The sequence below is a fragment of the Lissotriton vulgaris genome, chromosome 2_1, assembly GCF_964263255.1.
Source record: "Lissotriton vulgaris chromosome 2_1, aLisVul1.2, whole genome shotgun sequence".
NCBI lineage: Eukaryota > Metazoa > Chordata > Amphibia > Caudata > Salamandridae > Lissotriton > Lissotriton vulgaris.
The window spans coordinates 491,760,923-491,833,011 of record NC_141687.1 but is presented as its reverse complement, the minus strand read 5'-3'; positions in this window follow the sequence as shown (position 1 = coordinate 491,833,011).

Sequence of the window (72,089 nt, the reverse complement as noted above, 5' to 3'; positions counted from 1 at the left end):
CCTTAAAAGCGGCCATCTTGGCGCGCCAAACACTCGGGTGCAAAAACTCTTTTTGACCCTTCACATGTTCGATCTCATAATGATCAGTTAGCAAAGAAAACATGTTCACATATTTCTCCCCCATATCCTCTCCTTGATTTCAATCGGAATATGCTGAGCCACTTTCTCCCTTCTCGAGGGTACAGACCCCTCCCCCGCAATCGGCAGTCGCTGCTTACCTGAACTAGAGGCTGTAACCGTAGTCGCTGCCGAACTCGTGCCCGCCGCGGTTTCACCCACTGGAGCCTGCGGGGGAACAAAAGGACATGGTGCCTTTGCGGCCTCTCTTGACTGCCGCAACTGCCTCATTACTGCCCTGGCGTCATCCGCCGTGGTGCCTTCGCTATCTTTTCCCAACCACGCTGCCAGCTGTGCAGCCAACTCGGGAGGCATATCCTCCCCATTCACAGGGGTGACTACAACAGGGATTGGTTGCCCCTCCTTCGGGACCGGGATCGGGGCTTCAGTCGGTGTATCGGGGAGCGCCGGCGGCGCCTCGGGAACCGGGGTCTCTCCCCCAGTTGCCCCCCTCTTGGACCTTCTACCTCTCCCGCTAGGGACTACTCCCGGCAATGCTGGTCCGACGACTCGCTTTGGGCCTCCTACACCGTTCATTGCCGCCATCTGTTTCTTCATCTCAGCCATGTCTTTCACGAGCATGCGGAGCATCTGATCGGTACCGACCCGCTTTCCGACCTTCTTGCCCGGCATTCTCGAACGATGATCTCTGAAAGAACAAAGACAAAATTACAACGCTCAAAATTGGCTCTTCGTTCCGTCTCGAGCTCACGGGCAGCGGGGAGGTGCAGCTTCAGAGCACAGGAACAAGAGGATGCTACTTTGGCTTGTCGCTCCTTTTATCCCTCTTCGGGCGGGCGTAAACCCGCCTCCGCCCGCCTCCGGGGGCGTGGCTGGCGGCTTCGGTGTCTAGGACAACCCACTCTAGGGCAGGAAAAAGCGCGCCCCCGCTACGCCGCTTCGGGCATACCAGCCGGGACTCGCCTCCCGCCCAAGATGGCTTCCCGGGGGGATCGGGGTACTCCGCCATACGTTCGGGGGGACCGATTGGTCGCCCTCTTTCCAAATGTTATTCAAAAAACGATTTTGGGTGCAAATCAATGGTATTTTCATTTGGCCCTTATTTATGATTGCCTTGTACCGCCGGTGCATCACTTTTAACATGGGAAATAAATGACGCTCTTGTGGCGCAAGGCCTTCATAAATAAGGCCTTGAGTTTCTTTGCTCTTGGTTTGTGTTCTGCTTTTTGATAATGCTTGATATCAACATTTGCAAGGTAGAGGATTTGTATTTCGGGAAACAGTGACGTTTCAAAAGTGATATTGAGTGCTGATACATAGGTTCTGTGCAGTGTTTTTTAAATGTTATTCAAAAAACAATTTTGGGTGCAAATGAATGGTATTTTCATTTGGCCCTTATTTATGATTGCCTTGTGCAGCTGGTGCATCACTTTAAACATGGGAAATAAGTGACGCTCTTGTGGCGCAAGGCCTTCATAAATAAGGACCTGAGTTTGTTGGCTGTTGATTTGTTTTTTGCTTTTTGATAATACTTATTATGAACATTTGCAAGATAGTGGATTTGTATTTTGGGACACAGTGATGTTTCAAAAGTGATATTGAGTGGTTGTTCATAGGTTCTGCGCAGTGTTTTTTAAATGTTATTCAAAAAACGATTTCGGGTGCAATTCAATGGAATTTTCATTTGGCCCTTATTTATGATTGCCTTGTGCAGCCAGTGCATCACTTTAAACATGGGAAATAAGTGATGCTCTTGTGGCGCAAGGCCTTCATAAATAAGGCCCTGAGTTTATTTGCTGTCGGTTTGTTTTTTGCTTTTTGATAATGCTTGATATCAACATTTGCAAGATAGAGGATTTGTATTTTGGGAAACACTGACGTTTTAAAAAATGATATTGAGTGGTTGTACATAGGTTCTGCTCAGTGTTTCTAAAATGTTATTCAAAAAACGATTTTGTGGGCAAATCAATGGTATTTCATTTGGCCCTTATTTATGATTACCTTGTGCAGCCGGTGCATCACTTTATACATGGGAAATAAGTGACGCTCTTCTGGCGCAAGGCCTTCATAAATAAGGCCTTGAGTTTCTTTGCTCTTGGTTTGTGTTCTGCTTTTTGATAATGCTTGATAACAACATTTGCAAGGTAGAGGATTTGTATTTTGGGAAACAGTGACGTTTCAAAAGTGATATTGAGTGCTTATACATATGTTCTGTGCAGTTTTTTTTAAATGTTATTCAAAAAACGATTTTGGGGGCAAATGAATGGTATTTTCATTTGGCCCTTATTTATGATTGCCTTGTGCAGCCGGTGCATCACTTTAAACATGGGAAATAAGTGACGCTCTTGTGGCGCAAGGCCTTCATAAATAAGGCCCTGAGTTTGTTGGCTGTTGATTTGTTTTTTGCTTTTTGATAATACTTATTATGAACATTTGCAAGATAGTGGATTTGTATTTTGGGACACAGTGATGTTTCAAAAGTGATATTGAGTGGTTGTACATAGGTTCTGTGCAGTGTTTCTTAAATGTTATTCAAAAAACTATTTTAGGTGCAACTCAATGGTATTTTCATTTGGCCCTTATTTATGATTGCCTTGTGCAGCCGGTGCATCACTTTAAACATGGGAAATAAGTGATGCTCTTGTGGCGCAAGGCCTTCATAAATAAGGCCCTGAGTTTATTTGCTGTTGGTTTGTTTTTTGCTTTTTGATAATGCTTGATATCAACATTTGCAAGATAGAGGATTTGTATTTTGGGAAACAGTGACGTTTCAAAAGTGATATTGAGTGGTTGTACATAGGTTCTGCGCAGTGTTTCTAAAATGTTATTCAAAAAACGATTTTGGGGGCAAATCAATGGTATTTTCATTTGGCCCTTATTTATGATTGCCTTGTGCAGCCGGTGCATCACTTTATACATGGGAAATAAGTGACGCTCTTCTGGTGCAAGGCCTTCATAAATAAGGCCTTGAGTTTCTTTGCTCTTGGTTTGTGTTCTGCTTTTTGATAATGCTTGATATCAACATTTGCAAGATAGAGGATTTGTATTTTGGGCAACAGTGACATTTCAAAAGTGATATTGAGTGCTTATACATAGGTTCTTTGCAGTGTTTTTTAAATGTTATTCAAAAAACGATTTTGGGGGCAAATCAATGGTATTTTCATTCGGCCCTTATTTATGATTGCCTTGTGCAGCCGGTGCACCACTTCATACATGGGAAATAAGTGACGCTCTTCTGGCGCAAGGCCTTCATAAATAAGGCCTTGAGTTTCTTTGCTCTTGGTTTGTGTTCTGCTTTTTGATAATGCTTGATATCAACATTTGCAAGGTAGAGGATTTGTATTTTGGGGAACAGTGATGTTTCAAAAGTGAAATTCTGTGCTTGTACATAGGTTCTGCCTTGTGTTTTTTAAATGTTAATCAAAAAACGATTTTGGGGGCAAATCAATGGAATTTATATTTGGCTGTTATTTATGATTGTCTTGTGGCGCCAGTATGTCTCTTTTAACATGGGAAGAAAGTGACTCACTGGTGGCGCAAGGCTTTCATAAATAAGGCCCTGAGTTTCTTTGCTCTTGGTATGTGCTCTGCTTTTTGATAATGCTTGATATCAACATTTGCAAGGTAGAGGATTTGTATTTTGGGAAACGGTGATGTTTCAAAAGTGAAATTCTGTGCTTGTACATAGGTTCTGCCCTGTGTTTTTTAAATGTTAATCAAAAAACGATTTTTGGTGCAAATCAATGGAATTTATATTTGGCTGTTATTTATGATTGTCTTGTGGCGTAGGTATGTCACTTTTAACATGGGAAGAAAGTGACGCACTGGTGGCGCAAGGTCTTCATAAATAAGGCCCTGAGTTTCTTTGCTCCTGGTTTGTGCTATGCTTTTTGATAATGCTTGATATCAACATTTGCAAGGTAGAGGATTTGTATTTTGGGAAACAGTGATGTTTCAAAAGTGAAATTCAGTGCTTGTACATAGGTTCTGCCCTGTGTTTTTTAAATGTTATTCAAAAAACTATTTTTGGTGCAAATTAATGGTATTTATATTTGGGTATTATTTAAGACTTTGAACTCACTAATTTAAGTGAAATTCAATATATTCTGAGAACAGCAAAAATAAACAATGTAACATATTGTAGAAGTTATTCTATAGTTTGCATTGTGTAATTTATATTGTACTCACATTGTTTCACACTCATTTTCCTTTTTCACCCTTATTTACCTCTCTTTACTCATTTACACTGCCTTTTTTTAACTTTGTTTCATCGCTGTTCCTTTACTGCACTTCATTCACAACTTCTCAATCCAATTTGAACTGTCTGCATTTCTTCTCTTCCTTCCACCACTTTTTATCTTTTTCACATTCTCTCAGTACCACTGCTTTAGTTTTCCTCCCCTCTCTTTCTTTCTTTTTCTCCTTTTTTTCGCACTCATTGTACTGTAGTTCACTCAGTCCTTCCCTTTGTTTTTCTGTGTACTTACTCTCTCACTCCTTTTTCATCCATCGTTCTATATTAACCTCATTCCCTTCATCCGTTCACTCTGTGACTCCCCTTCACTCACTCTCAGTCATCTTCTATTCCTCTTTTTTATTAATAGTTCCTCATTTATACTCCTCTTCTTTTCACCCGTTTTCCTTTTACTTTCTTATCTTTCCTGATTTCATTTTGGTATCTCACATTCTTTTAGTATCTTACTTACCTTCAGTAATTTGTTCTCTTTCTATTTCTTTTTCCTTCTTTTTTCTCTTTCTACATTACTTTATTTCTGTTTTTGTATCCTTCACTATTGCTTTATTTCTTAGTAAACTTTTTTAAATTTTTTACCTCTTGAACTGTTTCTTCTATTTTAATATATATTTTTTACTAATTATAACGTGTTTTTTCTTTTGTCTTTCACAGATACAAGTAAGATTTCATTAATTATATGGTAAGTGTGTTTACAAAATGTAGTTTGTTATCACCCTATGCTTTAACCTCACTACTTTTCTCTCACCCTACCTCACCCCTGTTTCCTTACTTTGCTTCCCTCACTTATTCTTATCCTCCATGTTTACTTCCTACCACTGTCAACTTCTTTCAGTACCTCTGCTTATCCACACTCCTTCACTTACCTTTTTTACTGGTTCACTTAGTCCCTTTCTGACACTCCTTCCTTTACTCTCTCTCTTCGTTCTCTCTGTCACTCCCCATGTCTTACCCTTATTCACTTATATCCACCCTCTTTCACTCCTCTTTACTTACACTCACTGCTATTTTCTTTCCCTCCGCCACTACTGTTTTTTTTCTCTCCTTCCATTTACTTTCATCACCCATTCACATTTTCCCAGAACCTCTGATTTAGTCTTCTTCCTCTTTCTTCTCTTCTTTTGCTCCCTTATTCATTTTCTTTTTCTCAGTTACTTCCTCTTACACCTTTTCTCTGTCTTACTATCTATTACACAGTCCCTCTGTGTTCCTCCCTCTAGCTCTCTTTCTCTTAACACCACTCTCTCTGTCCCCATTCCTCATGCTCACTCCTTCATAATTTTTTTTTTTTTTTTTTTTTTTTGGTGCGCTGACGGGACGCGCACCGGGGCGTTCACCGGTATGCGCACCGGGAGCGCACCAGAGTGAAATATAAAAAAAAAAGACAAATACTATTTTAAAACAAAAATATTATCTTAATATACAATATAGGGTTCATTTTTAGAAAAACATACCTTTCTCAGCTAAAGACATTTGCGAAAAAATAACCTTAGAAATTCTCTAAAAAGTACATTGGTATGAAGCCCTATAAAAAGTTAAAAATTAGCAGTTAAAAAACCTATGAAATTCACAGAAAAAAAAACAAAGGTTTCACACCAGTTATAGTTAGGAATTAGCATTAAAAAAACCTATGAAATTCACTAAAAAAAACAGAGGTTAAACACCAGTTATAGTTAGGAATTAGCATTTAAAAAACCTAAGAAATTCACTGAAAAAACCATAGGTTTCACACCAGTTATAGTTAGCTGGAAATTTTACTGACATAAAACCAATGAAATTCCACGTTATAGTTAGTTGGACTCACTATAACTTGCGCGTGTAATGCACTGCTGATGACATCACATATTACATCACTCATGACATGGTCAGTGAAACCTCTGGTTTTTTCAGTGAATATATATATATGTTAATAAAATATAAAGTTTGAAAATAGTTTATCATTTATATATATATATATATAAAAAAAGCTTGACAAACATTTTTAAGTTTTTGGTTGTTTTCTAACTGCTGTGTGACTCTTTCTTGTTCTTATTACTGTTATTTGGTGGTATCCACCATGGTGTTACATTTTTGGGCACTTTTAGCGGAAATACTGGTGATGTCTGCAGTTTGCACCAACTTCTGAATACTGTGTTAGATTTATCTCAACTTTAGTTGCATTAAAGTGCTGATAGTGAAGACACGAGGTGCACCTTTGCAATTTATTCTAAATACTAAAATCCTGTATTAAATTGCACTGAGGTAGTGGCTGCACTTACAGTGTAGACACAAAATCAATGATGAAATCTCATTGTACTCATATTGATTGGGAATAGTGTGTCAGGTGCTGGATCTTGATGGGATACACTGCCCAGTTTGTATATTGTTCTGTACAACAAAAAAATCACATCACAACTTTCACAACAACTGCAATGCGAAACAAATTCCGGTGATAAGTCACGTTAGCACCAGGGATTTTACACCCACTTTCTGCTGCTGTGAAGCAGGATGACTACCTGCAGCATGAAAGGGAACACAGCCAAGAGCCACACCAGAACATCCACAGGTGCCATAGCGTCAATGAGCATGATACAGGGATTCCCATGAGGTCCACAAGACTCATCGCAACAACCCCAGTACCGCCAACGCCCCTCAAACCCGCATCTGAGCATGTGTGTCCCTGTTGTCACTGTGTTAGCATGATAGGCATGCGCCCTGCAACATCACAGGGTGCTGTCACCTCAGCTTTGGCAGTGACCCTGGAGATGTAGCTACGCACGCATCCTCCTGCATGCATAACCATAATCCTGTATGATTGCAGCATGGTTTTCACTTCAATGCTCGTTCAGTGGTGTGATGTTGGCGGGTTGTGTGAGTTGTCTCCTTGTTGGTGTGTTCCATTTTGGCCATTGTTTGTCTATACTCGTGCTTTACTTAATTGTGCATGTGTGCCATTGTGCCCATTTCCCCCCTTACCCCTACTCCCTGCTTCTTCCTCGTGCTGTTGTTTCTATAATTTTGTTCCTCCACACATAAATACATGTAAAGAACAAATTAGAATAATTCCTTTTAGGGTTCAAAACCTCTATCTATTAGTTTCTTTTTACCTTTCATATAAACAGTTTTCTTCATATTCAACGACACATAGAAGTCAGCAGTGCAACGTATTCTATCAACACACTTTCTAGAACATTGTACAATATTTGCAGATTAAAAGTTCATCCATTTTTTTAAACCTAATGATTTTTTTGCAACATTTTCTCAAACATTTAATGGCATGTGCAGGTTAAAAGTTCAACATTTTTTAAGTGTGAACAATGCCTTCCAAATGCAAGTAGCAGTTGTGGTTAGTTGATTACATTTTATCCTATGATATGTACTCCAAGTTGAAACAGCTTTTTCTTAAACAATCACAAAGATGCTTTTCCACAAAACAAATGTGCACCCTACTTTTAAATAACAATGCTTTTCATCTCCCAATCATATATCGTTTTGTATGGAAAAAAAAAGTAGTTCGCCATCTTTAAACATATCTCTTATTCTACGAAGGAAGTGCATGAGCTACAGACGTCTTTCCATACCTTCCAGCCATACCTTCAAAATGCTAGTGTGGATTGTAGTACATAGCTATATTTTCTGGTGCAAGAGGTATGCTGAACAGAGACGTATTGACTTAGACCTAGGTTTACAAAATGTGCACATTAAATGGTTTGCACAGAGAGGATTGAAGTGGCACCAATTGTTGCCTTTGGTTAGAAACTCTTTGCATCTTCCACACCCTGACCTCATGATTGTGCATTGTGGTGGAAATGATCAAGGCACATTGACTGGAGTAGGTTTGGAAATGCTTATGAAGGACACCTTTGGACAATTGATGTTACTTTTGCCTCAAACTGTCTTTGTATAGTCCAATATATGCAAAAGACAGAAGTGGAAATGGTCAAAATAATTTTGTCCTCAGATTGAAAAATCTAGGAAGAATGTCAACAAAGCTGCGTCTGCATACATCAGAGACAATAGAATGGGATACATCTACAACAACAACATACTTTTTGATATGGCTGATATCTACAGAGGTGATGGAGTACGATTCACAAATCAGGGACATTTATTTTTTCCCTTGAAGCGGTGCATCCTCAGTTATATGTAGCTCCAACTAATGAACACAAGGGCTCTTTTTAGAGCCACCCTATAACTGACAACTTAGGCCCGCTTTTTAGGGTCGGGTAACGGCAACTGAGAGACCCTTGCCAAAATGTATTCTCCACACAGCTGTGGCGCAGCGGCTAGACCATCTGACTTTGCAGCACAGAGCTCTTGCTTTGCTCTAAAGACAGCTCAGGATTCCAGAACATTTATCATGGTTTACCATAACAGATTATTTATATTTGTCAAGATTCTTCCCTTTTGAATTGAACCGTGACTGAATAAGCTGAAGATGATGAATCGATGATCAGTGTAGGTGCCACTCTATTATCTGTAAAAAAGAGTTCCACCTACCTGTCTGTTCCCTCTACCCTTTCCAATGCAGTAGAGAAAATCAAGTTTCCTTTCCTTGGTAACTACCCAGAAAATGAATTTGATGGAAAACGTGGTGGTGTGCGAGGCCACAGAGTAAAGTGGAAGTAAGTGCATGATTTGATATTTGGTTTGGTATATGGGATACACAATGACAATGTGCTAAATAAAATCTATATAATCTGTTCCTTTACCTGAAGTTCCGTTCATTAGATTCCTTTTCCTCAATGTCTACTTATGGCAGACAGGATAATATATTAATATCTGCATTTCATATGTGTCTTTGACGTAGTATCTTATTTATTATTCATCAGCCTCTTTGGAGACATTGTAGAAAAATAAATGCATTTGGGGAAGAGCAGGGGCATTGGAATTCAGTTCAGTTCAGTTCAAATATCTTTATTCGGCACTTCAAAAGATACCATAAAGTACATAAAAACATTTAAAAGCCACGTTAAAAAGATAAAAACCCATTACATTCATACATATCAAAGGTTTTCTGTTATCCAGTCTCTATTTACAGGGCATTACAATCACTTATCTCTCTCATGTTCCTTAATCTCATTGCCACCTTTATAAAACTCATTGTGCCAGACAGTGTGTAAGCATCTGTAGCCTTCTGCAAAAACAATAAGGCTGCCTTGGCGTGTTTGAATTTTGCTCGTTTCAAGATTCCCACTAGGAACTTTCGCCTGGGAGATGAATAAAATTAGCATAACAATACGAAGTGAAGGGTATCGTGCGGAGACCTATTGTCGCAGCTGCAGGAACCCTTCTGCTCCACCGTTAAAGTAAAACCAGAGGGAACAGACAATTGGTGGTGCAACATTTTGAACCTAAAACGGGTCATGTAAAATCTGTCTTTTGCAATATGAGTCACTGATAAATAGGGTTCCATTCCACTTACCGTTTTCAGTAATCTATAAGACACAACCGTGGATTTATGCTCTTCTATAACCACCCTGCTCATGGTTGTCCATTCGCCAAACAGTTTGTTGACCGTTGTCTTATTCTGGGCGATAATGGCTTCAGGTATGGTATAGAAGTTCTGACAACCAATAGCCTCTAAAGTGTCTTTAACATATTTTATCCAGGGGATGGAGCTCCCTTTGTCATGATTCAGGCAATCTTTGATAATTTGCCTGATCAAATCAGCCTCAGAGTTAGACCGGATTTTGACCCATGCCAGGAGTGGCCTGATCTTGATTTGATCTTCAATATAAGGTTCTCCCAATTCCTCGTGTATGCTAAAATACAGGCCTGCCGCACTCCGCTCGTGCATGGGAATGGTAAGGTCTTACTTCTATCTTGATTATAGCGGACAGACGCAGATGTATTCCAGTATAGGGCCTTAAGGATGTCAACTAGATCTTGTTTCACCCCTAGGCCTATCATCAGGGCCCATAGTTTCTCCCTATTCACGTGATCAAAAGCCGCGGAGATGTCCATGAACCCTAGATATACCGCCTCCTTAATGGCTATGGTGTACTTGGCGATCAGGAGATTGAGGTTCAGGCACTGATCCGTGGTTGACCTCCCCTCCCTAAACCCATATTGGATGTCTGTTATTTGTAGGTTACTATCAGCCCATTCTGACAGGCGTTTTAGAATGACACAACCCAACACCTTCGCCGTGACATCGATGAGGGATATTGGGCGATAGCATTGGGGGTCATCCCGGTTCCCTTTTTTAATTATTGGTATGATCGTTGCCGAGGACCAAGAGCGTGGCAGGCCTGCCTCTACTGCCGCATTCAAGACCCTCGTGAGGATGGGAGCCCACAGTTCCACTTTGCTAAGGTAGAGGTCCGGGGGTATACCGTCTGGGCCAGGCGCTTTGTTTTTGGTAAGCCCCAGAACTGCCCCTTCAACTACTGCCAGGGTAATCTATAGCCTTGCGGTCAATTTTAGCCTCTGCCCTTCATCATGGTTTGTCTCGCCTGTATGATTATACAAGTTCTGAAAGTGGGCCTGCCATTGCTCTGGCAAGATGGTATTCAGGATTTGTGGGGCGTTTGAGTCCTGAAAACATGGTTTATTTATAATTTTCCAAAACTCGGACAGGTCTCTTCTTTCTGCCGCCTCCCTTAAATCCTCCCATGCTTGTCTTTGGAGGCTAACTTTGCGAGTTTTAAGCATCTTTTTGTATATCAATCTGCTTTGGGCTACTCGGGTATTATCCCTGGGAATCTGTTTTAGGCTATATTTAAGATCTTTGTGTGTCTTTAAGCATTCTTTATCAAACCATCGGGGTGTAGTGGCTAGTGCCCTGGTTTTGGTGGTCTTTAGGAGTCCATCGATGAGATGTGCCATCTCTTTGAATGCAGTCACTACCGCCACTCCCTCATTGTTTAGGTCGAGGCATACATTTATTGCATCTGACCCTGTGGTTATTAGGCTTTTATAAAATGTATCCCCGTCTATTTTGGACCATCTAAGCATATCTGCTCTAGCTGGTGCATTCCTAAATTTTAAACATTTTAGCGCCAGCACTAATGGGTTATGGTAGCTAAATATGCTGTTTTCAGTTGCCGCCCTAGTAACCCATTTTTGAAGTGTAGGGGAAACCATAATGAAGTCTATATACCAGTGACTTCCTCTAGCCTTAAAGGTTGGGCTGGGTTCTCCAGCGCTACCCATCTCAACCATGTCCATCGTATGGACCAGATTGTGCCTTTTCATCACCTTATCTATTTCCCACTCCTCTGGAGAGTGTACCTTTCTCTACTGTGCACCGTGACCAGTCCTTGTTTAGTGGTCTTAAATTCCCGCAGAGGTGACAGTTAAAGTCCCCTACAAGGACGACACAAGGGGCAACTGCTGCCTTTGCCACCGCTAGCTGGGCATTTAGGCGGGAGTCTAGTTCTTTTATTACATTTCCCCTGCTATTTGTGCCTACAGCGTAATACCAGTTTACCAGGATGATGTTTATCCCTTTAGAGCAAAGGCCTATTGCCTGCATATTCTGCAATTTCCAGTTATAGTTGGACCATACCCCTTCTATCTGGAGATCTACATATATTAAAACCCCTCCCACCGCTCTCCCTCAGGAAGACCTTTAGGAAGGGACTGGGAAACACTTAAACCCCTCCATGTTAAAGTGATTAGAGTCAATCATCCAGGTCTCCTGGAGACATATAACATGAAACCTGGTGATATATTCTCTCCATTCCTGTACCTCATATTTGGCAGCAAATCCTGCTATATTCCAGGATATGATTTTGAGTCCATCCAGCCCATCTAGCATGTTTACCCCAGCCCCGAGTGGGTAAATTAATTGTCCTGTCTCCCTCAGCTATCGTTATACAATTTGGGACAGGTACAATATCTATGGTTGTCCCTTCTGTTTTCTCTGAGCTGGGTGCATCCCACGTGTCTTTCCTTGGTACCTCATGATCTATAAGCTTGTTCCCCCATTTTTGCTCTGTTTCACCCTTCTCGCTAAATCCCTCTCTCATGCTTTCCCCGAGGGTGGTGGGTTGTGTGATTCCCTTCAGTGTTGGCTCTTTTACAAATTTTCCCTTTACAGATTGAAGTGGGGAGTTTCTATCCAGTGGGAGTCAATCTACCTCCTCCAATGCACTGAACCTATTCCAGTGGGCTTGTAGTGGGTTTGTAAAATCATGTGGGGAAGTGCCCTCCCCCGGTGCTCGCCACTGTTGCATTCTGTTTGGTGGGCCATAATGCCCCCTCCTGCGAAAAGCCCTGTTAGGGTTGACTAATCTCTGGGGTTGGGTAGGATAGAAATATCACAGGTGTAATGGATATATTTGGGTATTTGGTCCATCCAGATATGATCCACAGCAATGGTGTCCCTAAAATGTATTACTATGATATCTCCTGCCACAGTTTTTGGTCCCTCCCCAATCCACTTCACTCTTCTGACAGCAAGTATTTCCCCTGAGATGTTTGAGGGTAATGGTCTATTTGCATTTAGCCATTGCATGCACTTATTTTTTAATTCAGAGAGGTTTTCTCTTCTCCTTTCATCTAGGGGCGGGACTCCTGTAAGTGCTACAACGAAGGGCAGAGCTTCCGGGGGGAGGTTAATGGTCGGCAATCGGGCTGAACCAGCTTTAACTGGTGTGTTTCTGGTTTTAGGCAAACTATTTTTTATCTCATTTTTGCCCTCCTTGGGGTTGGGACCGGTTTTATCGTTATTCGAATTAGAGTTTCCAACTCCCTGATGGGTCCGGCCATGAGTGGTGGTTGTAGGGCGAGGGGGTGGTGGAACTCTGGCAGTCTTGGTGGTAGTTAGTGGTGTTCCTACATTTATATTCGGTGTAGGAGGGTTTGCTGATGATACAACTTTATCCCTATATGTGTTTTTTTGTGTGCCGCCCTGCTCAGACAGGGCTGGGTTGCCTAAGGGATTTACGGGCTTTGCAGTCCCTGCCCCCCTATTATTTAAGATGAAAACTAATCTGTCAATCTTGGACACCAGGGTTTTGATATGAGTGACAATAATCTGTTCCAGGCATGCCTGTAGGTCAGCCACTATGTTAGTGACCCAACAAGGTATGCCTGATGTTAATTGCAGCATGTTGGTTGTTGCTGTCACCAGGTTATGATTGGCTATGTTTTTTTTGCCCATTTTCTTTTTTTGGTACACTTTCTTTTCTCCTTCTGGGGCATGATTTACTTGTTGTGGGGATTTCTGAAATGGGGTGAAAATTCAGATCTGTAGGGGTATCCTCAACCAGTATGGGGGTCTCTGTAGAAGCCCAACATAAGATGATGATAAATAGGAGCTTAAATCAGGGACATCTGTTACTATAGTTGAGCAATCCCCCCCTGGATCTTGAGTACATACAATGAGTGTGAGTGATAGCCTTCTCTCTGTGTTTTCGATTGCCATTGCTACAACCCCTATAGTTTTTTGTAGCATCTTATCTATAGCTGTTAAGCTAGGTAAAGGCTGTGGCATGGCCGCTTGCAACCTGGTATGGGGCGTGATGTGGAAATTTTTGACCTTTTACCCGCATTACTCATTCTTTGCAGATGATTACTGATTCAGTGGTGGGTATGGCAAGAATCCCCCACCAGATCAGTATTTACTTCTTCAAACTTGGAACTGAACCGATGTTTCAAACGTATGGGGCCAGAAGCTTTATATATTAGTTAACAGTACCTTTGGTTGATAGCCTAGACTTTGTTGACGTCCACGGTAGATGAAAGAGGGGTTGACCAGCCCGGCCTCATCCGGCCTCCGAGGGCCACAGAGGGCCCACCCTTTGCCCGGGCTTCGCCCGGTGCCACCTGCGCGCGTCTGCGACGCGGAGGAAGCTGCTGCAGTATAAGCGCCTCCGGGCGTGCAATAAAAGGAAGTGGGTGGGGCTGGTCGCTGTCGCTGTGCTGGCTGTGAGTTGTAGTCCCCCCCCACAGCGGCCGTGCAGTGTGGGAAGCACCGGCAGCGGGGGAAACACGCAGCGTCAGGGCCCCAGGAGCGAGTGTTTGGCGAGTGCAGGTAGGTCTGCTTTGACCCTGCCTCAACCCTGGCAGAGTCAGCTTAGGTCCCCGCTCCTCAGTGTAAGCTGCTGCAGTATAAGCGCCTCCGGGCGCGCAATGACAGGAAGTGGGCGGTGCTGGTCGCTGTCGCTGTGCTGGCTGGGAGCTGTAGTTCCCCCCCACAGCGGCCCTGCAGTGTTGGGAGCACTAGCCGCGGGGGAAACACGCAGCGTCAGGGCCCCAGGAGCGAGTGTTTGGCAAGTGCAGGTAGGTCTGCCTCGACCCTGCCTCGACCCTGGCAGAGTCAGCTTAGGTTCCAGCTCCTCAGTGTAAGCTGCCGCAGTATAAGCGCCTCCGGGCGCGCAATGAAAGGAAGTGGGCGGTGCTGGTCGCTGTCGCTGTGCTGGCTGGGAGCTGTAGTTCCCCCCACAGCGGCCGTGCAGTGTTGGAAGCACCGGCGGCGGGCGAAACACGCAGCGTCAGGGCCCCAGGAGCGAGTGTTATTGCGAGTGCAGGTAGGTCTGCCTCGACCCTGCCTCGACCCTGACAGAGTCAGTTTAGGTCTCCGCTCTTCAGTGTAAGCTGCCGCAGTAAAAGCACCTCCGGGCACGCAATGAAAGGAAGTGGGCGGTGCTGGTCGCTGTCGCTGTGCTGGCTGGGAGCTGTAGTTCCCCCCACACCGGCCGTGCAGTGGGGGAAGCACCGGCGGAGGGAGAAACACGCAGCGTCAGGGCCCCCTGAGTGAGTGTTTGGCGAGTGAAGGTAGGTCTGCCTCAACCCTGCCTCGACCCTGGCAGAGTCAGCTTAGGTCCCATTGGAATTAAAAATATATGATTGTCATCTACAGCTACAGACAGTAGCAAACTAGCAGAGGCGCTGGATAGCAATGAACATGGCTTCATTATTTTAGCACCGCACACAACTTGTACTCCATATTAGTGCATAATGCCTTACTCATCATTGAGAAGTAATTTATTGTTCAACCGAAAGTGTCTGACTCTGTTTAAAGATACTTGAAAAACCTTTAGAAGAAGAAATGAATCCAATCACTGTTTTTTTAATCCTGTGATGTTGTTCTCAGCCTGTTACTTTTCTGCCACACAGGCACTGCTTTTTTAAGTTTGCAACATGTGTGTGTTGAAGAAAACATAAAATTGGCCTTGGTACTCTCCTAATCACAATAACATCAAATAAATACCAATGGCCCTCATGGACCAGCAATGTAATGCTACTGTGCCTTACAGTTAATTAAAACAATTGTTTGAACAGAGCATTATTTATAATTTGTCTTTTTTTATTTTCTCAATACAGCTGCTCATGCTGGTCCAGCCATACCACCCTACAGGCAGAAGAGAGTGGCTCATTTGTGAAGGCAGTGGCTGGAAGGTATCCAGCAGGAATAATGGCGGCAAGTGACCCTGGAAGATGAGGAAGAAAGCAGCGCATAGGTGCCAGGCCACAGTGCAGCCGGTATCCCTCCAGCCTGCTGGCCATCCTATTTGGGCTGAACATAATTCAGTGCCGGCTAACCTCAATAGGGAAGAGCATGGACCAGTTCCGGACCAACATCCATAATGCCCTCTTTTAACCAATTTTAAAAAATTTTGATTTTGCTCTGAAGGATTTGTTGTTTGTTTGGGCTGGGTGGAGAGGGTGGGAAAGAAGATAGGAGTGGGACTCAAGAGTTTTCTTGTATATTTTGAGTTTTGGGGCTTGGGTCAGTTTTGTTTGTGAGAATTGTAGGCATGTTGTTTGGGTGCAGAAATGGGTTGCTTTGTAAATAAATAAAAGTGGAAAGTATTTTTGATAATCTAAATGTATGCCTGAAGTAGGTTATTTTACTTTTACTTTTCACTACTGCTTCAAGCAGTTTTATGCAGCCTGTTTATCTGCTTGTAGTTGTAACTTGAGACTAGAGATAGCGTAGCACTTAGTTATAGAGTCTAGGCTCATACATCTCTAACTATCTTGACCATTATGGGGCATGCTGCCATGATGAGATAACCTATGCTATATTGTGTTGAGGGTCTGAACTATCTAGATAAAAAAGAGTAGCAGTTAATTTATTTATTACTAAGTTAATTTACATCATTACTAGTTGTCCTACCTGAATATACGTGCAGCAATAACAGGGAAGGCATCACAACTTCACAAGCAAGGTCCCACTGTCAGTTCCATCAATGTGAGCTCCAACTGTAGGAATGATCTGAATGATTTATTGATTACCCATTGTAGGTAACTTAATGGAAGTAGAAAGACTCAGTAATTGGATTATATATTTAACAAAGATTTTCAATAATTATTGTTTTAAGAACCTCACCTATTGTAAAGTGCTCTGTTACCTGCACAGGTCTTGTTCACGCTCTATAAAACTCTTAAAATAAAATATATAAACACGTTTGGTAATGGGCTGGTGTGGGTTTTTGCTTAGAATATTCTACAATATGTTGGTGTTGCTATCACCGCATCCGCCCAACCAAGTGTGTGATCCATTGTTGGTGTAATTTAAGCCACCCCTCAATAAATCACACAGCTTGGGGGAAGATGGTTAGGGGTTTGATGAATGAATGGGTAGTGGGTTTTGGGGAAAGGTGTGACAAAGATAAACACTACAACACAAGGCCAACATTCATCTGGGCAATAAGCAGCAGCACATCATTCGCCATCAATCTGTTGTTAGATGGAAACAAAGGAATGAGTATAAAAGAGGTCAGATACACACATTGCAAACAGTCCTCATGCTGACACCTAATTTACCATATATCTAAATGTTCTGTCTTCTAGTTTATGAACTCAAGTCCATAGTATACTCCATAACGTTTTGATTATTGCAATTTATGTGGTAGTCCTGCAGCTCCCAGTCACACCCTGAGTGCTTCCATGATTCTTCTCTAGTCCTGAGTAACCACGTACCAGACCAGTCATCATCATTATCATGAATCACCAGGACCTGAGCAAGATAGATGTGGAGTGCAGTGCACTGCTGTTAAAGAACAAGTAGAGAGTGAAACAGAATTGCAGTATTTTGCATAGGATTTTGTTTGATAAATAAGGTAACTGCTCTGGTGTATGAAGAACCAGAAAAAAGAGAACACCCCTGTAATTAATTGAATCTTGTGTGAAAGGGCTGATCCTCACCTACAGGCAAAAATAATAAGCGCTCATCATTCAAGCACCAAACAATGCAAAGCAATATTCATCTCAAGAGATTTCCCATATTATACTTCAGCACACACACTCCCTCAGTGTATGCCATCACATGAATCATCAATCAACTTAAATCATCACTCACGCAATCAGTCACTCATTGATTAAATAGTTGAAGTTACCTCATCCAATCCCAGCACTGGTAATTCAGGTATTAGGTTTTTGATAATCTTTGATGCAGGCAACACCTTCGCATTTAGTATTGGCAGGCAGTCCTGTAGATAATAACATATTTTATGGGGCAACCCATCCAGTACTAAGTGATGCAAAAAGGGATAGGCATTAGGCAATAGGCATGCGAGGGGGCAGGTATTGTCCCCAATGTCATGAAGGAATTGTTGAGGCTTCTCCAATGCACTCTGAACCAACTGCAATCCGGCAATATATATGTGACTAATACAAAAAAGTGGGGAAGCATAAATCTGACACAAAAATAATAATCTTCCTCTAGTTAATTTTATTTATTTATTTTTTTGCAAAGAAATAACTAAATTCAACAAGAAAATGTTAACATTTCTACCGGGGCACTGGCATACTTAGTCTGGGAAGTAGAGTTTGTCCTCCAACTCAGGTGGTTCACTCAAAAGTTGGTCAGCTAACACATTTGATTCAATTTCGGACCAATCATCTTTTTCCTCCTCCTGTGCTGCTGTTCCAGGAACCGTGTAATTGAGTGTTATAATTTGTTGGTTCATTTTTATCATAGTCATACTCTCCACATTTTGAGGAGAGAGATTGGTCCTTCTCACTGTGATGACTGCGCCAGCTGCGCTGAAGGTACAATCAGCAGGCACACTGGTGACAGGACAAGCCAGATACTTTATTGCCAGCTTGTTTAGCTCTGACCTTTGATGCATCTTCCCATACCAATACATCAATGGATTTGTATCCACATACACCACTTTTGGATCATCCAGATACTCCTGGAACATCATGTGTATGGTCATTGGTGCTGCCACTTGCTCACCTGTTTTGTATTTGCCTCTGCACTGGACTTGAGCTCTACCAATTGAAACCAATACAATGGAGAGGATAGGTCAGTTTTTTTGTTGTTGCTGTTGTTGCCTATGTTCTGGTTGATGGTGTTGTTGGCTGCTATGAGAGAAGACTGTCCTCTCTGGAAGTTGAAGGCAGCACCCCAGAACTGCCGGGTGGGACTCGAAGTTCTAACTGTTCTTCTTTCAAGTCTCTGACTTGCCCAACATTCCCTGCTTGTATTTTAAAACATTCCCTTCAGTAAAAGGGATAAAAATAGGCAGAAATGTTTAGTACCATGGATCAAGCAGTGTGGCACATATGTACTCTTTGGACTCAATGTTGTCATGTTGCAGCCTTATATTAGAAGCCAAGTGCAGGACTAAGCCCTCAACCAAGGCATAGGCTTCTGAGCTTTAATTCACACCTGCAGCGGGGAACCTTTCAGATGTCTTTTTTAACTGGTCTTGTAGGAGATGCAGCAACAGGATAGCTTGGCCCATTGTGCTGTCCTACTTGCTAACTTCCTGTGAAAAAATCTCATAAGGGAGTCGCATCTGTGTCAGGCATTGACAAGGCCTCATTTATCTGCATCTATGGTAATAGCTTTCCCAAATGCATCTCATCCTCTTTGAGCTACATAGTCATTGATCTGTTTGTAGTGCTCAAACAGACATTGCAGCATGTAAAAGGTAGAGCTCCAATGTGTTGGCACTCCTGTATAAGAGCTTCAACTGGTGATCTATTATTGCGGTGAATATTCCACGGCTGTTTCTGGGCTTTAAAAGAATGACTGAAATGGGTGCCGATTCTTCTGCATATGGTCTCTTTCTGCTGACTATGTCTACCTTTTTGAGGAAATCGTATACCAACAGGTTGATGCAATGGACCCTGAAATAGCCTTCATCTGACATGGCCTTGACTATGTTACTGCCTTTGTACGTGGCAACAAATAACATTCTAAGACCTCTGGGTCACATCCATTCATTCACCTTGCTGTTAAACTCCTCCAACATATTTACAGCTGTATGTGATTTCTCCAAGGCGAACATGGCCACTGTTGCATGCCGCTGAATGCTCTTAAAACTTTCTTCGGGACCAAGACCTGAAGATACATTTTGCTTGACCCCGGCAAACAGATCCAGTGTGCAATGATGCACATGTAATCAGTCACCTGGCAACTGGTCCACATGTCTATCATCAGGTGGATGGTGTGAACAACACTTTGCTGAAAAGCTTGTTGAACCAACTACAACGCATCGGGATGCATCGTGATGCAGCACTGAAACAGCCACACTGGCATAATAGGTTCTATTTGGTACCTTCTATTTTGGGCAGATTGCTGCCACAAATTCTAAAAATCCCACTCCTTCCACAAATGAAAAAGGGAGAAGGTCCAGGGCTAACATTTTTGCCAGCTTCCCATTTTACAAATGTATGGTTGGTTGGTTTCACTTGTAGACCACTCTTCCCTGAAAAATGCCTGTTATAGAAGCCTTGATTTTGTTCTTTTCTTGGGGCACTAACACAGTCGTCCTTTGAGAAGTAGATGCTAGTGGTAGACTCAATGTGCGTGGTGGCGAAGTCACTGTATGCCGCACTGTCTCCATTACTGCACTCTGAGTCTTCTAGTGCCATTGTGAAGTCGCTGAGGTGGGTGATGCTTTTGGTGAAGAAGATGTCACCCTCTTCTTCCTCATCATCACCTTCCAACATGAATGGACTTGTAACTGATGTTCCCCAGCTCTTCCCACCACCACAACCATGTTGAATGTGTGGTGTTTTTTCATATGGGCCATATGGGCTCCAATACCATAATGCGTACCAAGTTTACCTCTATGAATATTTGCGTGGAGGCAAGGGGGACAAAGAGAAGATATGCAGGACTATGGCAAAAGCACACTGTCTGGATACACAAAATAGCTGTCAGCCACATGGTCATAACAGCAACAACCAGCAAGGAAGAATGGTCACTCACAAACAGAGAAGGCATATAGGTCTATTGCAAAAGCACACTGGCTGGCTACATAAAATGGACAACAGCCACATGGTCAGAACAAAAACAACCAGCAAGGAGGTATGCCCACAAATAGAGAAGACATGCAAATCTATGGCAACAGGACACCGGCTGGCTGCACAAAATGGTTGCCAACCGCATGGTTAGACCAACAACAACCAGCAGGGAGACATGACCACAAACTGAGAAGTTATGTAAGTCTACAGGGAAAGCACACTGGCTGGCTACACAAATTGGCTGTTAGCCACATGGTCAGAACAACAACTACAAGCAAGGAGGCATTGCTACAAAAAGAGAAGACTTGCAGGTCTATGGCAAAAGCACACTGGCTGGCTAGAAAAAATGGCCACCAGCCACATGATAATACAACAACAACAACCAGCAACGAGGCATGCTCACAAAGAGAGAAGGCATTCGGGGCTACGCAAAAGCTCACTCGCTGTTTACACAAAATAACCACCAGCCACATGGTCAGTACAACAACAACGAGCAAGGACGTATGGCCACAAACAGAGAAGACATTCAGGCCTAAGGGGACAGCATAATGGCTGTCTATACAAAATGGCCAGTCGCCAGATGTTCAGAGAACAAAACAACCAGCAAGGAGGCATGGCCACAAACAAAGAATAAATGCAGACCTATGGGGAAAGCATGCTGGCTAGGTACACAAAATGGCTGCCAGCCACATAATCAGAAGAACAAGAAGAAGGAGGCCTGGAAAACAAAGAACACATGCAGACATAGGATGGACACTGACTATGCAAAATGGCCCCTGGCCAGGTGGCATAATAAACAAGAAAGGCAAATGGTGGCCTATGCCAAACACACACACACACACATAGTGGCCATACAAAAGACGCATGGTGACACAGAGAACTCAACATTAATTCAGCAATGCCAAACATAAAAATGAACAGGGCTAAACATGTTCACATCAACACACATCCTCCAAATGCAATACCCGACTTAAATGCTTTTTGCAAGGAAAAGAAACATGAAAAACCACAAAAAACAATTTTGGGATTTTAATTCAATGCCATCCATGGCCTAAATGATGTTTCATTTCTACAGACAACACATAAACAGTAGTTTTATGCACCCATTAATAGTACAGGGACTACTGGCTGGTAGGCCCAATGGCAGACAAGATCACATAGTGAATGTAATCAATCTTTGTTGCAAACTTAATAGAAAACATGGAGAAGAATATGTACTGAACTGTGCAATATTTTCCTTTACAAAAGAAGATACATTTCATGCAAAAAATCAAGGCCCCTAAAAAAATCTGCAGCCTTCACACCACAATACATTTTAAAAATTGAATAAAAGTACAAATAAATTCTTGTGCATTCCCCCAATAAAACAAACAACACCTTTATGCACCAGTTTTTTATGTTTTTTATTTTTTTGTTTGACTTTTTTTATTGAGTTTGTTTCTTCAGAGTACAACATAGTGCATATGCAAGTTAGCCGTTATGCCAGGTACATACAGACAAGCAAATGATATAAACTAAGTATGGGCGAAATTTGCGAATTCGCGTTCAGCGAATTCGCGCAAAATCGAATTCGCAATCCGCAAAATCCGCGAATTAGTGCAAATTTGCGGATTTTTGTTTTTTGCATGTTCGCAGGGTTTTTTGCGTGTTCGTGGGATTTTTTGCGTGTTTGCTGGGCTTTTTGCGTGTTCGCGGGCCGCTTGCATGGCGAAGTTACCCATGCGGTCGTGTATGGGCACAGCACCCTCTGGTTCACCACTGCCACCCTCTGGTTCATCACTGCCACCCTCTGGTTCACCCCTGCCACCCTCTGGTTCACCCCTGCCACCCTCTGGTTCAGCAATGCCACTCTCTGGTTCACCCCTGCCACCCTCTGGTTCAGCACTGTCACCCTCTGGTTCACCACTGCCACCCTATGGTTCATCACATCACCTCTGGTTCACCACTGCCACCCTCTGGTTGACCACTGTCACCCTCTGGTTCACCACTGCCATCCTCTGGTTCACCACTGCCACCCTCTGGTTCACCCCAGCCACCGTCTGGTACAGCACTGTCACCCTCTGGTTTACCACTGCCACCCTCCGGTTCATGACTGCCACCCTCTGGTTCATCTCAGCACCTCTGGTTCACCCCTGCCACCCTCTGTTACAGCACTGTCACCCTCTGGCTCACCACTGCCACCCTCTGGTTCATGACTTCCACCCTCCGGTTCATCACAGCACCTCTGGTTCACCACTGCCATCCTCAGTTTAACCATTGTCACCCTCTGGTTCAGCACTGCCACCCTCTGGTTCTCCACTGCCACCTTCTGGTTCACCCCTGCCACCTTCTGGTTCACCACTGCCACCCTCTGGTTCATCACAACACCCTCTGGTTCACCCCTGCCACCCTCTGGAACAGCACTGTCACCCTCAGGTTCACCACTGCCACCCTCTGGTTCACGACTGCCACCCTCTGGTTCTTCACATCACCTCTGGTTCATCACAGCACCCTCTGGTTCACCACTGCCACCCTCTGGTTAACCACGGTCACCCTCTGGTTCAGCACTGCCACCCTCTGGTTCACCACTGCCACTCTCTGGTTCACCACTGCCACCCTCTGGTTCACCCATGCCACCCTCTGGTTCACCCCTGCCACCCTCTGGTTCACCACTGCCATCCTCTGGTTCATCACAGCACCCTCTGGTTCACCCCTGCCACCCTCTGGAACAGCACTGTCACCCTCAGGTTCACCACTGCCACCCTCTGGTTAACCACTGTCACCCTCTGGTTCAGCACTGCCACCCTCTGGTTCACCACTGCCACTCTCTGGTTCACCACTGCCACCCTCTGGTTCACCCATGCCATCCTCTGGTTCACCACTGCCACCCTGTGGTTCACCCCTGCCACCATCTGGTTTATCACTGCCACCCTTTGGTTCAGCACTGCCACCCTCTGGTTCAGCACTGCCACCCTTTGGTTCAGCACTGTCACCCTCTGGTTCACCCCTGCCACCCTCTGGTTCATCACTGTCACCCTCTGGTCCATCACTACCACCCACTGGTTCACCACTGCCACCCTCTACCGAGACCTTTTGTAACACAGCGCCAGCACAAAAGATGCGCCATGGGGCTGGGTATTAACAAAGTGACGCATATGAGAGATGCGTCACGTTGTAAAACCCTGTGCCATCAGGAGGCGTTCCGGGGCAGGGTAGTGCATTCCTGCGAAGGAACACCTCCTAAAAGTGGCTGAGTGAAATCTACAAGAATTCACTCGGTCAATTTTAGGCCAATGCTGCGTCAAAACCCTGCGCCTGCTTGAAGCAGGCGGAAGGCTTGATGCAGCATTGTGGAGGCAGGGCCCTCCAGAGCATTGCTGGAGCTGCGTCACAAGTGCGACGCAGCTCCAGCAATGCACTGCTTTTACAGCACAGATGCGTGACGCATCTATGCTGTTTTTGCCACATGGTGCACCGCATTGTAAAATGCGGTGCACCGTGGGTGGCGGAGCTGCGGCGCACAATAACTGACGCATCCCTGGGAATGCGCCAGTTATTGTAAATCTGCCCCTATACATTTAGCCAACGAGGGAGCACTTACTGACTAGACAATAGAAAGTACTATTATAGGAAAATTATAGCTAGAGAACGATATCGACAAGATCTATTAGTAAGAATACCTCTCTATGTGTAAGATATACACATGTGCTTAAAGAGCACCCTATAAGAACAGAATGTACATATACAGAAAATAAACATGATAGATTTATGAATATTTTTTTATATATATATAGTTCATACTTCAATAATGTTACAAAAAACTTAAAATGTGCATATAATATTCAAAATAATCATTCCAGAGAGTTAATTTACACAGCCATCATAAATATATACAAATCCGTATGAAAGACGAAATGTTGACTAAGGCAGTGCGACAGATGTCTACAACGCGAGTATCGGCATACATGCCTTCATCAGGTAGCCGTCTGTTGCACATAAAGTTGATTCTGAACGTAGACAATGATGTACTGTGGCTTCAACTAGATTTCTACTTCGATGAAGATTCTACACGACTGTGTATATACGCAGAAGTGTATCGGCTCATAGGTAGCGGTATTTCAAAGGATTGAACCGTGAGAATCGTGCTACAGTAGGGCGACCGAACCATGCGTAGTCTGTGTATGTAACGGGGACACCTCACATAAACGATGTAGGTGGGTGATGACGTCACAGCCAAAAAATTATTTGAGAGAGCAACTATATAATGTCGGAAAAGGTTTCCTGATTTCATCAAGTTTAGGCACAGCGGTTCATAGTCCCAGCGGAACACCACGTATAGATAGGGTATGGATAAATAACAGCCTCCGGTTCTAACTGATATCGAGGGATTCTCCTTGAAAGTGGGAGAGATGATGCAAACAACCTCTCGCCCGGACGTCACAGGCTCCGGATGGGCTCTACTGCTAACGGTTCGACAATAGAAAGTACTCCAGTTGAGTAGAGGTATTGCGCACAATGGTGGCATCTTCGTGGACAAACACGCAGGGAGGGATTCATTCTGCCCCCTCTTAGACTCGTTTTTTGTGCCCTTCTGCCCTCTGTTAGACTCGTTTTACCCTTGTTTTTCTGCCCTTCTGCCCTCTGTTAGAATTGTTTTTCCCTTGTTTTTCTGCCCTTCTGCCCTCTGTTAGGCTCGTTTTTGTGCCCTTCTGCCCTCTGTTATTCCCTTGTTTTTGTCCCCTTCTGCCCTCTGTTAGAATCGTTTTTTGTGCCGTCCGGTCCTCTTTTAGACTCGTTTTTGTGCCTTTCTTCCCCATTAGACTCGTTTTTTGTGCCCTTCTGCCCTCTGTTAGACTCGTTTTTCCCTTGTTTTTCTGCCCTTCTGTACTCTGTTAGACTGTTTTTTTGTGCCCTTCTGCCCTCTGTTAGACTAGTTTTTCCCTTGTTTTTCTGCCCTTCTGCCCTTTGTTAGACTGTTTTTGTGCCTTTCTGCCCTCTGCATCACCACATCATCACTCAGCGTGAGGAAATATAAATTATTGGTCAAGTTGTGTTCCCTAGCGCATACCCCACCGTCTCCATGTACCAGCTCAAAGTGCATGTAACTTCCCTCCTGTGCCAGCTATGAAGACGCAAATACATTTGCGTTCAACGTTAACATGTCCTCTTTCAGACCCACCCTGAATGGGTTAATTAGTCCGTTCCTAAATATGCTATGCCAACGTCTTTTTGTAGTGTACCTTACACGTTTTTCTGCTCTGGCAAAGTAGGCCCTGAATTTCTGCCATCGAGCCTTTTTTCTGGCTTCTGACTCTGACAGCCTCAGCCCAGGCTGCCTCTGTACCCGTGAACTCTGACTTACTTCCAGCGCGGCCCACCGCGCTCAGCTCAGCCTGCTGCCTGCCAAGACTGACTATAACCTTCGAGTTATCTGTTCCGCTCCTCTAAAATACATTCCTGCCTACTAGCTTCAGTAAACATCCCCCTCAGCTACATGGCCAAAGGGCCGACCTGTCTCCGTGCAAGTAATTCACAGCCCCTGTTACCATGCTCCCATGGAAGGCCCCATGCCCCCACGTTTTCTCATGCAGACACTTAGGCGCTCATACACGCATCCATAGTCAGTATAGAATAGCTTCTGCCCCAGAGACCTTTCCATCCAGATAATATGGTTCCCAAACATCAGATATCAGATATGATAGAAGTACAAGTTGATCTGACATGCCAGACTTCTGTCTCTTTCCGTCAGTGTAAATGTCAAGTCCCCTGCACCCTCCAGTTTCACGTCAATCACACGTCATGCAGCTGCGCGCGCATCCAAGCTTCCGATTTCTGCTGACATTGCAACATTTCTGTTTAGTGCCACCTCCTTGTGACACCTACCTGTGACGTTTTCTAGCACACACCTCCAGTTCACGCCTAGTCCACGCCTTCTGATTACGTACTAGTAACACGTAGATACTGTTATCTTGTCTTCTCTCAGCTGTTACGCCTACTGTATTGCTTTCTATGACATGAATTAAGTATATAAGCTATGTACTGTCAATAAAATGTAGCGCTCTATCCCTTCTTCCACCCCTGTGGTGGGAAGAACATGATATCTTGGTCTTGACCATTCCTTTTTGAGGAATAAAACCCCTAAGAACTCTAACACCACGGACTCTGGTTCTTTCTTTCCGACTTGAGTTATTATTGATTAAGTACTTACCTGTATAGAAATTAAGACGGTAAATTATATATTTACATCATTTTGGCGCCCGAATAGGGATCCCTCCCCCACCTCACGCGCCGGTTGGTGCATTGCAAGCTCTGTCCCCTGCCATCAGTTAGACGGAAACTACGCGTACCAGCAGGATTTCCTTCATCTCCCTCTGGCCCACGGAGGTGATGAAGACTGCGATCAGTACCCAGACGAGGCGGTGAGGAGTGCGGAGGATCCCGACCAGAGCCTAGCCGAAAGAACCAAGGTCCGAGGTGTCAAGAGGCCCACTAGTTTTCCGAAGTTTTCCGAAGTTTTCCGAAGTGTCGAGTCGAGTCCAGTCGAGTTTTCCGAGGCCTTCTGTTTCCGTGCTTCCCGGTGAGTACCATTGCTGGGACGTATCTAGACGGGTTTGGGTACACAAGTCCGGTCTGCACTGTTTTTAGACAGTGTATCTGTACTGTTTAGCAGTACATCCAGTATAGGGGGTAGTCATATATGTCTGAAATGTTTTTTGTGATAAATGTCGTGGTACGAGTGTGACTGTTTTTGTGCATTATTGTGTTCTTGTATAACCAGCTGTATTCAGTATTAAGTAAGTAAGGATTGAGCATTCAGTATTAAGTTAGCAAGATGCCGTTTTTCGACAAATTAAAGCAGATAGGAACTAGGAAAGGGATACTAGAGGAAGCAATTCCTATCCCCCCTAGGGACACTCCAGGAAACTTCATGTACCACAAGCATGGCATAGATGCCATATTATATCTAGAGTTATGGGCCGACTATACTAAGCATCTAGACGAAAGACACAGATGGCCTGTTACCGGAACATGGGATGCCGAGTGCATCATGAAGGTAGAGGAAGTACTATGGAAAAAGAAAGCCAGACAATCTCAGAAAGACGCCATAGAGTTTTGGCGTAAGGAATCACATAAGCGTGCTGAAAAAGCACTACATAGAGAAGACAGACTTAAAGAATCAGACAAGGCCCAAGAAAACGAGTTAGTTACCGAGGGGATCCGAGTAAAATCAGAGCAAGTAGACCGCGCACGAAATAACCTCGTAAACGGTATGTATCTCGCGGCCGAGGGTTCGCCTGAGGCCATTTCTGAAATACCGAAAAATCTACCGCCACCATTAGTTCCAACTAAAGTAATGCATAAGACTACTAAAGACATATTCCTGAATTCCTATCTAGAGGATGTAGCACCCGCTTACACCAATCTGCCTGTCCGCTCCCTGCCTAACGACAGGGACGGGGGTGGTAACCCGCCCCAAGATCATATTCCGCCAGTATCACAACAGAAGGCTCCTGTTCCACCACCTCCACCACTTCCCGCACCTAAAATTGATCTACCGAAACCACTTCTACCTGATCCTACTAAAAGACAAATTCAAGTTCAGATACAGACTCCGCCGAGAGATAATGCTCAAGCTTCCGCCTCAGGGGGTGCGGCCGGGGGTTTTCAAACCCCGCCGTTAACACGCAGGTTACAGCTCGGGGATTTGCGGGCCCCTTTTACGTTCAAGTCACCCCACCTTGACATATTCAAGGAAAACCTTTCAGTTTGCAGATATGATCCAGTACCCGGTAAGGACAATATAATGATGATGGCATCACTACGGTTAAGATCTGCTACTGATTTCCTGCTGTGCTATGCAGGAATGAAGGAGCGCCTAGATAGAATATATGAGTTTGTTCAGACGGGGAAAGACCCTGACAGTATTCAGGGGGCCATGGAGCGTCAGAAAGTTGACGTTCAAGCACAGATACTACGTTTTTTTATAAATTGCCTAATAAGAGAACGAGACAGGCCTGGGACAGATCAGAGTGAATTAGATGCACTAAACAAGTGGGGTCAAAATATAGCTGAAGGAAAACATGATAAGGGGACTTGCATAGCCAGTATGTACAAGAAAATTAGAAAAACAGTGATAGAAATACACCAAAAAGAGAAAGAAAAGGCTTCCGAGGAGGAGGAAGAAGAACTTGAAGAACCAGAAAAGACTACAGATACTATAGCGTATGTAGGTAAGGGAACTTACCTTAGGAAAGGTATCCGTCCGGAAAGCAAGAGAGTTTTCCTCTCTGCCTTAACAAACCCGAATTCTTCTGAACATCAGTTCCAGGAGACTGATAAAAGACTCCGAGACCGAGTGGGGTACCACATACTCAATTCGATGGATGAACAAGAACTAGCCCGGTCAGCCATATTGTGGGCTGAAAATCCGGATATGTATAATGATGACACAGTAGCACAGACATTTCTGAACCTCTCCCAGACGAACAGAAATTAGCAGGTGTATACATGATTCAGCACCTCCTCACGAAATACAGAAACCAACATTCTGATCCAGGTCCCTTACATGAAACATTAGAAGCACTACTCATGGATAGATGGAGAGGTCTCAGTACCAAGTTAATACAAATAAATCTAGAACAGCGACATAGATATAACACTTTCATAAGCTCTGAATATGTTCCCGCTCCGCCCCCAGAAAGGAAAACGTATCACATGCAACGCCTGAGTGGCATTGAAAGTCAGAACCCCTTACGAGAAGTGCACCCAGTTATGGGTGAGGATCATCTCTTGAAACGTGTATATGTACACACGCCACTGACTAAGTTAGAACTGTTAGAGATGAAGAAACTAGTCCCGAGCCATGATAAAGACCCTGCAGGTTTTCACAGAGAACTTAAAGACATGTTACTGATGGGGGATTACACCTATGAAGATATCATGAAAATGTTAAAGGTACTGCTGCCCACGGGCATCTACGAGAAACTGAAGGAAAAGGAATGGGAGGTGGGAGAGAAAAAGATTGTATGGGCAGAAATAGAAGACGAAGAGAATAAACGTGTCCCAGGGGTAGGCCTTGGGGACAAAACTAAAGCATTACCAGGTTTAATAGTACAGGTTCTACCAAGATTATTGACAACTAGAAAAGAAGACTGGGATGCAATCTCAGCATGTAAACAGAAACCCGACGAAGATACTAGTGACTTTTATTCAAGATTCGAGAAATGTTTTATTATTAATAGTGGTCTTAAACCAAGTAGCGAATCGTACCCGCATCTTTTTGTATCCAAGTTAGTTGAGAATTCCCTGTTAGCAGTCAAAAATCGTGTATACAAGGTTGAGAGTACATGGCAAGCAAATACGCCATCCCAGATGTTACAAATGTTACAATACCATCAGAATAGAATTAGAGAAGAACAGGATCAAGAACAGAAACGTATGAAAGACACGAAAATGAAAATGTTAGTAGCCCAGTCGGTCCATACCGACGGAAACAGAAAGGGTACGAACCAGACAGGTCACGTCGCAGGTCCCGTTAAAGGGACATGCAATTATTGCAAGCAGCCAGGTCACTACGTACATGAATGTCCAGTCCTGAAACATAACATAGCAACAGGTAAAACTAAAGAGAGACAGCATCCACCTAGACAAGATCAGGTTCAGCAACAGACTTCACAGAATGTACAGCCCATACAGAACACACAGCCTATGCATGCTACATCTCATACAGCACAGACAGTAGCGGTACCACAGCCCATTGCCTCGACTCAACAAGTTTCCCAACAAATGTACCAGTATGCCCAATCTGCTTACCCTGAGTATCAACGATACACATGAAACAGCCTAGAGAGGGAGTTTGGCTTGCCTCTTATTGAAATTCCTGTAGATCAAGAAGGTCCTTATGTACACAGTCAAGTATTGGGAAAAGATAGAAAGTTTTTAATTGACACTGGGGCAAGCCGCACAACGATCAGTCATAATGAAGTCCCAGGGGCACCCCTCTCAGGCTCACAGAATGTTTCCCTTGGTGTTTCAGGACAGCCCATTGTAAATGAAGTATCAGAACCAGTAGCTTTGGCTGTGGGTCCATTATCACGAGTTACAGACTTGTTACTTACGAAATCATGCCCAGAAAATCTGTTAGGAATTAAAACATTGAAGGCTCTAGGAGCTATAATCTGCTGTTCCCCGGAGGGAGTTAGACTCTTTCTACGGGATTTCAAGGGTCATTATGTGTTGCGAGAATTCGATGTCAGATTGAAAAATGTACCAGATCACCTGTGGGCAAAAGGCCCAACTGATGTAGGTTGTATGCATATCACACCATACCGTGTTACACTCAAGACAGGAGTTGTTCTACCACGAATCAGACAATACAAGTTACCACCCGATGCTGTAGTGGCTTTACTGGAAATCATTGAAGAGCTCATTGCCCAAGGAGTGGTCGTAGAGACCGACTCCAATATCTGTAATTCACCCATCATTCCAATTCTTAAACGTACTGACCCCAATGCACCGCCAGTATATCGGCTGGTGATTGATCTTCGAGAGCTGAATAAATGTATTGTACCGCAGTACCCTGTGGTCCCCGATATCTCTTCCCTATTGACTGCTATTGATTCAGAAGCAACGTTCTTTACTGTAATTGATCTCAAGAACGCTTTCTTCAGTGTACCTATTGATCCGGAGAGCCAATATCTCTTCGGATTCAGTTTAAATGGACGAAGCTTCAAATTTTCCCGCGCACCTCAAGGATTCACAGAAAGCCCCAGCATTTATAGTCAAGCACTGAAAAGACAACTAGATTGTATTCAAATGCCAGTTAACACCGCTTTACTGCAGTACGTCGATGATCTATTGATCACCGCACGAAGTGAGCCCGAATGTGAACAAGCATCACTGACAGTTTTGCATTTTCTGGCCGACAAGGGACACAAGGTGTCTCCTTCGAAGCTTCAATTCTGTGTTCAGCAAGTTGTGTACTTGGGTCACTTGCTGTCCAAAGTGGGGAGACAGCTCACTCCCGATCGCATTCAGTTAATCGTAAATATGCCACGACCCCAGACACAAAAGGAAGTGCGGGCCTTCATAGGCCTCACCTCGTACTGCAGACAATGGATTCCTCAATATGCATTTCTAGCTAAACCACTCATCCAGTTAACGACGCAGGAGGCAGCGACTTCGACTGTCCTCCCTTGGACTCAGGAACATACACAAGCCTTTGAGGAATTAAAGAAAGCATTATGTCAAGCACCAGTTTTAGCGACACCATGCTACAGCAAACCGTTTACACTTTTTGTTACAGAACGTGATGGTACAGCATTGTCTGTCCTCACTCAAGATCAAGCAGGTTCACATAAGCCTTGCGCTTATTTTTCAAGTACATTGGATTCAGTAGCCCAGGCACTCCCTGCGTGCTTAAAGTCAGTAGCAGCAACAGCGTTAGCAATAAGACAGAGCGATTCAATTGTTTTAGGACATCAGTTAACAGTACAAGTTCCACACTCTGTAGAGGTTCTGTTAAACAGAACCCAGACTCAACACTTGACTATAGCACGACTGACAGGTTACGAATTGACGCTATTCCAGCCACACATAGAAATCAGACGCTGCAGCATTCTGAACTCCGCAACACTGTTACCTACAAATATGACAGATCCAGCCCCGCATGATTGCATAGAGATCATTAATGCAGTAACAAAGCCCCGACGAGACTTAACAGATGTTCCATTGACAAATCCAGACCTGACACTTTATGTGGATGGTTCATGTATGCGAACAAGTACAGGAGAATTAGTGGCCACATATGCAGTGACCACTGAAACCGAAGTAAAAGAAACACACCGTATTGACACACTGTCTGCTCAAGCGGCAGAGCTTATTGCTCTGACCCGAGCCTGTATTCTAGCCAAGAACAGAAATGTCAACATATACACTGATTCCCGTTATGCGTTCGGAGTTGTACACGACTTCGGCATGTTATGGCAAGAACGAGGTTTTCTGACCTCTCATGGTGCCAAGATCCAACATGGTCCCCTCATTCAAGCACTGTTAGAAGCAATACATCTGCCTTCAGGCATATCCGTCATGAAGTGTAAAGCACATACTAAAGTTACAGATTCTGTTTCCCAGGGTAACGACCTGGCAGACCAGACAGCAAAACATACAGCATTGATTCGCACTCAGACAACTGACATGACAAAGACAATAGGACCGACACATTGTATGACAGTCAGGGATCCCACACTAGATGTTATCGATATTCAGACACATTCTACCCCAGAAGAAATAAAGAAATGGATTGAACTAGGAGGGATCCAGACAGATCAAGGTTGGGTGACGAAGGGAAAATCTACATGGTTTCTCCCTGACTCTATGGTTCAAGTCATGATTAATACAGCACATAGTCCAGCACATCTAGGAGAAAAAGCGATGTTAGACAGTTTACAAAATCTTTGGAGCAATAAACACTTACGAGCAGCAGCGAAACAGAAAGTGCGTACTTGCATGATCTGTTGTCAGTTCAATCCAGGTAAAAGCGTCCCTGTAGAGCAAGGTGGATTTCATCCTCCCGATCACCCTTTTGAAGTCCTCCAGATGGATTATATCCAGATGGACCGTTGTCGAGGATTCAAATATGTCCTCGTAATTGTTTGTGCTCTGTCCCGATGGACCGAAGCGTATCCAGTCCCAGATTATACTGCCCCGACCACTGCCAGGCAGTTGGTTCGTGAATTCTTCCCACGGTACGGCATGCCTCGTGTCGTGTATTCAGATAACGGTCAGCCATTCTCATCCGAATTAATGAAGCAGGTTTCTTTGCTGCTAGGATATCAATGGAAATTCCATTGTGTCCGACATCCCGAAGCTGCAGGCCTTGTAGAGAGGCATAATCAGACATTAAAGACCCGTCTTGCAAAAATATGTAAAGAGAAAGGGGTCGACTGGATAGTCGCCCTGCCAGTGGCACTGTTCTATATGAGGATGGTTGCCCACTCAAGATCAGGACTATCCCCGTACGAAGTGGTCTTTGGAAGACCACCGAATATGTGGGGGACGCCCATTCCTAAGAAAATTACTGATGTTGATTGCAATGTGTTGACAGATTACCTTGCCTCCTTGATGTCTGCACTCCAATCATGTCGTTCACAGGTTGCCGCAGCCTTCCCTGACAACACTGATGTAAAGCCGCATGATGTCCGTCCAGGTGATCTGATTCTCATAAGGAACTTTGACCGGAAAAGTCCGTTGGAGCCCCGCTGGAAATCGCCGAAGACCGTTCTACCTACTACGAGGACAGCGGTGAAGGTTGAGGGCCGGAAGGGGTGGGTCCACATGAGCCATGTTAAACTGTGTAATGAACTGAAATCCGACCCAGGCTCATCCACCCCTTCCAAAGACTGTATCGAGCCCAGTGACTTTAAAACTTCCGAACGAGAGAAAACTCCCCAAGAGGAGTACAGACTCAAGCTTCGATCTAGCAAGTCAGACAGTTTAATTGTTTAAGTCCTCCCCTAGGTGAATTGGTTAAATAGTTTCTGACATGTATCCCCTAGATCGAGATAGAGAGAGAGAGAGAGAATTCAAGAAACGTACATACTGCAAATCACTGCGTAGTCACTGTATAGTGACATTGTTAATAATGTTTTTTCTAAGTCTTCTGATAATAGTTGCAAGTATACTTCTCCCTATCTATTACCCTATTTTCAAGCGTGAACAATCTGCTTACAATGTCTCTGCTGAACACACTTTTAGCGAGTTACCTCCACATGAACTCTCCTACAGACTTGCGCTGCGCAACAATACATTCATTAGTATGCTTCATCATTCCCATCAGACTAATAACGCTACAAACTGCTGGATATGTGGCCGACTCCCTCCCTACCAGAATTACAAGGGAGCTCTGCCCCTCTTTCCGTACCCGTTCACTCACAATGGCTCCTGTGGTGCATGGTTTAAAATAATTAATTCCTTAGATCCTGATATTGCTGTTTTCGATGGGGGCTGGGTTTGGGGAAACTTGAACTTGGTCCTGCTCGACGTCTGTTACCCTGATAAGGAGGGACTCCCCACTAGAATAGGAACTGATCTAGAAAATGAAGTATATGGATTAGGTAATTACACAATTAGCCTTATGATTCTTACTGTCGAATCCGAAGCTGCACCAGTTCTACCCGTTATGTCAGTACTACCAGTCACTGGCGAATTATGTATCAGGAAGAAAGGTTCAGTACACTTAGGTCATAGTAAATGTACTACTGTGGTCGAATTCAGTGATCATGGTAAATCGTCCTTTAAAGCTATCCGTCATTCCTATTTTGTTTGTGGTCATACCGCATACATACGCCTACCTCCAGATTGGGATGGTACCTGTTACATTGCCTTCCTTCTGCCACCTGTTTTTCTAGCTCCTCCTGATTACCACAGAAATACAAATCTAGTAAAGAATAGACTCAGAAGAGATACCCCACTTGTCGACTACACAGAAACGGCATGGGAACAGTACACCAATTTTAATAAAGGATTCTTTTTCTTTTTAGGACCTGTTCAAAATAGTAAACTAATACGCAGATTAACTAGAACACTTGAAGCAGTAGTGAATGAAACTGCCTCCGCCCTAGGTAACTTAACAGAAGAGCAGTCCGCCATGCGGGTTGTTGTCCTTCAGAATCGTCTTATTATTGACGTCATCTTGGCAGATAGAGGTGGAGCTTGTAAGGTCATCGGGTCAAGTTGCTGTGTTTTCATTCCACAAAACGCACCATCTGTATATCAAGCTATTACACGTCTCCATAAAATTGCAAATCAGATACATCAGAATCCAGGCACCTGGACTTGGTCCGGTTGGTTCTGGACAACGTTAACCGCTTGGGGATGGAAGATCCTATCCTTCCTAGGCATTGGCCTAGTCCTAGTATTCAGTTGCTGCCTGTGCCTGCAGTGTGGGCCAGCGATTTGTGGACTGTGTGCCACGTCATGCATTGAACATTCCAGTTTTCTCTCAAAACGTAAAAGAAAGAAAGAAGAGCAAATGATGTTACAAGAACAAACTGATCGATTCATGAGGATCGATATATCATGAAGGGTCCGTAGGGAACAAGGAGGGAATGAGGAAATATAAATTATTGGTCAAGTTGTGTTCCCTAGCGCGTACCCCACCGTCTCCATGTACCAGCTCAAAGTGCATGTAACTTCCCTCCTGTGCCAGCTATGAAGACGCAAATACATTTGCGTCCAACGTTAACATGTCCTCTTTCAGACCCACCCTGAATGGGTTAATTAGTCCGTTCCTAAATATGCTATGCCAACGTCTTTTTGTAGTGTACCTTACACGTTTTTCTGCTCTGGCAAAGTAGGCCCTGAATTTCTGCCATCGAGCCTTTTTTCTTGCTTCTGACTCTGACAGCCTCAGCCCAGGCTGCCTCTGTGCCCGTGAACTCTGACTTACTTCCAGCGCGGCCCACCGCGCTCAGCTCAGCCTTCTGCCTGCCAAGACTGACTATAACCTTCGAGTTATCTGTTCCGCTCCTCTAAAATACATTCCTGCCTACTAGCTTCAGTAAACATCCCCCTCAGCTACAGGGCCAAAGGGCCGACCTGTCTCCGTGCAAGTAATTCACAGCCCCTGTTACCATGCTCCCATGGAAGGCCCCATGCCCCCACGTTTTCTCATGCAGACACTTAGGCGCTCATACACGCATCCATAGTCAGTATAGAATAGCTTCTGCCCCAGAGACCTTTCCGTCCAGATAATATGGTTCCCAAACATCAGATATCAGATATGATAGAAGTACAAGTTGATCTGACATGCCAGACTTCTGTCTCTTTCCGTCAGTGTAAATGTCAAGTCCCCTGCACCCTCCAGTTTCACGTCAATCACACGTCATGCAGCTGCGCGCGCATCCAAGCTTCCGATTTCTGCTGACATTGCAACATTTCTGTTTAGTGCCACCCCCTTGTGACACCTACCTGTGACGTTTTCTAGCACACACCTCCAGTTCACGCCTAGTCCACGCCTTCTGATTACGTACTAGTAACACGTGGATACTGTTATCTTGTCTTCTCTCAGCTGTTACGCCTACTGTATTGCTTTCTATGACATGAATTAAGTATATAAGCTATGTACTGTCAATAAAATGTAGCGCTCTATCCCTTCTTCCACCCCTGTGGTGGGAAGAACATGATATCTTGGTCTTGACCATTCCTTTTTGAGGAATAAAACCCCTAAGAACTCTAACACCACGGACTCTGGTTCTTTCTTTCCGACTTGAGTTATTATTGATTAAGTACTTACCTGTATAGAAATTAAGACGGTAAATTATATATTTACATCAAGCGCTACCCCAGCATCACTCAGCACCACCACATTATCACTCAGCACCACCACAGCATCACTCAGCGCTACAACAGCATCACTCAGCACCACCACATCATCACTCAGCACCACCCCAGAATCACTCAGCACCATCCGGGTATCACTCAGCACCACCACAGCACCACTTAGCATAACCACAGCACCACTCAGAACCACCACAGCACCACTCAGTGCCACCCCAGCATCAATCTGTGCAACCATTCAACAACAGCTGGTTCAAATATGTTCTCTCAATGTTTCAAACTTTATTACAAATGTCAGAAAAAGATGTTAATATTTCACTTCTGTTCTTGGATTTTCGTCACAATAAAATACACTGAACATAATCTTCACAAAAGTTATTTACAAAAGTTTAAGCTATTGCCATTATAAATTAGAATCACTTTTATTTAAGTATTAAATATTTTAAAAATTAAAAGCCATTGTAATTTGTAATATCAATACAGCTAAGTCACGTAAATACAGAACATGTTGCATTACAAATGCTATAGGTGTCACATTTGCAAAAGTTATAACTATTGGCATTGTAATGACAACGCTATTAATTTAGCTATTTTCAAAACCAACACATAAATAAAAAAAATTGTCCTTTACAAGACCAATAGCTCAAACTTTCCTAATGCGAGACCTATTGCATTGCAAATGCTTGTTTTTATATCTGTCAGTGCTTCCTGTTAAGGTTTCATTTTCGTGGCAGGGCCTCATTGCCTATTTGTAACTATTCTCTGACCTTGCTTCAAGGGTCAGAGCAGGGTCAGAGAATAGTTGCAAGTAGGCAACGAGGCGCCAGGAAGCACTTACAGGCTTACAGCAGCAGGTGCCCAAGTTGAAGTAAATTTATTTGTAACCCTTTTTTAAAAGGTTACAAAAAATTTGCTTCAACTTTTGCACTGGGTGAATTGAGTTGTGTGGTCTCATGCGTAAACTGGAGCAGGAGTTGGGCCCACTCCATTGAGATGGGGGGTTTACGAATCCCCCTCACCTCCTCCTCTCTCAATACAGCTTCTTCTGCTGCCCCCCATTTTTTAACCCCTCCAATCCAGTCTGCCTCTGGGGGTCCTGCTGGTGCCCTCCAGTACATGACTATCCCTCGCTTTGCCAGGAGTAGGGCTAGGGACGCAAAGCAACACTGCACTTTTTCTGTCTTCCGCCTGAGGAAGATCCCCAGAGCACAGACCACCCATGAGGTGATATGCATCAGATGGACCGTTGCCTCTAGGACCCGGTGTATACAGCCCCAGTATGATTGAAGCACGGGACAGTCCCAGAACATGTGCTTGAAGTTTGCACCTGGGGCACTCAAAATGTGTGTCTGGGTAAAAATGGTGAAGCTTATGCGGTGTTAGGTAGGTTTGGTGTAAAATGTTAAATTGTGTGTTTTTGAATTGCGCATTTCACGACACTTTCTTTGGGTATTCTAGGGCCTTTTCCCATTCCTTATCGTTAAGTACTCAACCTATCCCGTCTTCCCATTTCTGACATAGGGCCTATAATTTCCCTTATTGCTTTATATTGCCAGGTGACTAAGTGTCTGCCTCTGCCCATTCGGAGGATGGTGTGCAGTACTCGGTGTGTCGGTGGTTCCCCCCCAAGTAAGGTCCCAATATTGCCGCGCACTACCTACTATCTGTCTGTGCAGTGGAAATTGTCCCAAGGGAAGATCATAGCTATCGCACATTTGAGCATACGTTTTTAGTTGCCCATCCTCAAACAAAGCCCTTATCTCTGTCACCTCGCATTCCGTCCACACCCGAAGGGCACCGGATGTGTGTAGTTCTCATTCTGTGGGAATCCCACTAATGGGAGCAATGGGGAGTGTAGAGGCATACCATTTGAAAGGTGGTGTATGCGTAGCATGCATTTGCGGGCTATTGTCACTTGTAAGGGATATGTGCACGTTGGTCCTTAGGGTACGACTTGACAGATTCCTCTGCTCAGAGGCATTACTACCTCAAATATGAAACACTGACTACCTTGGCAGAATTTTGTCCGTTCGTGATGCACACACTGTGGTCCTTAGATGGAGGCCACCATATCCCCCCGTGCCCATGTTGAAACTGCCTCAGGAATGCCTCACAGATCAGGCTTTCAGTCACAGACACAGTCAACCTATTCAGGAATATTTCTTACTGAACGCGAACACGGCCTCATCTAGATCGGTGGAATGGGACGCATTCAAAGTCGAGGCAAGGGGACACTGTATTCAACACATAGTAGAGGTTTGGCAGGTATTAGAACAGGCACTACGGACCGCAAAACTACAATTAGCGAATCTTACCAAAAAGCTAGATGCCGGGGAGGCTACCCCTGCACAGGTGGGGACTACAAACCTACATATGCGGAAACCATAAGTGACCTTTGCAAATACAATTTCAGAGACTATGCTGCCAGGACACATAGAGAGGGGAATAGAGCAGGTACACTTCTCACCTGGGTCGCGAGACAATACACAGACACGCCACCTGTCACAGCACTACGGGACAAGACTGATACTCTTAAAAAATCACAAGCAGATATACTTTGCATCTTCCACGACTATTACACAGGCATTTACAGTGCCCCGCCACAGTTACCGCACCAGATGTTAGCTTAGTTCCTCCAATCCACTCCCTTACCGGGCATTCCACCTGCAGATGTAAAGGCACTAGACACAAAGATAACCTCCCCGGATGTTACTAGTGCCATTAGAGTGCTAGCACGCCGGAAATCTCCAGAAATGGACGGCTTTCCCCTTGAATACTACTCTGCCTTCTCAAGACGGTTGTCGCCACAACTAGTGGTCATGTTTGACGACGTATTGAAGAGGGGGGAACTTCCCAGCTCACTCAGATAATCTACCCTGGTGGCACTCCTCAAACTTAACAGAGAACCCACACTCCCAGCATCGTACAAGCCCATCACATTACTGAACGCAGATTGCAAAATTTTAGGGAAAATACTAGTAGGCCACTACATCCAGGTCCTCCCGCAGCTGATCCACCCAAACCAAAATGGCTTTCTTCCCAGGAGTAATGTATCCCAGAATATAATTAGGCTCTTTCATATACAGGACAGGGCACGGGACCACTTCCCTCGAGCCGAATGCCTTGTTTAATACCTCGAAAAAGCCTTTGATATGCTCACGCGGCCCTATTTATTCACGTCCCTCCGTAAGATAGGTGTTGGCCCGACTCTAATGGCATATAAACAATTTCTCTATAAGAACCTCAGCACTAGGGTTCAGGTGGGAAAGTACATTTCGACCCCGCTTGAGGTGAGAGGGGTACAAGACTGGGGTGCCCCTTATCCCCCCTGCTCTTCGCCTTGGCAGTTGAACCCTTGGCCATAAGTTTGCATCAGGAAAGTGAAGCCTGGGGTATCCCAATTGCAGATACGATACATAACGTATTGTTATAAACCGATGACCTGTTGATTTATCTACGAGATATCACAAGTGATCACACATCAATCTGGACAATACTACATACCTTCGCAGAGGTCTCCGGCCTTAAAGTTAATTGGGGGAAATCAACGGTCTTTCCACTCAGCCCCCACCTTGCCCCCTCGGAGATCATGATAGGACCACAGATACTTGAGATACTTGAGTGGTGCTCCGCGGCCCCCAGATACCTCGGGGTGAGACTGTATCACTCGCCTGAAGACCTCTACGAGGGGCGCCACTGTAAGACGTTGGCAGGACTTCGAGGGGCAGTAGCCTTCTGGAAGACCCTTCCGTTGGCTCCTATAGGTCGAGCAGCATTGGCAAAGATGATAATGGTTCCCAGGCTACTTTACGCCTTTACCAATCTCCCGGTGATACCGCCCGGGCCTTTTTACAAGAACTAGACACATTACTCACGACATTGATATGGGGGGTGGCAGACCTAGAGTGGCCTTAAGAACATTCTATCTGCCCACAACACAGGGAGGCCTGGGAGCTCCATCCTTGGAGGCATATTTTCTGGCGGCTCAGATCCAGTGGCTGTCTTATTGGACAGCAGAAAGCTACATAGAGGAAACATTTACTAATGACGGCCGGATACCTCTCCCGGCCATCCAGAGACTGCTGATGCCGGGAACCAGACCAACGCACCAGTTTTTCTTACTTACTTGTGATATCTCGAAAAAAAAGTCCTTAAATCCAACGGTACACATGCAGCAGACAAGAAGAGTGATCCTTTCAGCTCCACATCCTAATGAAAAGTTACCAGAAGAGGGACAAAGCATAGGGAGGAGCCTGCTGGACGTGAACAGGAAGTGGGATTCTCTGGGACACTTCCTTCTGGTTTGAAATAACAAGTTTAAAATAAATGGCTTCTCGCACAAACAAAAACAACTCAAACATCCAGTTTGAGAAGAAAATCCACTCAATTTCCAAGCAGAAAAGCTGCTCGACCGCTCTGTTTCCAATCAGGATCGGCTCTACGGAGAAGCCATGCCAGTGTGCGCGAACTCTCGCCGGAGCTTGCTAACAGTGTAAGAAGTCTTGCTCTTGCTCGCAAGCGTCCTGAGAGTCTTGGCACTCGTGGTTGAGCGTCAAAAGAAAACTTAAGCACACAAACAGAACAAAAAACTCCGCTTTGCGCTCAAGTGGCAGAATTCAGGAATTCTGCGTTCCTCCACAGAGTGACCAGATTCTGCAAACTCATTGAGTGGAGCAGAATTTACTTCCAGGGCTTACAAGAAACACTGTGATACCTAGGCCTCTTTGGGGGTCACACTGGGACCCCAGTGGCAAAAAAGCATTCATTCCTAATTGGCCCAATGCTGTGCTATGTCCTGGGGCATTGTGATGAATGAGGGGGGTTCATGGCCCCCCTCCTTGGGCTCATTGATGTCCCGGGGACCACCACCTCCATGGGGCTTTTTAATAAATACATTCAGGGGTGGCCAGTTTGGCCTACCCCACTGCCCGGGGACCACCACTCCCCCAGAGCTTTAATGAAAATAAGTGCATGATATCATGTTATTAATCAAACCCGATCTTGCATCACAGGCACACATACTCAAAATGTTCGAAGAGTTCGAAACTTTGGGAGGTTATTGCATTAATAAAAAAAAATGAAACATTAGTTTGTGGGGGAGCAGACCCAATCCTTCATAGAGATCTACAAGCAAGGCTGCATCAATTCAAAACCAAAAAGATATTTGGGGATCTTGTTCTTTCCCAATATCCTAGACTTATATACATTAAATTTCATTCCATTAATTAAAAAAGGTCAATCAATGTTTGCCCGCTGGGATCCTTTACCGTTGTCCATTCAAGGCTGTACCGCTTTGATTAAAATGTCGATGCTTCCACTTTTGAATTTTCTTTTCTTTTTTTCTTTTTTTTTGTCCTCCTATTCGCCCTTGGTGACCATATAGTAACGAAAAATTAGAGGAGATGACAGGAACACTGACCCAGATTTACTGGGGAGGATTTTAATGATTCCTACCGGAGTATCCCGCAGTGCAAGGCATCTACCACTTAATCATCACATGGTACCAACAGGGCTAGCATACTGCTGTGTACAACCCATTTCGTATCCGAAGTCGCCCATGTAGGGTGTATATAGCAAAAGGGAATCAAATAATACGACCCTTCCAAGCAACAAAATCATAGGACATGGGGAAAAAAAAATAAAAAAAATTTGATGTTCTGATCCATGATTACCAGTTCAAAAGTAGCCAAAATCTTCTCTTATGTTGGTTACCAGCTCTAATCATATCCAATTTAGACATCTGTAACATAGATGCACGCCAATCGGTAAAGCGAGGAGGTGCCTTATCTTTCCAACGTTTACATATTTCTCTTCTAGCCAACAAACAGCCATAGAAGACCAGTTTTTTACTTATGCCACCAAGCTCTGGTAGGATACCAAAAAAGACTAACAGAGGCTGACTTGCGAGCCTGTCGCTTGCGAGAGGAAAGTGCAGATTTCATTCCAAAATAGTGTTAAGAATGAACACTCAAGAAACATATGAACGTCTGATGCGGCTACCAAACCGCATCTAGGGCAAGCCACCAGAGCATTATTGGTGAACTTTGATAGACGTAGTGGAGAATAGAACACCCTGTGCAATGTGTACAAGTGGTTGTGGCGGAGCCAGGAAGGTTTCACCGTGTCCCCCAGAATCTTAAATGATTTTAGCCACAAGCTCTCCACATCAGTGTTGATAATATATGTTTCCCAGAGCGAGTGGGGGAGCAAGAATTCGCCATCAGTCTCGTCTATCATAAGGTTATACCAATATGTAATCTCTTTTTTGAAAGGTGCTTTGTCGATCAGATGGGTTACTAGATTACTCTCAGCAGCTATTTTAAACCTAGCCCTGCCTTGACTATAAGCCTGAGCCCAACTCTGGAATTGAAGGTATTTAAATCTTGAGAAACGAATTCCTATTATTGAACTCAGGGTCTCCCATGAAAGTAAAACTCCTTCAACAAACAGGTCCCCCCATGATATAAGTCTGGCCTCTCTAACTGGTAGAGCTAGGCTATCCAAGACACAAGACAGTGCGCCCGTAGAGTCCCACAGTGGGGCCCTACTATGATAGTAGTCCAGTTTGAGTGCACGTCTAAAATTACCCCATGTTCTAGCTAGATCCATCAATACCTTTAGCTTAACCTTCTTGAAGTATTTAGGGTCACCAAACTTTAACAAAAAGTTTGTCGGCCTAACTTTTTCCCCCATGAGAAGTGCTGAAAATAGTTTCCCACACCCGGTGTTATTAGGGGTCTTTAAAAGCATCCTGACGTGAGCAAGTTGAAAGGCCCATCCATAATACTGCAAATCTGGTGCTGCAAGGCCCCCTTTTTCTCGGCGACGTCTTATCTTCTTCCAAGATAATCTGGGCGTATGACTATTCCATATTAATCTATTTATTTCACTTTGAAGTTTAGCAGTAATGGATGGATCAAAAAAGAGAGGAATAGTATTAAACAAAAACATAATCTTAGGTAGAATAGTCATTTTTACCAGATTAGACCTGCCTATCAGGGAAATAGGAAGAGCTGTCCATGTTCTCATCAATCTGCGAGCCTCCTTAGCCACAAGAGCAAAATTTAAAGGGACAATCTTATTAATATCCGTATAGATATTTAAACCCAGATACCTGAGAATAGAACTAGGCTGTACCCCTACCAATGGTGCAGGATGATTCCAGACCATAATATCGGTCTTAGATGCATTGACTTCATAGCCGGATATTGCACCAAACTCTTCTGCAATGGATATTATCAATCAATCAATCAATCACAGACATTTATAGAGTGCACTACTTACTCGGAGGGTCTCAAGACGCTAGGGGGGGGATGTGCTGCTACTGCTCGAATAGCCAGGTCTTGAGCTTCTTCCTGAAGGAGAGGTGGTCTTGGGTCAGGCGCAGGTCGGTCGGGAGGGAGTTCCAGGTCTTGGCGGCCAGGTAGGAGAAGGACCTTCCTCCTGTTGTCGTTCTTCGGATGCGGGGGACGGCGGCGAGGGCGTGGCTGGCTGATCGGAGATTACGTTTGGGAGCGTGGAAGATGATGCGGTTGTTGAGGTAGCTCGGGCCTTGGTCGTGTAGGGCTTTGTGTGCGTGGGTGAGGAGACGGAAGGTGATTCTTTTGTTGACGGGGAGCCAATGCAGGTCTCTCAGATGTCCGGAGATGTGGCTGTGTCGTGGGACGTCGAGGATGAGTCAGGCTGAGGCGTTCTGGATCCGCTGCGAGTCTCTTCTGGAGCTTGGCGGTGGTTCCGGCGTAGAGGGCGTTGCCGTAGTCCAGTCGGCTGGTGACGAGGGCCTGGGTGACTGCCTTCCTGGTCTCGGTGGGGATCCACCGGAAGATCTTCCGTAGCATGCGCAGGGTGTTGAAGCACGACGAGGATATGGCGTTGACTTTTCTGGTCATGGTGAGGGAGGAGTCCAGGATGAAGCCCAGGTTGCGTGCGTGGTCTGTCGGTTTGGTTGCTGTGCCCAGGGCGGGGGGCCACCAGGAGTCGTCCCAGGCGGAGGGCGAGGAACCCAGGATGAGGACTTCCGTCTTGTCTGAGTTCAGTTTCAGGCGGCTGGTCGTCATCCAGTCGGCTACGTCTTTCATCCCTTCGTGAAGGTTGGCTCTGGCGGCGGCGGGGTCATTGGTCAGGGAGAGGATCAGCTGGGTGTCGTCAGCGTAGGAGATGTTGTTGAGGTCGTGTTGGCGTGCGATGGCCGCGAGGGGGCTCATGTAGACGTTGAAGAGGGTGGGGCTCAGCGAGGATCCTTGAGGGACGCCGCAGATGACTTCGGTGGCCTCTGACTTGTACGGTGGTAGACGGACTCTCTGTGTTCTTCCGTCGAGGAAGGAGAGGATCCAATCCAGTGCCTTCTCCTGGATTCGGACATTGCTGAGGCGCTGCACTAGGGTGCGGTGGCAGACAGTGTCGAATGCCGCGGAGAGGTCCAGGAGGATGAGGGCCGCTGTTTCTCCGTTGTCCATCAGGGCTCGGATGTCATCGGTGGCAGCGATGAGGGCGGTCTCGGTGCTGTGGTTGGCTCGGAAGCCAGACTGCGAGGGGTCGAGGGATCCAGTCGTCTCGAGGAAGGCGGCCAGCTGTTTGTTGACGGTCTTCTCGATGACTTTGGCTGGGAACGGGAGGAGCGAGATGGGGCGGTAATTCTTGAGTTTGGTGAGGTCCGCTGTAGGTTTCTTTAGTAGGGCGCTGAGTTCGGCGTGCTTCCAGCTCTCGGGGAAGGTGGCAGTGTCGAAGGAGGTGTTGTAGATGTCCCGCAGGTGGGGTGCGATGACAGCGTCGGCCTTGTTGAAGACGTGGTGAGGGCAGGGGTTGGTCAGAGATCCGGAGTGGATGGAGTTCATCATGTGGACGGTGTCTTCGGTGCTGATCGGAGTCCAGGCGCGGAGGGTGGTGGTGGGCGGTGGTTCGGTCTTGGCGTGCGTCGGTTGAGTGCTGAAGCTGTTGTGTATGTCCGCGATCTTGTTGTGGAAGTAGGAGGCGAGGGAATTGCAGAGGTCTTGCGATGGGGTGATGTCGTTGTTTCCGGCGTTGGGGTTGGAGAGCTCTTTCACGATGTTGAAGAGTTCCTTGCAGTTGTGTGCGTTGTTGTCCAGCCGGTCCTTGAATGCAGTTTTCTTGGATGGCGCGGATCAGTTGGTGGTGCTTCCGGGTGGCAAGCTTGAGGGCGGTCATGTTGTCCGGTGTTGGTTCCCTTCTCCAGGCTTTCTCGAGGGCTCGACAATTCTTCTTTGAGCTCTTGAGTTCGTCGGTGAACCAAGGAGCCTTCTTGCTGCCGGCTCTGCTGGGCGGGGTCCTCAGTGGGGCGAGTTCATCCGCGCAGTTGCTGATCCACTTCGTGAGGTTGTCGGCGGCCTGGCTGAGGTTCGCTGAGCTGGCGGGGGGGTGCTGGCTCAGGGAAGCGGCGAGCTGGTCGGCTGTGATCTTGTTCCAGCTTCTCCGGGCAACTTGTTGCTGGTGGTGGTGGATCTTCGTTTTTCTGAAGGTGAAGTGGACGCAGCTGTGATCCGTCCAGTGGAGTCCAGTGGCGTGGCTGAAGGCAATGTCTTTGCTGGATGAGAAGACGGCGTCGAGTGTGTGTCCGGCGAGGTGGGTGGGGGTGGACACCAGCTGCTTGAGTCCGAGTTACAGTAGGAAACGCCGAGCTCAACTCGGATGAAAAGATAAGAACGTCATCCGCATATAGTGCGACTTTCCACTCCCATCCTTCAAAAATAAAATGTTTTATATTAATGTTGTCACGGATTAGTTGGGCAAAAGGTTCTATATATAAATCAAACAAAAGTGGGGAGAGGGGACACCCTTGGCGGGTTCCTCACGTAATGCTAAATGGCTCAGTAAATTCCCCATTAACCAATAGTGAAGCAGAGGGTACACCGGGATCCTTTCCGTCTTAAACCGGGTAGAGATGAACAAAGGAAGATCCTGGTGAATTTCTTAACATATTCTCTGAAAGAGAGGATTTTGATGTCAGCCTTGAAAGCCAAGACTTTGAAAGTCTTAGATTTCTCTTTTGAAGTGAGTCGGATCTGTCCAAAACCACACTGGATAGGCAGTGGGAACAAGGCCAACAAATGGAAAAATTCAGAAGCCTAGGAGCTACTGTTCAAATGAGAGTCCCTGCCTTTCTAAGGGTTATGTACAATAATAAAATGTATAATGTCAAGTCTCCTTTTGAAGCTGACGAGTTACTTGCCACTATCAGCGAACACGTGAACCCTCCGGACCACGTGTGAAAATCTCTATAAAAAAAAATGATGAAAAATAATAGAGTAATCTGTAGGATGAGCTAAGGAAGGAATGGAAAAAAAAGTGATGGGAAAATAAAATAGAACAAGAAAAACAAGAAAAAGAACAAAACTCATAACAGGAAAAAAAAGGGAAAAAGGAAAAAAAAGAGAAAGGAAGGAAAAAAAAATAAGGAGATAATGAGTGAATATAAATAAAAGAGGGCAGAAATAAGGAAGGGAAAAGGGAAAAGAGAAAGGAAGGGGGTGTAAAGGAAAAAAGAAGAAAGAGAAAAAGAAAAAAAAAAAGGTGAAAGCATGGGGGAAATACACAAAAGTATGAACACTTGGGTGATGATACACAACCTTGATATTAAAACATAGGAAAACATAGGAGAACTAAACAAAAGCTTATTAAAACCTTATCAACGTGGGAATCTCACTATAGATTTTACACCCCCAGCATACTTATTTTTAAAAGTCTGAGGTACAAGGTCGCAATAGGACCTACTTTCAATCCCCATACTATTGCTCAAATTTATCCTTGGCCCACCTGAGTATCTTTAATAGCAACAATATGTTATAAAATAACTACTAGATAAAGGACTTTAAATAAGGCCTTATGAACCACCACTGCCTATATCGTAAGCACAGTGACCAACAAGATAGATATTAGGGCATGGAGCAGGAAAACGTCAGAGACGACAAGATGGCAAAACATCAAGCCAGAGTAAGTTGGGGGGGGGTTTCCAGGGGAGGGAGGGGTGGGAAGGGAGAAGCAAAATATAAAAGTCCTCATAAACCGAATTTTAAAATCATGAAGAATATAGATCCATCAGTGTTTCAATGCAGCTGTCTGGTCAAAGTAGAAAGAGATATAGTTAATAACAGGTATTTTTGTAAAAAAAGTATTAGAGGTGGGGGTTGGGATAACTTTGTTAAATATTAATGTCGGATACTAAATTCCTTTCCTGGAATGTAAATGGTCTGCGTGTCAGGGCTAGAAGAAACAAAATTTTACAATACCTTCGAGATTCACCCGTGCAGATCATTGCGATCCAGGAAACACATTTGAATAAACAGGAGATTACAGACATACTTAAAAAGCTCAAATGGTTTGACAAATGTATAACTACAGACCACAATACTAGTATTCGTGGCACTGCCATAATTTTTAAAAAACAGCAAGGGCCCAGATCACGAGCTGGGAAACAGATGCGAGTAGCAGATGGTTGATTGTTAATGCTCAATTACACTCGAAAGATGTTACCATTATCAGCTACTATGGACCTAACCAGGACGACCCTTCCTATTTAAATATCCTGCAGAACCACTTGATTACCTGTTCTGATCCCATAATATGGGTTGGAGATTTCAATCTTGTCCTAGATCCAAAGCTAGATAAATCTCCTTCTTCTAGAGCTGTCGCCCATAGTAATATGAGGGATACACTGCTCAGATGTATGTCGAATCTTGGCCTAATAGATTTATGGAGACAAAGGGCTGGTAATGCCCTGGGAGTCTCCTATCACAACTAATACAGACATAAATCAAGAATTGACTATGTTCTATTCAGTCTCTCCATTAAGGATCAGGTTAAAAGCATAACATACCTCCCTATACACCTGTCAGATCATTCTGCTATTTTTTTCTCTGTAAAATTAGAGCAGAAACCTACTCACCCCTCCTGGTCTTTTGACCGAACAATTCTATTGGAGGAAGAGGAGAAAGATTATCTGACGCAGGAAACAGTCTCCTTTTTAGAGCAAAATTTAGACTCCACCTCCTTGGTTATGGTATGGGAGGCTTGGAAGGCCTTCATCAGGGGATGTATTACAGGGAGGGCCTCATACAGGAGAAAGAAATATGAAGAGGCAATTCGATATATTGAGCAAGAATCAATACATTTAGAATCATTAGATCAGCTCCCCTCAGACAATCAAGAGGAGAAAACAGAATTAAAAGCCAAGTTAGACATACTACTGCAGGAGAGGATAAAAAAAAGATGGCAGGCAAGCAAACTTGCCCACTTTGAGTATGGCGAATCTGCAGGCAAATTGCTGGCCTGGAAAATTAAAGCTGACCAAACTAGAAATTTTATTAAAGAAGTGAGGGTCGCAGGAGAAGCCAATAGCAGGTCAACAAACATGGCCATAGGGGAAGCCTTTAGTGAGTTTTTCTAGAATATATACACAGAGGAACTTAACGTCAATTTAGATGAAAGAAACGAATGGTTGAACAATATAATTCTCCCGGAACTGGAAAGTTCCCAAACTGAAAATATAGATAAAGATATTACGGAATTTGAAGTCTCTAACACCATCAAGAAATTATCACAGGGCAAAGCCGCGGGACCAGATGGTCTCCCAGGAGAATTATATAGGGTACTTAATTCCACGCTTACCCCAGTCCTTACAAACCTTTTTAATGACATAATGATTAGAGGGCAGTCACCACCAAGCTCCTGGGGGGAAGCCAATATAGCCTTATTATTAAAAACAGGTAAGGACCCAGCTGAATGTGGATCATATCGCCCAATCTCGCTTCTCAATAATGACTACAAGATTTTTACCTCAATTTTGGCTGCGAGATTGGGAAGCGAGATTGGGTCGATAATCCACTCTGACCAAAAGGGTTTTATCAGAGGCCGGCAACTGGCTGATCTAACCTATGATTTGGTGGGAGCCACAGATATCGCCTCAACCTTCGGCCTACCCCTGGCCATCATGACCCTCGACGCCATCAAAGCGTTCGATAGGGTAAATTGGGCATACTTAAATTCAATAATGGATAAATTCCATCTGGGACCCAAATTTTGTAGGACCATAGGCTTATTATATAACAACCCTAGAGCATCCCTACTAATAAATTGTACACAAACAACTCCTTTTAAAATTAGCCGAGGAACAAGGCAGGGCTGCCCCTTATCCCCCCTTCTCTTTAATTTGTATGTTGAACCGTTTGCACAGTCTATTAGGGAGGATACTAACATTCCACACTTTACTTTTTCGGGCTGGGAAAAGAAGATTGGCCTCTATGCCGATGATATACTCATTTATACAACTGACCCTACGTTGGCATTCCCCATAATTATTAAAAAAGCGGAGAACTTCGGGAAATTCTCGGGATAAGAAATTAATGCAGGGAAAACTGAAATTATGGTTTGAAATATTCACAATCTTCAACTCCCGGTAAAATCCTCAATGAGGTACCTGGGAATTACAATAACTAAAGATCTAGATTACTTGGCTCAAAACAACTTAGCCCGCATTTCCCGAGAATCCCAAACTTTGATGAAAGCCTGGTCTTTCCTCCCACTCACCATTTATGGGAGAACTAGCTTGATAAAAATGAGTATTCTCCCGAAATTTACTTTTATCTTTAATTCCATTCCGTTAGTTTTTGATACCAAGCAGTTTACAAAATGTCAGCAAAATATTAATTCATTTATTTGGGGATATAAATCCAGTAGACTATCTTGGAAAAAACTGAGAAGGAGAAGAGAAAAAGGGGGGCTTGCATTGCCAGACCTGGAATACTACGCTTGGGCATTTCATCTGTCCCATTCCAGGATGTTACTTAAGATCCCCTTGGAAAATGCAAATGGGCTTATGTACAAGGCAATGCTATCGGGTTCGGACCTTCCAGTGAACGGCTTTCTCTTCAAGTTCGGCCACCAGAAGTTTTTCAAAAAAGTTAGATTAAAAACACTATTGAGTAGTTTAAAAGAGTGGTCTCAAATAAAATTTAAGGCCGGGATAGGATACTTATCTGAACACGCCCCGATTTGGGACTTACCTGGACTAGCATCACAAGAAGCCAACACAGCTAAAAGAGTCCTACTAGACGCAGGGATCACAAAGTGGGGTGATCTGCTGATGGAAAGAGCAATCATTGACTGGGATATTTTCAAGCTTAAGGCAACATCATCACTCTCCTGGATAGTATATCTACAAATAGGAAGTTGGATTCGGACTCAAACTAAGAAGAAAGGAATGATGGGAGAGGAGAGTCCTTTGGAAAATATCCTAGTTTAAAGACCAGCGGGAAAAAAGGAAGTAGCACTCTTCTATTGGCAGATTATAGAGGATGGAGAGCGAAACTTCAACCTCCCGGAAAAACTGTGGGGTGCGGAGGCAGAACCATATATGGAGGACATTTGGGAGGAATCTTTTACCCTCCTCTATAAAATCACCAAGCCAGCATGGCTGAGGCGCAATCATTTTTTCACACTCCACAGAGCGTATTACTCTCCGAAAAGGCTGTCGAAAATTCAATCCGGGAAGTGCTGCGGTAAATGCTCTTTACCAGCAGACCCCTGGTTAATCTCGCAAAAAGACTTAACTTCATGATTTAATGCCTCTATGATGTCAGAAGAGGCGAGTATTGATCTGTCAAAAGACCAGCTTCTTAGAGAGGGCCTTGATACGACCTCGAGCTCAAGAAGGATGGCTGTATGGTCAGAAAGATGACAAGGTAGATGAGAGACTGATTTAACCTGTTTAACCAAAATATGACTAATCAGAATGAAGTCAATCCGAGACTGGTGGTGAAATTTATAGTTCCTAAATGTGACCCCCCTTTGAGACCCATGAAGTGTCCTCCAGATGTCATTATAGTTTAATACTTTCATGTTATCCAACAAAAAAGTCCTAGTCTTAGATAAAGTTATGGCCCTATTGGAAGGTGACTTATCCAATATCGGATCCAAGACTATGTTGTACTCACCTGCCAAGATGACCGGCTCTGGGAATAGATATAGTTGTGAAAAGGGTGTGGCCAAGAATGATGGATCATCTTGATCTGGGCCATAGTATCCTACTATCGTAAATGGTGAACCAAAAATTATAACTGAGGCTATGGCCCATCGGCCATATGGGTCCACCTGTTTAGAAACAAGCCTTGCCCTAATAGATTTTTTTAAAAAGGATGGCCACCCCCCTAATATGTGAAGCTTGTGATGTGACAACACCGAAATCTATCCATCTATTCTTAACCAACAGGTTTAGTATTTCGGTTTCTGCCAAATGTGTCTCCTGGAGCACTATTATTTGTGCAGCAGAATCTCGTAGATATTGCATAATGTTATTTCTTCTTGGACAAGTCCGAAGACCATTAGTGTTCCAGGACAAAATGCAAAGGTTATGCATTATACTGGAAAAAAATTACAGGGACCGAAAACCAATTCTGCCATACTCTGGTACATAGGCTATGTATTAGCTGACACCTGTCTTTCCCCTCTCGAAAGTGTTTTAAAGTACGTTTAAGAGGACAATTTTTACTTTTTTCACCCCCCCTAACCCCCCTCCCACTCCAAACCCCCCACCCTCGGGAAACCCCCACTCTATCTATCTGGAAACCCAGAGAGATAGCACACCGCTATGGACCCCTGCCACTACCAGCCAGCAACTAATTTTGGGGAAAAAAAAAAACTAAGTGTGATTAAACCCTACATTATGACCCTTAAGTGAATATAAAACCTGTCACCAGGTTTATCAAGAATGTGTTAACCGGTGTGAAGGCATTCCACCTTTATTTATTATTTTTTTTTTCACCTTCCCAACACCACTTTACTCTATTCTATGTATCTACTAGTTTTTCTTTTCAATATCTTTATAACAGCGTCAATAGAGGGTCTATACCTTTTAACACATTTTTAACAGAGTCTTAAGTTTGCTTTTAGTGAGCTATTAGTGAGCTTGTCAGAAACCTGAAGGGGAAGGAAGCAGACAACTACTAAGGACCAAAAAAGAAATAGAATAGGAAATAGGCCCAGACTACTTAGCTGTCTCCGGCCTCCTACCCATGCTCAGCAGGAACTCATCTGCAGCCTGCACTGATCTTATGTTGTGCATGGTATTCTTATACATAACTCTTAGTGCTGCCAGAAAAACCAACTGAGCAACGGCCCCCTGGCTTCTGAAGGCTTCCAACCTCTTACCAAGCTCCCATTGTTTATCGAGTGTAATTCTGGATAAATCCGATCTAATCTGAAAGTTGAACCCTTAGCGTTTACCACCTTCTGTTTCAGCGCAATGTTCAGAATAGTTTCTTTAACAGAATAGGTGAGAAAATTAACCAAAACATTTCTGGGTTTTGTTCTCTGGGGATTCCTTCGGAAAGGCTCTCTGTGGATACGCTGAATATCCAAGGCTATTTCCTGTTCAGACTGGTCTAATCGTAACGCTTCCTTTAGCAAAGAGACCACAAATTGTTTGATGTCTGAACCCTCTTTCTCCTCTGGTATATTCAAAATTTGTAAGTTATTCCTCCGGGCATGATTTTCTAAAATCTCCATCCTGTCGGACAAGCTCTGATTCTCTTGTCTAAGGTACACTAGTTCTGCTTTTGTGGTGCCCAGATTGATGTTCACTTCTGTAACTGAATCTTCCAGAGTTTCTGTCCTGGTGGTGAGGGCGCAAAGCTTACTATCCAGAGATTGACAGAAGCATCGGATGTCAGCTTGATTTGATGCAGAGGTCTCAAAGCCCTTTTTAATGTCTGCGGCCAAAGTTGCAAACATTGCCTGAAAGGAAGCCTGCAATGTGGTGACCAAATCAGTATTCGAGGCGTGAGTAGCATCGTAGGCAATGCTAGGGTCTCCCCCACCCCTAGTATGTGCCGTTGAGCCTGCATCTTGAAAGACTGACTGCAAACTCAATCCAGTTGCTACACTAGGAGAGGCAAAAGGTAATGGGGGGGCCAGTGGAGAGAGCAGAACCAAGGAGGAAGGCCCTGGCTGCACCAGATTACTCGACATATGTCAATCCGCTGGATCAACTTGACCTGTCTCTCCTAACATAGGGGAGAACAGTTGGTCCAAATTACTGCCGTTATCATTCTTACCCTCAACATTATTGTCATTATTGTCATTGTTTGCAATGTTTGCAATATTGCTGTCTTCATTAGGTTTAACAGTGGCAGAAATGCTATTACCATTTGGTCCCTCTACACCTTCTAAAGTGAGATCTAGTGTAAGATCGCAAATGGGGACGTTCGTGCTCACCGTCTCCTCCATAGGTAATCTTTCAACTTCTTTAGAGGCCATCCGTACTCCCGAGATAGGATCCCCTACCTCCTGGCTCTGTGAAGGGGATGGAGGTTATTAACCAACAGCACCAATTGAGGGACCACTTTAAAGTAGGAACGCAGTGAGGGAGTTATTTTTGATGTGGTAGCAAAATTCTTTGACTTATTTTTTTTTGCTAACTTAGGAGTATACGAGCACTTCGCCTTAACCTGACCTGTTAGATATGTCGACAATTTTTTATTGTCAGTACCAGCACCAGTGTTGTTGTTAGCGCTTGCATGAGCCTTTAAGCACACACCCCCCTCTTCAATGCTGACACTAGTTGTATCCCTCAGATCGCTTGTATTTATGCTTGTATCTGCTTTAAAACCGGGAGGCTTGCTTTGGGACTAAGCATGGGCGGAAAATCCGTTACGCTCGCGGATTTTCGGTAAATTCGCAATCCGCGAGATTCGTGAATTTCCTGCAAAATCCGCAAATCCGCGAGCAGCGGATTTTATGGCTTGCTCGCACTGTTCGCGTGAGTTCGCGGCTTCCCAGTTCAACTTCGCGCCCCGCGAATAAGCGCTAAATTGCAGAAATACGATCTTAGCAAAACTGAAACTACTTACCAGGTTCAAAAGTTCAAGCTCATCATTAGTAGCCATTTCCTGTAGTGCTTCCTGAGGGCCCCCTCCAGAGTTCAGTTGCCTACTTGCAACTATTATGTGACCCTGCTCTTACCCTCAGAATAGTTACACTAAGGTCCTGAATTACAGCTAAGGCAGACAAGCAGGAGCCAGGCTGGAAGTTCAAATCCAGTGGCACATTAATCAGCCCCTAATTCATTATTGTCAGTTGGGGCAGGGCAGGTGTTGTAACTAATTTTGCAACAATGAAAGCACTTAGCAAGTGCAAAATATCACTAATCAGGAAGCACTAAGGAAGCAGGTGCCAGCTAAAAAAATATTCTGTGACACATTAATCAGCCCCAAATTAATTCAGGTCACTTGAGGCAGGGAAGGTGTGCTTTGCTTTGCCACAATAATGTACACTGGAACACCAGAGGGTACTGTGATGAAACAGAGGGTGGCATGGGTGGGCCAGAGGGTGGCATGAGTAGTCAGAGAGTGGCAGTGGTGACAGAGAGTGGCAGTGATGAAGAAAAGTGTCCCAAACAGGCTGGACACGTAGAAACAACAAGTTCGCAAAACTTGCGACCCGACAGGTAAGTTCGCGTTTGCGAAATTGTACAAAACCCTCGCGAACTGGCAGAAACCCGCGCGAACACACAAAAAAAAATCCGCAAATTCGCGGATTTTGCGGATTGCGAGTTCGCAAATCCGCAAAATTCGCGAACGCGAGATTCGCAAAATTCGCCCATGCTTATTTGGGACTCAGAGTTTTGAAAAAAAGACCCTTTTCCTCTCGTGCCCCTTCTCCCCCTCCCCTTTCCTCTGCCTCCCCGGGTGGCCTCCCCGGTAGACCCCGACACTGGTGTGCCCACAGATTTCACCCCTGTTACCACCGGATCATTTCTTGTCAATCTCGTTCTGGTGTCTGCGGTGTCTGCGTTGACATCGCTGCTGGGCTTGAGGCTGCTTCTCATCCAGAATCTCTACCTCCTCACGCTGCTCTGCCTGTGCTGCTAAAGTAACAGTGCCACGCCGCCCAAGTAGAGCTTCTCGGATACGGCGTCCCCTCCTAAGCTCCAGGGCGGCCAGCGACCAGATCCACCCCCCGCTGGAAAACGCGTGGATTTCTGCACCGGCTGATTTGCAGCTGTGAAATACACTGATTCCTGTGTACAGACTGCTACTGAGAACGCCGCTGCAGACGCTGCAATCGCCGCTGCAGACGCTGTAGTTTTCTGAGTCTCCTCCCCTAAACACATAGGAGATGGCGGTATGGCGGAGAGACGCCGCTGTTCAAAGAGAAAGAGCCGCAGCTTGATAAAACCGCAGTCTTACGGGTTGGAGAAACTGTACACCATCCCGCGACAAAGGTATACGGGCTGAACTCGGGCTGATCTCCAAAAAGGTATGTCGTAGAATCCCCGATATCAAGACCAGCAGGAGCCCATATGCGGAGTGCTGCCGCGGCTCAACCAGCCTCTGCCATGTTTCCCCCGCTTCTATTCCAAACTTTTTAATTTTTTATTTTCATCAATTCTAGTTTATCTACCAGGTTCTTTTTTTTTCGAAAATAGAATCTATGTTTTCTAAATTTATTTGGGCAAAAAAAACGCCTAGAATAGACTTACGGACTTTGACTGCAGAAACTGAATATGGAGGTCTTTCTTTACCAAATTTGAAAGATTACTATTACGCATATTTTGTGCAGTACCTAGAGAGAATCAATTTTACACAAAAAAAATCATTCATGTAGACACTCATCTACCCACTTATTCTTCCATTGACCTTGAGATATACATATATAAAAAATATAACATTTTCAGAAAGGCACACATTCACTGAATGATGTCATCCTTGATGTCATCAGTGATGTAATTTGAGATTTCATCAGTTATGTCATGAGCGATGTCACTGACCATGTCATGAGTGATGTAATATGTGACGTCATCAGCAGTGCATTGCGGGCGCACGAGTTATAGTTAGCTGAACTAACTATAACGGGGGAATTTCAATGGGTTTGTATGAGTGAAATGTCCAGCTAACTATAACGCCCCTGGAACCTATGTTTTTTTCAGTGAAATTCTAAGGTTTTTTAAATGCTAATTCCTAACTATAACATGTCTGAAACCTAAGGTTTTTTCTGTGAATTTCAACGTTTTTTTAAATGCTAATTACTAACTTTAACGTAACTGAAACCTATAGTTTTTTAAGTGAATTTCAAACCTTTTTTAACTGCTAGTTTCTAACTATGCCTACGAGGTAGGACATGTGAAGAAAGAAGAAAAAACACACAGAAAGAAGAAAATGAAATGCAGAAAGAAGCAACAGAAGTCCTCAAAGACGAAGAAAAGTGCAGGAAGAAGGAAGACGTGCAGAAAGAACAAACAGAGGAGCAGAAAGAAGCTTTTTTCAAAATCATACTGTGCCACCAACTTTTTCAGATGGGTACTGTAGTAACTGACTCTGACTAACCAGTCCTAGAGCCAGTGCTATGCTAAAAGACACTTAGAATACAGTTAAAACACCTTCATATACTAAGGAACACTATGCGTTGAGGTACCCCTGTTAATAGCATGACCTCCTCTGTAAGCCCCTAGTATATATTAGGGTCGGGGGTTTAAAACTACATCTTAAAACGTGCCACAGGGTGTGTTTGCACACTGGTGAAAGAAGGAGAGGCTGAGCTGACGTGTGCAAACATGCCCTGTGGCCATTGTAATTTGGGGGATAAAGTCCCCTTGAATCCTGATTGTCCCTTGGGTACAACTAGCCCACCAGGTATCTCCAGTTAGCACCACAGAGCTGCATTGCAGAGAGGTGTAAAAATGGGCACGGCCTGGACCACCTCTCTGCAAAGCAGCACATGGGCCCTCAGGATTGAAGGGGAATTATTTTTCCATTTTAAAACACGCCATAGGGCGTGTTTGCACCCGTTACCTCAGGCCCCTTTCCCTCCCTTCCCCACTGTGTAAACATGCCCTGTGGCCATTTTAAGTGGGGAGTTTAACTCCCCTTGAATCCCGAGAGTTCCTAGGGGCAAATTATCCCACAAGATGCGTCCAGTAAGCACCATTGCAGAGACGTTTAAAAAGGGGCACAGTCTGCACCACCTCTCTGCAACCCAGCGCAGTCACGCTTACTGGAAGCCCCTGGTGGGCTAGTTGGCCCCCAGAGTCCCTCAGGATTGAAGGGGAATTATTTCCCAACTGAAAACGCGCCACAGGGCACGTTTGCACACGTCACCTAAGGCCCTGTCCGCTCCCTTCAACACTGTGTAAACACGCCCTGAGCCCATTCTAAGTTGAGAGATTAAGTCTCCTTTAATCCTAAGGGTCCTTAGGGCCAAACTAGCCCACTAGGTACCTCCAGTAAGCGCCGCGGAGCTGCGTTACAGAGAGGTGTAAAAAGGGGCATGGAATCTGAACACCTGTCTCCAACGAAGCTCCCTCGCGCATACTGGAGATACCTGTTGGGCTAGTTGGCCCTCAGGGGCCCTCAGTATTAAAACCGAGTTAATCCCCCAACTTAAAGTGGGCCACAGGGTGCGTTTGCAAGGGGGCGAAGGAAGTAACATGTCTGCAAACACACCATGTGGCACGGTTTAAGTTGGGGAATTAATTCCTCCTCAATCCTGAGGATCCCTGGGGGCCAACTAGCCCATCAGACACCTCCAGTATGAGCCAGAGTTTGCTAAAAATGGATCACTTGGTCAAGGGCGCCAACGCTCTTACAACAAGCGAGTCAACGGAATCAACAGAGGGCACTATCAGTCAACAAATTCAATACCGTCAGCTAAACCCGACTCCCCTGTCATTCCAAGGGGGTCAATAACAAACAGCAAGTCAATTGACCAGCTGACTGTGTTGTCCCCGAAGGCCCCAAACAGTACCTCACTGCCTGGTCGAACAATCATGACAAAATGGTCCAACAGCAATGACAGGGTAACAAATTAAACTAGTGCAGTACAACGGGCAGCCCCAACAGATGCACATCCTGGTGGCCCCAACCCAGCGTCCAACAGCCTAAAGCACCAGCCAACTTTGAGAACATCTCCTGCACTACCTACATCATAAATAATTTCCTCTGCCTCTGAACATCCGGCAATGAACCAGACAGTGCTAATATCCAAACAGGAAACAGTGGAGCACTTCTCAATCAACCAAATTCATCTCCCGGCCTTTCAGTCTCAAAATTGTGTTAATCCTTCCCCTCAGTTGCAAGATACAACATGGGCACACATAGAACTCCTTCAAGACTTAATTCGGACCCCATTGACTCTTTCTCAGCATCAGCTGAGCTCACTAGTCAACATCTCTCACCTAAATGATACCCTAATCCCTCAAACTCCAGCTCTCTTTCACAGTCGCCGGCCTGATCTCTGGGCTAGTTTCAAAATTGGAACATTTACACTCACTGATACACATAGGCCTGTGGCTGCAGCCCAATACTGCAGAATCTAGAAAAGCTCCCAGAGATAATGAGCACGCTAGTCGAGGACCTTAAGGACGAAGTCAACAGGCGGCCAAACATCGTATATTCCCTACAAAATACAAAGACGATCACAAGTACAAAGGACTTACAAACCAATGACAAGGGAGCCTCACAAGAAACGACAGGGGTTATGGGTGACCAAACTAACAGGGTTGAAGAACTTGAAATAAAAACCAGCTGCAATTTAGACAAAGGCCAAGGATCTAACACTAAGCCAAGGCCATCAACTTCAGACAACCAACACTTATCTAGAAAAAACAAGTAAAAACTAAAAAAAGCTAAACAAATCAAAAAAATATATAATGAAGGGTCTATATGGCAGTGCCTCCAGTTGGAAAACCAGGAGACTGAGGCTCAGAATAAAGACCATTGCGAGATTAATACCTCATCTCAAAAAAAGACCCCAAACAAAAAAACATCAGGTCTACAAACAGAAGGCACAACCAATATCGAAACCATCCCTCAAGGCACCTTAGGATGTCCTACGGCGCATCTATCAAAGTCCCCGGACACAACTGAACAAAAACCGAGCTGGCTCCATAACAACTCGCAAGGGCTACAAGCTGAGGAAGCAAACCACCAACCAAATAAAAATTCGAAAATCATCATAAAAAGTTCTCCAGTGACCAAACGGAAAAGGCATGCACGAACATCATCGATCAAGGTAAACCCAAAACAAACAAATGCGATCGTATCCTAGCATTAGCCCATAAGGATTCACAAATAAAAATTATATCTATCATGTATAGGAAGACGAAGTCCACTCAAACACGCACAGATGACTTTTTTCATGCACTGCCAAAAACTACAAGCTCAGGAGCAACGCTCAGCGGGCAGTGGCAAATTCAAACCTGCCTAGGGAAGACTTGGATACGCAGGCAAAGTCAACTTGGTATTCTATAGAGGCCCTTGACATGCAGGAGGCAACCCTTCAACAAACCCTGACATTTAATGACCAAATAATAAACCAGGAAGAACTAAAAGTATTGCTGTACCCCGAATACATCTCGCATGGGAAATGGGACATTCTTCATCGTGGCAATATACTGAAACTCTGAGCAAACTTTCCGGGCCTAGAAAAAATAAAAACAACTGAATTTTATAGTGTGTCTTTCCTTGCCCCCAGACAAAGTGAGAACAATGAGACATCAGAGTTAATCTTCGCTAATCCGGATATGGCCGAGGTCCTGATAGGAAACAACAAGCAACTGGAAAGCTGGGGTATAAAAATCATGACCCCATCTGTCATCTGAAAGAACAGCCAGGACCTCAAGAACAGATCAATCAGAAAAGGTCACCCTAAAAGGGCTCAACCTGGTCAGCAATAGATCTAAAAATAAATCTGGTCAGCGATAGTTTAATCAAAATAACAACATGCACGGAAGGGGGCAACCGCTCCTACTCGACCAATGGGAACACCAACAAAGACTGGTCCTGGCTCCGACAGGCCCTAAACCCTAGCCCCTAACACTAGGTCCCTCGTAAGCAAGGAGACTGCGCCACCAAAGGTTCGGTACCAACCGAGAAATGGCTCAACACAGCACAGATGTCCTTCGGACAATATCTGAACACTAAATACCATGATCTGGAATGTCGCAGGGATCACAAAGCTCCTGCAAAGTCCATTGGCAATTACATTTCTTGAAGGTGCTGGCCTAATTTGCACCCAAGAAACATAGGCAATCAAACCTACATTGATAAGAGGCTATACAGAATACTCCAAACCTGCCACCAAAGGTAACATCTTCGGGATTTCCATATACATTAAGCACTCGCTGAAAGTACACTTCACAGAAATAAGGACCTCTTCGAATATGCTTTTGGCTGGCACTCAGCGGTTGATGGCCCACTATCAATACTTCTAGTCAACATCTACTATAATACCCATTGTCCGGGCTCCAAGGACAAGCTTAGTCTGCTGATAAATCAGATAGAAAATTTGCTTCTACAGTTTGCATCTATGGAACCCATCATTCTTGGGGACTTCAATACGCACAAAATAGGGGACAACGCATTGCAAAACCACTGCCCTGGGAGCTTAGGGACTTTCAATGCCCCTATGCAGGCATATCATTTGGCAACAACACACTTCCTATCTATAAGGAACAAGCCCAGGGGTTTTTTTGCACCCACTTATAACAATCAGACCTCAATAGATTACATCTTTATGAGAGAGAGATTACAAAAACTCATGTCAAACTGCACCGTGCACCCACCGAGTGAAAGTGACCATGCGGCCTTAATGGTTCAGTTTAACATTACAGCAGAAATTTGCCATTTTCTACGCTATTTTGGGGCACCTAACAGGGAGGAACAGCAAAAACTCCTCAGAAGAATCAAATGGGGGCCAATGTCAATAAATAAGTTTGACTCTTGGAAACAAACGTGAACAGGCAGGCAAATCGTCTTAAACAATAGGGGCACCACAGACGAATGGGACCATTTTGCCGACGAACTAGCCTCACTGCTTTGGGGGAGCACCAAATACAGAATCCACCCATACCCATTACACACCCTGGGACCCGTCCCAGTGATCAAGAAAACAGCCAAACAATTAAACGGCAAACGCAGGGCTTATCAGAAAACCGGGTCAGAGTTTGCCAAAATGCAACTCAAAATAGCTGCAAAAAGCCATTCAAAACAGGTTTCGGTTGCAAGGCGAGAATACACAGAGGTAAAATGGCTGAAGATCTTTGAGCTACTGGCACAGTGTAAATCCCAGGAATTCTGATGATACCTAAACAACTTAACCCATGGGGCCACTACCAGAGAGAACCCACTTGGGGCGGGCACCTAGGTAGCCCATGTGAAAACTTTGTACCTGGACGATTCAAACATAACTCCTCTAAAGAGTCCCACAATACCAGGGGAGGGAACTAGCAATACCATAACCGCACCCCCCATAACGTTGGATGATCTAGTTCTTCCAGGCAAAAGTCTAGTCTGTACAACTCTAAAGAAGATTCGACACAATGGGGTCCTAATGGCCTGCCTGGCTTTCTTTTTAGGGCAGATATAGACAATTGGATGGAAAACTTGGTTCAGTTATATGTCAAATGCAGGTTCCTGGGGGACATTCCAGATTCCTGGAGGAGATCGCTGTTTCACCAAATTTAAAAGAAAGGGCCAAAAACTGACCCAAAAAACTACAGAATGATCGCACTGCTGGACAATGAGGGCAAGGCTTATGTAAGCACTCTTCTGGTGGAACTAGCAGACTGGGCTGGCACCAAAGGCCTTCTGCCCTTCTTTCTAACCCAGGTTCAGACCTGGGGGCTCCACTGTGACCAATATAATCGCCTTGTTATACCTAGCCCAATAAGCGATAGCCCACCAAACCATGCCATTTTTCGCTTGCTTAAGTGATTACTCAGCAGTTTTCGTCAGGTAGATCGTACCATCCTTTGGCAGAAGTTGGCATGCTGGAACATTATTGGGATACGTGGACGCCTACACGTTTTCCGCAACTGGTGGCTGTAGGTATGCCAGAAGGGGGCAACCACCGGGTATCAAGCTGTTAAGTCACAGTGTGGTGAGGACTGACCCCTAGCCCTGAAGAAGTTGCTGATAAGTATTAATAGGCAATGACACATGTTGGCTTCTTAAAAAGACGAAGTACGACAGTAGTTCTTTGTTTTTAATGTGAGAAAGCACATAGCAGTGAATACAGTTGGAAATAGTGCTCGTTTTTGTTTAGCTTGTTTTTAGTGTGTTAGAGCTAGACATTTGATGTTGGTGGCTCTTTCTGTGGGGTCAGGTTTTTTCACCAATTTAGTTGGACACATTTGTTTCACATCGATTTTGATTTTAGTGGGAAAGCTACCGATGATGATAAGTGGAGCACACTGATGAGTACCTATAAGTAGTTCCCTGGTGGTTGTTTCCGTGAGGTACCTTCCCATTTTCCGCACACTTTTTTAGTGGTTGGGTGGTAGGAATTTGTGGCCAGGAAACAAACATACAATATGTTCTGGAGAGATAGACACAGACCAGAGTGTTTTTAAAGTAAGGGGATAGGAACCCCCTGAAAGTACAGGAGCGTGTTGCTAGTACTGGAAGTATTCTCACCATTGAGGAGGACAGGGGATGTTCAAGATGTTTTATCCTCAAAATATAGAGCAGGTTCTTTGTGAAAAAAAGTTGTGAGTGGAGGGCAACCTGCGTCTTTTCCCTCTAAGCTCCTATTTGTAACGGACGCTGGAACATCAGCCCGTCTTTACAACAAGCCATCAGATCTCTGTATTCATGAACCTGGGTAAGGGTTAAACTCTCGAGTGGGTTTGCCACAGAGAAAATCATCACAGATCGGGGGCTAAAACAAGGCTCTGTCGTGGCCCGATGCTTTTCAATTTATACACTGCCGACATGGGCCATGCCCTTAATGGAGTTACCCTAGCCACCCCAGGATCGAGCACACCAAGATCCAACTGATGCAATATGCTGACGACCTGGTACTTTTAGATTACACTAAAATCAGCTTACAAAAAACACGTACTGCCCTCGCAGTTTACATGGCAAAAAATAAGCTGGTCCCCAACCCTACAAAATCCAAAATAGTGATTTTTGGGCACTACCCGAAAAAAAAGTGGAGGCTGTGTCAGCTGACTTTGGATTGTACACAACATTACAACTATCTAGGGGTCTGGCTCAGCAAAACAGGCCGTCCAGGGGTCCACCTTCACAAACTGCAGCAGAAAGGGAAAAAGAACACTTAAGCCCTCTCCAAATCATACGCCACCCTAGATAGCCCAACAACAACGGCTATCCAAAGAGTACTGAGCGTGAAACTACTACCATCTCTCAACTATGCGCAACAGGATTTCCCAGGGAAATTTGCGAAAGACCTAGAAAATGTTCACTGCACAGCCTACAAAAAGCTATTTCGCTTACAAGCCTGCATCAGGAACAATCTAATTTGTCTGGAATTTAAACTTAACCAACAAAAACTGGAAGAGATGGTGACCTTGAGCAAATACTTTTATCTAACAACGGCGGCACCAGAGAACTCCATAAAGGCCATTATAAAAGGCATTGTCCAACAACCGGGCAATTCTAGGTTTCCCAGTCTCGCTTCTGCCAAAGACCTCCTGCAACTTGCAACAGAGAACTGGGAATGCTCATAATCAAATATGCCACTATCAAAAGTACAATAAAAAGCAAGTAAGCCAACGTTCTCGTAACCTGGACATGGAATCCTTGGCAGCAAGAGGCTTCCACGAGTCTCAAAGCCTCCTGCACACAGCGCACAACCTCAAACTTCACCTTACACAGGCAGTGGGAAGACAAGCCCTACATACGATCTTAGCAGCCAGACTACATCTTCTCCCCCTCAAAAAACTATATCCAACTGGGATAGTAATGCCATTCATTGCGGAATGCCATCTTTGCAAATACAAACGTGAGTCACTGGCCCATATTTTACTCTGTTGCCCGGCTCTGCGCCCAGCCCGCAGAATCTACCTCAGGCCCATTCTACTTCAACTAGGCACTCACACTGCAAAGGAGGCGGTTCATCGACTTTATACATTGGATACAGTGAAACATATGGCCACCTTTGGCAAATTTGTCCACTATACCCGTACAAAACTGAAGAACACTTCCCCAAAGGCCATCAGGCAGGCACTTGAGTGGCTGCCACCCAGCCATTTTTTTATCACCTGGTTGTTTTATACAAGAATGCAAAAGAAAAAGTGTAATCATTATTGTGCACATAGACTTGCTTTTAGATTTCTAGACTCTAATTCTGTCTTTTTTTAATGCAGTATTTTTTTTCCATTCTTAATGTAATGGTTTTAAATAACCACACAAATAAAGAATTCATTCATTCATTCATTCAGTATGCATAACGATGTCAATATCAGTAATGACAATATCAATATACGCGGTGATAGCTGTGCGCACAATACTAAGGATGTCAGTAAAAGTTATGTCAATGACCGCCACATTATTTTTAGAAGTTATAACAAACATCTATCATTGCTGTCGGATTCACCCAAGGTGACCTCTCCATCAACTTGAGTTCGAGATATATCAGCCGGCAGATCCTGCAACTTTAAACCACGCCTATTGAATGAGAGGTCACAGGTGGGATCTCACTTAGCCCAAAGACAAAAGCTCTCCCAGGGAAAACCCAGATCGATCCCACAGATAGACAGTTTAACTACAAACAGGTCAGAGGAAATTGGCCCCAATGAAATATGTTTGACAAGAGGCACGCATTTCCCAAAATACCACAAAGCTAGATGCCACATGTAGATAGGAACACTCACCAAAATCAGGTCACAACATGCACACCACACTGGCATACACGTGCTCTCCCCAAGGTCGAGAGCCACCTGTGTCCCCTTATCAGATGACTGCACTAGTTATGTGTGACTAAGATGTTTTCCAAGAATGTAGAATGGGTTTATTGTACCTCACAAGATGTATATATTGTCAGCCGAAACTCTGTACAGCAAGAGACTTTCTTCAGATTCATTTCTGTTTATACTCTCCTGGCCACTGTGTTTAATTAAACCAACTTCTTTCTGTTTTGCCAAATGCCTCTTGTCTTTTCATTTCTTTAGGGTAAGTTCATATCCAAGCAACAACATCAGAACCTTAGGAGAGCAATATATTTTACAGTGATGCATTGGATGTTTCATAAATGATGCTCACACGTGCAACACAAACAACCACTGACAGATTTTTTTTAAAGCATTTCCATATACTCAACCCGGGAAGTACAGAACAATTGATGGAGCAGAATCTTTGGAAGAGCAGAGGAAGAGGCAACAGAGGAAAAACAAGAGGAACAAACAAGCAAAAGCAAGACTCAAGAAAAGAAAGAACAGCAACCATGGGAATGAAAATAAGGGCCAGAAAACGAACATCATGAATGTGATAAATGTATTTAAACGTGTACTTATTAAAGATTATACTGATCTTTTTATCTTTAGGACTCTCTTTTGGCCCCTCAAAAATCTGAACTAAATACAGACAAGAATTTGTTTGTTTTGTTTTATAAGAATACTAAAACAGAAAAAATTGTTCCTCTCACAACCCACTACAGCTGTGATAGTATTAGGGCCCCTGTGTTGAGCAATTTACACATCAAGGACATTGAGAGATTTTACACATTATCCACACTAGATGAAGACCTAGACAGCCATGGTGGCCATTTATTAATTTCAGCAATCTCAACATCAATTTGGACATGACATGTCCTGGTACGTTTAAACCTAAGTCTTTTTTTTATAGGTTGAATTCATTGTGATGCTGTTGAGGTTTTTGATAGGGGTGTGATGATGGAATTTGAAAAGATACAATAGGCAACCAAAGGCATTCCTCAAAAGAACCTGTCTTGTACCCATTTCAGTGCCTTGGAATGTTTGAAGGCCGATTATTCAATTTTAATGCGCCCATCTGATGAGGGGGGAAATGGAATGTGGGGATAGTCTCCAAACCTGTTTACCTCGCTTAAGTAGGCAAATTGGAGACTCTCACATGCCACACCCCTTCAAATCAAACTGAGGTGGGTACTTCGAACTGCAAATATTGTGAATTACTGGTGGATTAGAAGGAGAAAGGATTCATTAGTCTTTATTCGACTATCTGAAGATAGCCATAACAGAACAGTCATTATAAAATAAAACCAATTCAATCATATTATACAAAACATTACAACTTATACATATGTATTGACCATAACATTCATACGTATACATCAGTGAAGTAATTCATAATTATTACACGTAAAATGATAATTTATAGAACTAATCAAATTTAAAACCCTAACAAATCAATACTCCTATGATCTTATACTTTTTGTCTTATTAATTGCTTTCATAATGAACAAGGCCAAACTATAACAAGTCAGGGGGTCACCTAATCGTACCAAGAATTTCATAGCCTCTATGTGTTACCTGATCCTATAGGAAATAAATAGTGGCTTTAAATAATAAAATTAAAAACCTTATACAATGTACAAAACAGCATTAAGTGCAACGTGCTCTGTTTACCTCTATTGTCACATGGACGTAAAGAATCTGCAGGTGGATGAAACTGCATGGTAGGAAAAGCTAAAAGAAAATGAACAATGCCACATCTAAATCTTGTTAATATAAAGCGATGCTGTGCATAAGTAATACTTAACAAATAGTTATTAGTGATCACATTGCTGCTGTATGACATATACTGAGCCACAATAGGTTTGTCCTTTTCAGTTAAAAGCCTTGGATCTGTCCTGTTTTGTAGAAAGGAGTCTCTACTTGTTTCTTAGAGTAGATCAAGGTTTTAGACGTTTCTGTTCACTAGAACAGTATTAACGTACAGCAGCCATGGAAATTTAAGTGGATTTCGCAATTTAAGACAGTCTAAAATAATTGATTTGGTAAAACCTGTTTCTTCCCTTTTCCATATTGAATCCCACAGTAATAGAAGTTGGGCCAATAGGGAGTCTTCTAACAACTGGAGGCCTATCTCATAATGAGCAATGGTATTGGATGCAGATGAAAGTAAATAAAGCAACCATTTCAAGAACAAGTTTTCTTGGGATTGCAGGACTTTGGTATTTGAATGGCCCCATAGCGCTGACCCATACAGGGCTATGCGTGTTCCTTTAGCTTTATATAAGGCTACCATCTCATTAACTGGTCCACTCCCCAGGTTGGAAGAAAATAAAAAAATACCTTGAGTTGCCCTGCTCATTATGGCTCTGGAATATGAAATACGTTGAGACCAAGAGCCACTGTCCGCAAAAACAATACAAATACAGTTTTTTCAATATAAAGTGTTTCAGGGGGTTTGGGCCCACAAATCATAAAATATGTTTTAGATGTATGTATGACCGTTTTCTACTCTAACATAAAATCAGAAAATTTGTCCATCAATCTCTGCAGGCCTATTTGGGGTCCTGCAACAAGTATGGCCTCTGCATATATTAGGACGGGTGTCGGACGACCTGCCACCATAGGGACGTCGGCCTCTATTGCCTGTGGGTGATTATCAATCCCATTTAAAAATAAGGAGAATACAATTGGTGCTAATACGCACCATTGCTGCATCCCCCTTCCCACCTTAAAATTTGGTGTACATTCTCCCAGGGGACCAAATCGCACCAGGGTGGATACTTTTCCATACAGGCGGGAAAAGTAACCCAATAATAGCCCTGTGAGCTCCCATCTCTGTTAGGGTTGACCACAACAAATGGTGATCCACTAAGTCAAGTGCACTGCTTAGGCCATCAAAGCAAAGGTATAGGGATCCTGTCTTTGCACTAGTATATTAACCAATAAGCAGTACTAGGTTAGTACATTGTTTGACAGTCCCTAAGCTTTTTCAAAACCCGTATTGGACTGGTATCAAAACCGAGTATTCAGTTGCCCATTCTTCAAGTCTTAAAAGGAGGACCCTACTCATTAGTTTCATTGCGGTGTCTATGAGTGAAATCGTGTGATCATTTCTAGGATCTTCTTTATTCCCCTTTTTCGAATATGGGAATTATAATTAAATAGGAATTACATCTTTTGCAGCTATATTAAACACTCTGGGTAGGATGTGTCTCCATAGACTAGGTGCTGTTTAAAAAACGTAAACTTGGTCACCGTCCCATCTTAGGGCCCGTCCCCCTGCACTTTCATAAATTGCCTTGATGACTTTCTCATTTGTAATGTTCTGGGGGAGGTTACTTCCCACGTCTAACGGCACATCCTTTCACATGATCGTCTCCCTTTTACTGTCAACATTTTCTGAGAATTGTTCCACCCATTTGTCCACTGGGACAAAAGAGCAGAATTATGGAATGCTATCATTCTTCAAAAAAGGGGTATTTACCATCTCCCAGACAAGTTTGTTATTTCGGGTTTTTGCTGCAATAGCCAAATTTTTCCAAGCCTCTTCCTTAAGTGTCTTTTTCCGGGCCACTATAGCTGCCTTATATTCATGCCCTAAGGATTGAATAGTAGATAGGTCACATGGAGATTGAGACAGGGCATGCTTCAGACCCCTGAGGGCTTTAGAGCAGGCACCGACAAACCACCCTTCTTCTAACTGCCTAGTGGCCCAGGAGTCTTTGTTAAAATCTATTTAATCGATTAAGTTATATTAAAAAACTTCTCGGTCAGTACTAATGGTGAAATTTCCTTCTGAAGACAATATGCATTTTACTTTGGTTGGAAGATACTATTTTCCTCATTCTCAAGGAGGGATCAACACCTGTCCATTTAATAGTAACCCTGTTTGTCCTGACCAGTTTTATATGGTTAGCTAGTCTAAAAACATCCATATTTTTACCCCAGAAAAAAAGTTAGTTTTGGAAGGTTATGGTCACTAAACAATGAGAGTACCACAGTAAGAATACCTCTTGCGTGGCTTACAGAGACAGAAACCAATACATGATCAATTAATGAATTAGAGTGTCTGCCTATAAAAGTGGGTTTAGAGGTCACATTTGCGCCACTGGCTCCTCTAAGGAGGTAAAAATCATATTTGACCACCATCTGATTAAGTGATTCCCGTAAGCATTGTGGCAAAAATGATCAGATTTCTCATCTATAGTTATGGGGCCACATGGCTTTGTATTGGGAGCTCCACACGCCTGCAAGTTAAAATCTCGACCCCAGATTAAAGCATACTCAGTATTGACCTCGGGCACCTGCTTCGGACTCATGCGCACGACCCGCAAGATCCTGCCCTTACTGCCACCTACTTCTAGGAAACTACTCATTCAGGGACTAGTACTGTCCCGCCTGGACTACAGCAATCTGGTTTATCTGGGAGCCCCTGAGGCCACCCTAACGAAACTCCAGCGGACACAAAATGCGGCGGCACGCCTGCTCACTAACATCCCCTCCAGAATGTCCGCCAAGCCGGCCCTCAAAGCTCTGCACTGGCTCCCTGTGCGCCAAAGGGTGCAATTCAAAGCGATGTGTACGACACATAAGCTGATCAACAGATCTGGCCCGGCGATCCTCAGCAAAATGATCACCCCCTACACAGCAACCAGATCCCTATGATCCCAGAATGAGAACCTAGCTAGCATTCCTAGATTCGAAAGAACCCGCACAGGAGGACGACAATTCTCCGTTCAAGCAGTTACGGGATGGAACGCTCTTCCCCGCTCCCTCAGACTTGAACCTAACTACCTAGCATTCCGCAAGAAATTAAAGACTCATCTGTTTCCTAAATGAAGTCCCCTTGACTGTCTCCCCTCCCTCTCCTCCCCCTCAACAGGATCACAAATCTTATAGCGCGGGGATGCCCTTGGGTCACCAGGCGCTTTAGAAATCGTTATTAAATTAAATTAAATTAAAATTGACTATGGAGAGGAACATTTCCAGAACCTGGTCAATAGCTGTTTCCACACTATCTTGTGAACTGTCAAAAACATTATTGTAGAAGTTTACTATTAGCAGATCTTTCACCCCTTTTTTGTTTAGCTATAGGATTTGTGGATATGGGCTCACAGTTACAGCCTTCTGGACACTTACCACGATTTTATTGAAAATGAGGATGCGCAGGCCCCCCTTTGCTCTGCCAGATAGTCAGCTTGTTGCTGCCAATAAATGGTAAGAATATACGTCCACATAAACCAGGCTAGTACACCAGGTCTCCTGAAAGCATATGATATCATAGCCAAGGATGAAATTAGCCCAGTCTGTTGTTAGGCCCCTACCAGAAAGCCCATTCATGCTCCAGGTAGCAAACACAAAACCTTCACTACAGGAATGCTCTTCCTAGTGGCTTCCTATTCAATTCACAGGCTCACTGCTTATATCACCTTTAGTTGGCATACCATAGTTTACTGCCACTGAGGGTAAGTGCAAGGTGTTTACGGTTATGGACTGTGTTCCCATAATGCTAGTACCAGATGTGATGGAATTACCAACCGCAGCACTGGCTGGCTGTGCACCAATCAATGACCCCCGGTCGCTATAATTATGGCCACAGGAGGGGCAATCCTAATGCTACAGACATCATGGGTAAAATCCTTTACTACATTTGTCATAGATTTTATACCAGATCTGAAAAGGTTGGTTCAGATTGGCCCTCCTTTTGCTGTAGAGTTAGGCAGAAGAGTAGCTCAATCTATATCATCCAGGGATGTAAGGATGTCAAATCTTATATATAAGGGCAGCCTGAATCATTCACTTGTATTAAGAATAGTGGATCTCTGTTTTAACGGGAAGCTAGTATTACTCATTGGGGGATAGATAAGGCCAAGAGGCAATACATTTATGCCACCGTTAATTGCAAGATCATTACCGAGTCTGCGTAGAACCTCAAGTACCAGTCTCACTGATCTAAATGTGAGTGCAATACAATCACTGGGAAGTTTTTTGTCTCTCATCCCCGCCCAATATACTCGTCTCACCATTTTGAACTCACCAAAAAGGGACTCTGTGAGCCCTATTTTTGTCCCAATCCAACAAAGAGCCTTGTTACTCAAGCCCTCCCATGTTTCCTTGACCATGGGGGTCAGCTGCGGAGCAATTGCTAGTACAATGGTATATGGAGTAGCTTCCAGGGGCAAATTTGATCTGGTCTCCTTCCTAGCCATGTGGGTCATGCAGGGAATAGGCGGGGGCTGAATATCTCTTGGCTCAATATAACCCAGGGCACCCCTATTGGCAGTGCTGCCGAGGCCCTTATGACCTTCGAACGCTTTACCTGAATTATGCAGGGATTCGGTCTGCCAGAGGGGAGCTACATTATCATCCTCCCACACGGAATTTAAAGAATTGTATGGAGGGTTGGTGAAAGAAGCCTGCCGTCCTGACCTTAGGAGGTCCTCAATGGCACTAGCCCTAGTCAACAAACAAGAGGCAATACTGTTATTAGGTATGTCAGACGCAGCTACAGCTAGGCCCACACCTTTCCCTATAATATCAGTTATCTGCGACCCCCCTCAAATTTACCAATCAGGGTTGTCAATACAATATCCATGTGATCTAGACGTCCTTGGAACAAAG